At 36.3% G+C, this 72089-nt stretch overlaps 2 protein-coding genes and 1 pseudogene across 2 annotated transcripts; all 3 read left to right on the top strand.

Annotated features, from left to right (window-relative positions):
* The first annotated feature begins 31062 nt into the window (after nucleotides 1-31062).
* On the top strand, nucleotides 31063-32607 carry LOC145134846 (replicase polyprotein 1ab protein). The gene is made up of 4 exons (XM_079069659.1): nucleotides 31063-31589; nucleotides 31708-31761; nucleotides 31968-32093; nucleotides 32168-32607. Exons 1-4 carry the CDS (start codon nucleotides 31200-31202, stop codon nucleotides 32354-32356), a joined length of 759 nt encoding a protein of 252 aa, XP_078925785.1. The 5' UTR covers nucleotides 31063-31199; the 3' UTR covers nucleotides 32357-32607.
* A 407-nt stretch (nucleotides 32608-33014) lies between these two features.
* On the top strand, nucleotides 33015-34217 carry LOC145128679 (large ribosomal subunit protein eL30). Its single transcript, XM_079063496.1, has 5 exons — nucleotides 33015-33134; nucleotides 33236-33341; nucleotides 33493-33594; nucleotides 33836-33904; nucleotides 34009-34217. Exons 1-5 carry the CDS (start codon nucleotides 33114-33116, stop codon nucleotides 34047-34049), a joined length of 339 nt encoding a protein of 112 aa, XP_078919622.1. The 5' UTR covers nucleotides 33015-33113; the 3' UTR covers nucleotides 34050-34217.
* A 2121-nt stretch (nucleotides 34218-36338) lies between these two features.
* LOC145130045 (psbP domain-containing protein 3, chloroplastic-like) lies at nucleotides 36339-37485 on the top strand (annotated as a pseudogene).
* Nucleotides 37486-72089: the final 34604 nt, after the last annotated feature.

Genomic DNA, 72089 nt, shown 5'->3' with positions numbered 1-72089 from the left:
GAGGGAACCAAAGACTTTGTAGTCTACTGCGATGCATCAAACCAGGGGCTTGGGTGTGTATTGATGCAGCGAGGAAAGGTCATTGCCTACGCATCGAGGCAATTGAAAACACACGAGGTCAACTACGCCACGCATGACCTCGAATTGGGAGCAGTAGTGTTCGCCCTAAAGATCTGGAGGCACTACCTTTACGGAACAAAGTGTACTGTCTTTACCGATCACAAGAGCCTTCAGCACATTCTCAACCAAAAGGAGCTCAACATGAGGCAAAGACGATGGGTAGAACTACTGAACGATTACGAGTGTGAAATTCGTTATCACCCAGGTAAAGCAAACGTAGTAGCAGATGCCTTAAGTCGAAAGGAATACTCGGGACGCCGAGTAAAGTCATTAACAATGACAATCCATTCACATCTGTCCACACAAATCAAAGAGGCTCAACTGGAGGCCTTGCAACCGGAAAATGTGACGGGTGAGGCATTAAGAGGAATGGATAAAAACCTAGAAGTCAAAGACGACGGAGTTCGTTACCTCATGAACCGAATCTGGACGCCGAAGTTCGGTGGTTTCCGAGACGTCATCATGAACGAAGCACACAAGACTCGATACTCCATCCACCCAGATTCAGATAAGATGTATCTGTATCTCAAGAAGTTGTACTGGTGGCCAAACATGAAAGCCGAAATCGCTACCTATGTAGGCAAGTGTTTGACTTGTGCCAAGGTCAAAGTAGAATATCAGAAACCCTCAGGACTACTACAACAACCTGATATACCCGAGTGGAAGTGGGAACGGATAACCATGGACTTCATTACCAAGCTACCCAAGACCACGGGCGGGCTTGATACCATATGGGTAATCGTAGACAGATTGACCAAATCAGCGCACTTCCTGCCGATAAAGGAAACCGACAAGATGGAGAAACTGACTAGGACGTACATCAAAGAGATTGTACGACTGCATGGCGTGCCAAAATCTATTATCTCAGACAGGGATATTCGATTTACCTCACGATTCTGGCAATCACTTCAGAAGTCCTTGGGAACTAGGCTGGACATGAGTATAGCCTATCACCCACAAACTGACGGGCAAAGTGAGAGGACCATTCAGACGCTAGAAGACATGCTTAGAGCATGTGTGATAGACTTTGGTAAAGCTTGGGATACCCATTTACCACTTGTCGAATTCTCGTACAATAACAGTTATCACACTAGCATCAAGGTTGCACCATATGAAGCCCTCTATGGCCGCAAGTGCAGGTCACCTCTGTGTTGGGATGAAGTGGGTGACACGCAACTAGCTAAGGGAAAATTCCCTAATAGCACCCTCACTGGCCCGTAGATAATAAGAGAAACTATAGAGAATATTGTTCAAATCCGAGAACGATTAAAAGCTTCTAGAGACAGACAGAAAAGTTACGCGGATAACAGACGAAAGCCTTTGGAATTCCAGGTTGGGGATCGTGTGCTATTAAAGGTCTCACCCTGGAGAGGTTTAATACGCTTCGGCAAGCGAGGAAAGCTGAACCCTAGATACATCGGGCCATTCGAAATCCTTGCCAGGATTGGCCCGGTAGCATATAAACTACGTTTGCCACAGGAACTTAATAACGTACATCCTACCTTCCACGTATCGAACTTAAAGAAATGCCTATCCGACGAGACCCTCGTGATACCACTCGACGAAATTGAAATCAACGAGAGTCTCCACTTCGTGGAAGAACCGGTAGAAATCATGGATCGAGAGATCAAAAGAACAAAGCAAATTCGTATTCCCATTGTAAAGGTCCACTGGAACGCTAAGCGAGGACCCGAATTCACCTGGGAACGCGAGGATCAGATGAAACAAAAGTACCCGCATCTCTTCCCAAATTCTTGAAGTCCCAGTCAAAAAGCAAATTTCGGGACGAAATTCCTTCTAACGGGGGATGATGTGACAACCGTCAAATTCTGGTCTAGTCAAAGTCAACTAAAGTCAACAAGTCAAACCGGTCAACTCTACTAACACTTGTATACTAGGGTTCACTTTATGTAATTACTATACAACTCACCATTTTAATAAGAAATCATCACTTGAAAAGTTGTATTTTTAGATTTCTTGAACCCTAATCGGGGTAAGTGAGGTAGCAAAGCGATAAAACACTATTACATACCCTTCGGAGGTGTGTAAGACTCTTAAACATGGCTTAACGAGGTTTGCGGACCTTGCGTTGCGAAACCAAACACTCAAAAAGGTCACAAAAGAAGTCTCTCCCAACCTCTTTCACTCTAACTCTCCCAAAAACTCTCTAAGTAGGATAAATCGCTCCAAGTGTGTGAAATCTCTCCTAAATCTCTCCAAGTATGTGAAATCTCTCCTAAATCTCTCTCTGTATGAGAAATCTCTCCAAGAATGTGAAATCTCTCCCAAATCTCTCTCTGTATGAGAAATCTCTCCAAGAGTGTGAAATCTCTCCCAAATTTCTCTCTGTATGTTAAATCTCTCCAAGTATGTGAAATCTCTCCCAGATCTCTCTATGTATGAGAAATCTCTCCAAGAATGTGAAATCTCTCCCAAATCTCTCTGTATGAGAAATCTCTCCAAGAATGTGAAATCTCTCCCAAATCTCTCTCTGTATGAGAAATCTCTCCAAGAATGTGAAATCTCTCCCAAATCTCTCTCTGTATGTCAAATCTCTCCAAGTATGTCAAATCTCTTCCAAATCTCTCTCAACTTCTTAAAATCACTCGGGGCATCCCGACCCTTAATTTAGTCGAAAACCGCTCGAAAACGGAAGTCTACGCGAAAAACAGCCTTAAGGAGCCGAAACTCCTCTTAGGAACCGAAACTCCTCTTAGGAGCCGAACCTCTTAGGAGCCGAACCTCCTGAGAACCGAAACCCTCTCAACCGAAATGGACCGAGCGCTCGGTCTATTTCGGTCCCCTGATCATTTCGAACCGAGCCTGACCTTCTGCTCTTCTCTTCTCACTTTCGGTCCGAGAGGACTACACCTTCGGTCCGAAGACCTGACCTTCGGTCCGAGGACTTGACCTTCGGTTCCGAGATGCGAGCCTGGACCGAACCTCGCAGATAGCCACCGAGACCGAGCCTCGCCTTCTGTTCATTCTCTTCGCACCTTCGGTTCCTCTTCCCCTTCTCTCGGTTCCTCTCCAGCAACTGAACCCTCCTCTCGGCTCCCACCTACTTTCGGTTCTAAGCATCAGGAACCGAACCTCCGGCCCAGACTTCGGATTTTCGCCTATTTTTCCCGGTTTTTGACCATTTTCACGTATTAAGCCCGTTTTTCGTGATTTTAATGATTCAGAAGCTTTCTATTTCTGGGCACAGTCAGTGTTCTTGAATATCGAAGCATAAGACTTTATAGAAGAATTCCTGGAAAAAAAATTCCTGCAAAGCAAAGAAGTGTTTGCGATTTCTTATGGGCATAGGCATCCCAGGTAATTCAGTCTTATGGTTCTTCATTATCCGCATATGGCCTTTTTTTCCTAGGTGCTCATTTTGTATGGGCTTTTAGTTTAATGTTTTTATTCAGTGGACGTGGTTATTGGCAAGAACTTATTGAATCCATCGTTTGGGCTCATAATAAATTAAAAGTAAAAATCATATTTTAACATATAAAACCCTAAATATTCATAATTTAAGCATATTTTTATGGAAATCTTTATTTAAGAATAAAATCTAGTGGGTGAATATTTGAGGTGGAGTGTTGACTTTAGTTTAGTGTATGACACAAGCAACCACCCCATGCCCACTCCATGAACCACCCTTGTCCTTCCACCATACCTAGTCATTCAATAGTACTTTCCCCACCATTTGACCAGCCACACTCTTGGTCAAAGGCTGAAAACTCTTATCTCTCCTTATATTACTTTCATTTCTCTCATTTTCTCTCATTTTCCACCAAAGAACAAATTGCATTCTCTCTCACTTTCTCTCTCTAAATTCGAGATTCAAGGCTATTCTCCAGACTTTTCTTCCACTCTTGGTAAGTATTATCATCCTTCATATGATTATTTCACTCCTTCTACTCAAATCATAGGTTACTCACACAAACTTCTTCATATTTGTGTTAGTTCTCCAAATCTTCAAGCAACCTTCTAAGTGTTCTTGAGTTGAACACTACCTTTCTTCAACATCCACCCACTGAAATCACACAAGGTGAGTTCATACCCCTATCTTTTCATGTTTTCTTAAGTTTTAAGGGGGGGGGGGGGATACAAGTTAAAAACACCAAGAACACAACTAAACTTACCCAACAGCTTTTATCAGAAAAGTTTAACTCCATTCACGGACTGTTTTGGTCGACTTAAACATTTTAGTTTTCCAAACTGTATTAGATGCAAATAGCTCAGGTTCATACCTTTAAAATGACTATTTGCACATCACCATACGATGTTTCTACAATTTATGGTGATTTTTACAAAACTGCCTATTATTTCAAAAACAAACCCGGACCAGTCTGTGAATATGGGCTTTTTCACTCAAGAGGGAAGACACTAAAAATCATAATAAAATTTATGAACAAACTAGACACATTTTCCAAACTCTCAGAATTTACAGATTCTGATTTGGACTCTTGGTGATTTTTCTATAAATCTTCTAAGAACGGGAATTAGAAATGTTAACACTAGAAAAGTGTTGTCTATTCATTCACACCTTGTAACTTGTTGAGCAAGGTGTGTATCATTATATGCATATATGTGTTATATTATATGTCTTTTTTTGTCTTGGTAAATAGACATACAACAGAAAACAAATGGATTTTTACCTCCATAAAGATGGTAATTTATTTAAAATAAACAAAGTTATATCCATTGCACTCAAACATTTTGATAAACTATTGCAAGTATAGTTTATGTTCACTACTACTACTATCATTTGATAAACTATAATAGGTATAGTTTATGATGCACTACACAACAAGTTCATTACTAAAGTTTTCATTTACACAAAAAGGGTTTTCATTCACCACACGTAAATCCGTTAATGACTAAATTGTGAGACATTCGCCTCATGTTACTTTCCAAGTAACGCACTATAAGTCATGTATTGTAACCAGAGTCTCTTTGAGGGAGAGCGTGATAGTTGTGTATAGATCTATATTGGGATTGACACCCCACACCTTGCTGCTAGCTACAGTAGGACCTCGAGGTCTATGGGTGACAAATGTCATATCAGTTCCGACGTCTGAAGAACGTCGTTTCAGGCCATCTAAGTCATAGTATGGTTATAATAACTCACATAAGGTATTAACAACTCATAGGAATTACGCGAATTTCATTAAATCAAACGAGTTTATGTCAATTTAAACTTGCATTGTTTTACTATAAGTATGGAAATTACTTGTACATTTCGGTCTTTGGATTTAAGGCTGTAATTCACACTCTAAGGAAAATATTGGATTTTTCTGGAACAAACATTACTTTTACAAAGGAAAAGGTTTTCATCACTACATTCAAAAGCTTATGAACTCACCAACTTAATTGTTGACACTCTTTCAAACTACTTGTATTCTCAGGGAATAAATAAACAGGTAAACAAGCGCTTTTGAGGATGGGACGTTAAGGCGTCAAACATTTCATTTTTGTCAACATAATGTAATTGATTTGGAAACATGTAAACATATACTATGATGTAACTTTTTCAATTATATTTATGTTGGTTGTGTTTACTTTGATCACTATTGAACTTGTTGTTATGATACTATACATGAAGTCCTCCACCCCCGGACGTTTCCGCCATCCTTGGTTTGGGGGTGTGACAGTGTCTCATGTATGGCCCCTGTCTGTACATAGTGGGTGAAGAGTATTGTTTTAACGCTTATATAATAGTAATAATAACAAGACTATTAATTTGTCTCGTTGAACATTAGACTAAACTCTAGTGGTAATGATTAGGGATGCAACCGGGGGCGGATATTAACGGGGACTACAATACTCGTCCCCGTACCCGAACTCCGATCACCATACCCATCCCCTCCCCGCCCCGTTTAATCCCCGACGGATTCGGATAGAAAAATCCCCGCCGGATACGGGCAACCCGATGGATACCCGTTTAATAAAAAAACATAAAAAAAACGTTACACATAAATCATTTTTCATTAAGGCTGTATGGACTCCTACAATTTTAGAGTTTTGTTTATCAAAATATGGCTCTATCAGTAAACAAAAAATTCACTTTGGGTACATATACATCTCAATCAAACTAAATTACATTCCAAAAACACTAAACATTGTTAATTCTTCAAGCTACAGTGATTTTGAGTCTTGATTAATGATGGCAGCGATTGTTGGATGTACTGAATACTGATGCTTGAAGAGGTTGATGAGTCGAATGGATGATAGGAGAATGGATGTCGATGCTGATGCTTGAGTGCTTGAATCTTGGTGGTCGAATGTCGAAGAGTTCAATGAAAAGTCGAAGTGATAATGATACGAACATCCACTACTCGATACTCCGATATCTACAAAGATTTGATTCCATACAACATAAAATCGATTATTGTGAAATCGAGTTCAGACATGCAGTTCATATTGCAAAAAATCGAGTTTATATCAAGATCGAGTTGAAATTGGAAAAATCGAGTTCATACAGAGTAAAGCATACATAGATTAAAGAAGACGTTTAAGTTTATACATAATCGATAAGTTATAACAAAAAATGATTTCAAAAAAAGAAAAAAAAAACTTACTTGGGAATATCATCGTCGAGGGTCACGAGTCTAGACGCTAAAAGAAAAAATGTATTGAGTATGTGGATGTTACTGAGAAAACAAAACGGTGAACATCTTTATTTTAAACTAGAAAGGTTACCCCGCTACGCGGGGGCCAGAAGCTTTCAATGTTGTTTCCGAATTGATAAATATGACAGACATAGAAAGTGCAAGGATGAAAAGTCCGGGCTTTGCCCCGGACAAAAAATGTAAAAGTTTTGACTGCAAGGACCAGAAGTGTGAAAATGGCTAAAGAATTAAAGGGGTAGGAATTAGCAACTTTTTAGAAAAGGGATCAAAGTTGTCAAACCGTTAAAGTTTTGTGGCCAAACTTTAAATATTAAAAGGTTCCAAAAAAGTGTAAAAATATTGATTGCAAGGACCAAAAGTGTCAAAATGGGTAAAGAATAATGACCAAAGTTGCCAAAAAAACATCCAAATTTAGTATTCCTAACTTCCAACAATAATACAGGGACCAATTCTGCCAAAAAAATGGGAAGTTGAATGGAACACAAACAAAAGGACATGAATAAATTAATTAAAGAAGTACAGGGACCGGATATGTAAATCAAGGGACCAAACTTGGACAAAGTATCCCAATTTTACTACTCCTTTCTTCCACAACTTTAATATATATAATAATGCGAAAAGTGACTTTAACTCTAACTCGTTTGATTGCATTCTCTTAATCCAAGACACATGCACACGACGATTCATTTCTCAAGTAAATTAAAAGCTCCATTTAATAGTAATTAACGAAACTTGATTTCAAAATATTTATTTATTTTATACATTCTATATATATATATATATATATATATATATATATATATATATATATATATCGGGTCTTAACGGAGCGGATAATATCATACCCGTCCCCGCTTCGGGTATGAAATCTAAACTCCATCCCCGATCCGTTACCCGTTAAGACGGGGAATACCCGATCTGATAGTGTCGGATACCCGCGGGTACCCGAATCCGCGGGCAAAACATGCATCCCTAGTAATGATACTAGGTTTTGTCAAAGGAAAATTGTTTTAAGAGTAACGAAGTGCTGTCCGAGTGTCGAGTCACCACCTTTACAGGTGAGTGCATAGTTACTTTCATCTTACACATAGATATGAAGTATTTTATATAAATTACGTGCTATGTGTGTATACTGTCTGAATACTTGCTGTCTATGTTGGATGAAACGTTTTATACATGTGTTTAAATGATCTAAATTGTATATGTATTTTATATCTACAAAATGTGTTGGGTAAAACATGGGTAGATTAGATGTGAGATAAATGATGAGCGATAAAAGATGAGATAAATGATGAGCGATGAAAGATGAGATGAATGATGAGTGATGATATATGAGTGATAAAATATGGTGCGAAGCGATGACCTAGGCGATGAGCCAAAGCGATAAGCCAAAACGATGAGCCAAAGCGATGAGCCAAAACGATGAGCCAAAACAATGAGCCAAACGATGAGCCAAACGATGACCCAAGTGATGGCCCCGTCATCTAGTAGAGTATGGATGACAACCACAGACTATTCTAGATGGTCTAGTGGAACACTAGCAGGCTCGCAACCTGTAGGTGTTGTGAACGATGTGTTCACCCGGTGTACTCTAAAAAAACCCATTTACATGTATTGCGAGTGGACTCTTGAAAACGATACTGTCAATAAACGAGATAAACCCTAGCGACTATGCAGACTTAGTGCCGATTCCTTAGGAAACTCCTTAGGAATGAATGAACGAGGAATAGCTGAATCTTAGGGAAGATCCTTAAGAGTAAAGAAGATAATGGGGATGGGTAATTGAGTTGATTCTTTGATGTTGAACATAATAATTATATTATAGTGGGTTGAAAACCCTATGTACTCACCAGGTTTCCCAACCTGACCCACTCAAGCTTATTTGTATCACAGGTGTCGATATGAAGCTACTTTACACTGAGAGATTTAAAAGAGATGTAGATCACTAGTGTAAATGAATGTAAGTTCTGTTTATGCTTATGTTTCTGTATTGACGATGACATCCCACATGTTTTAAAATGGATAAAAACACATTTCTTCGGAAATGATTTGATAACGTATTTATCATGTTTTTTTTTCTGGGAGCAAATTCCGCAACATTTTTATTAAAAGAGGTACTCTGATTTTTATAAAGCATAAACAAAATCAGTCTTTTCTGGCCGAGAAAATAGGGATGTCACATTACATGCAAAATTGGAAATAATGGATTAAGTCCTTAAGGGGTTAAGTGTGGAACACTAACCCTAGTTATCATTTTATGTGAACACCCCTAGAATCGGGGAGCTCAATTTGGACAATGACCGGGCGCGTATTTGGGCTGTTGGTTGGATTATTATTTCACACAAGAATGACTAAGTCAAACCTTAATGAGTCATACCCTTAAGTGACTAAGTCCGTAATGGGTTAAGTGTTCTTACTTAAACCTAATCGTCATTTTATGTGAAACCCTAATCGTCATTTCATGTGAGGTGGTCACTGTTGCAAGTAACTATGACCTGTGATCGGGTATTGACTTAAACATCTTCCTGTAGGTGATTGGAAGTGAGTCGAAGCTGGAAGAGTTCTTAGTTGCTACAGTGATCATCTACACGCATATCGAGGTGAGTTTCGCCTCATTGTACCCGTGGGTCGAATGCACCAATGCCGACCCATTAGTTTTGGTTATCTGTTAGTAGAGGGATGCCCTAGGCAATGTATATAGTCATGTAGGATAGACTGAGGACTCTTGATCTAAGCTCTCTTACCTGTTCCTTGTTTGGTTGTGGTTCTAGAGTAGGATCACTTGTCCAGTTGACTATCTCACCTCTGAGTATATACGGCCATGCATTCCTTGGATTGTTGATATTTAGTATGTTGTAGTTGATGGGTTTTAGGTGAAACAAATAAACTAGAAAACAATTCCTAAGTTCACATGCAACCTGCTTTGGATCTATGTTTTAACTATTGAACATATAACTTTGAATTGCAAAACAAGAACCCTAGAGGAGAGAGGCTAATTTCGAAATTAACAAACTAGATTTTAAGAGTTACATACCTTTCAATTGTTATAACAAACAATTGACAATCCTCTTGATCTTGATCTTGATCTTCTTGGAAGCTTAGCACCACAAATGTAATGCCTCTAATGGAATCACACCCAAGAGCTAGCAAGAAGGAAATTAGAAGGAGAGAGAGAGAGAGAGAGAGAGAGAGAGAGTATGTAATTTTCGGCCCTAGGGTTTCAACAATGAAGGAGTGGGCGAATTCAGGAGCTGGGAGGCTCCTTATATAGCTGAGGGATCTAGGGTTTTGGGAAAACCCTAATACTCCTTTGCTTGGGGCCTAAGCTAATCCAAAGGCCTTATCCAAAGCCCCTTGGATGAAATCCTTAGGGTTTTCCTTATAGATTTCGTCCACCTCCTTCCAAGGAGGTTCTGGAGCCTTCCACTCAACTATCTGATAATTGCAAACTAGTCCCTGCACTTTATAATTAATACTTTTAACCCCAAAATTAATTCTGATTAATTTCTGGCTAACTATTAATAAAACATAATGATTTATAATTAATATATTAATCTTTTAACATATTAATAAATCATTTATATTAATTTATTAATCTTATAAATTAATATCTCTCCTTTCATAATTTCCTTGTCCAGTTGCTAGGTTTGAGGGCAACCCAAAAGGACTGTGCTGCTATCAATTCAAGTACATACCAATTATAGTTATGGGCTTAGACACCTAATCCAACAGTCTCCCACTTGGATAAGTCTGTAATTATAATTGCTAGTATGACTTCTAAATTTGACCAGCAAATTGTAGCTTCCAAAAGCTGCTGCTGAACTCTGACCCAGTCAGTTACGTGTCCTTAGATAAGTGATCATATAATCCTTCGTTCTGCAAGATATCCCCAGACATAAGACATGGAATGTAATCAATCTCTTTGTCCAGAATCTTTGTTTCCCGATTTCTGATTTGTGATGATGTAGGACTTCTAATTGAACACATCAATTTAGTCCTGGCTGGGCCCAGCACATAAGTCAACACCAAATCATCGAGGGGCCCACGGATATCGCTTTTCCGGTTAGGGCAAAAGGAACGAATAAACGTTAACTCATATGCTTGTATCTTTTACTCATCAAATTATACATGACAATAGGTTTTATAACACCAAGTTACTGATGCGTTTTCGTATCACCAATGTATAACCGACTTTGTAAATTACAACTCATATATCTTCGTTTCAAGATTATAAGATATTATCGTCTCAGTATTACTCGTGATGAATTCCATGAAGTGATACTCTGAGCGAGGGTTTATCCAATACTCAAATCTCAATTTCTGAGTACTCATGAACATTGCAGCAATTCTATTGCCATGTCTATCCTTAGACAATCTACAATCCAATTCACGACAGTCTTGATTCACTACTTACTTCCAAAAGTACGAGCGACTGTGGAGTTTGAATAATCTTATTATTCAGGAAGTCAAAACATGAAAAGTGAAACGCAATAATAATATTAATCCTATATGACCCCAAAGCTTTTGAGCGTAAATAAAAACACTTTTATTTAAACACCATATTGATTACTCATTATTCATTGCTTACTGTTTCAGAAAATCAACTTATTACTCGAATTATAACCACAATTGTCCCATGCTCCAAGCATGCACACTTTGGTTTCCTATGGTCCATACTTTGTGAAATAGATCAATTGAAAAACTTTTCATTTCACAATCCCCAATCCTTATTATTAGTATAAGAATACCAAATTCTTACCACTTTTAGAATATGTCAGATTCTAACATTTTATGCAATGATTCTTTCGTAATGTCATAGCACAAAAGTTACCAAGACTCGACTAATGAAATTACAAGGTATTCTATCGGAAATTGTTACAAGACAATTCCATAGACGTGAAGTCTCACATTCAAAGTACATTCCTTTGAACATCCTTCTCGCATAAAAGTTTCTAATCTAGACATATTTCTTAATATCCAACTCCCATTAATGGAAACATTTCCATATTTGCCATATGACAACTCATTCTTAATAGAATCTTATCTATTCATAATAATGTCAATATAGTCCATTCAGTACTATACTTCCAACTACTCACAAGCGACAAATCCTCAGTGAACCTCAGATCGTCCTTTGATAGTTGTTTAATTATTTTAGTCAAAACCGATTCTAGTCCCTTTTTCCCTCTTAATGCCCTAGGCATTTGGAAAATTTTAGAATGGTCAAATATTACAGCATATGCAATCGATCCTATACCCGAAGCGTATTGGACACGATGCATAATGTCTCACATAAAGACGTGATACTTTATCATCCTTCTGCCATAATATTTTATGTGCCCTGTTCCCACAATTCGAACTATGAAGAGGGATGTCGTAATCATAATCGAATTTTGAGAATGCACTATGTATCCTTGACTAAATTTATTAACGTTTCTCGATCTAAGCTTTATAATTTTGAAATGAAGTATAATATTCTCTCCCTTAATTATAGCAAAACAACTTTTCAACCATTGCAACTTTGCAAAGTGAATCTTTGTTTTCTATAATTAATATTGCTAACTTGCAATACTTACCATAATAATCATGCTCCCACTAACATGATGATTATTTTTTTACTAGCATAACACTTATGCTCCCACTAGCTTTGACATGTATTCAGAAAACAATTTTAACTTTCAGAAAACAATGCTTATTGAATTCCTTAAGTTCATATTTCTAATACCTAATGCTTTGATAAGCCTTTATCTAAGCTTCTTAAACTCATACACCTTTGCCTTAGAAAGCTCATATGTGTGTCTAGACAAATTCAGAACTTATGTTATTAAGTCCCAAATGTTCAGACTAATTGCCAAATCTCACAATTCGAACTATGAAGAGGGATGCCGTAATCATAATCGAATTTGAGAATACAATTTTCACAATTGTTGTCTTCTTAAAATCTCTCTTAGTGAAAGCATTTCCTCACAATCATTTTCATGAAGGAGGGAAACCTTATGCCACTTAGATTTTATGGTGTATGTGTTCCCATCCATGTGAATTTGCCAAAACCAAAGTTTGCGACAAATCCAAACTCATATGGACCGAACGTGCTCAATCTCGATTTCTTGCCTCATGGTAACATGAGTGCCCACCATGTCTTCCAAGTGGTTTAGCAACTTATCAATGTACTTTCCATTGATCAAGGTGCTTTGTCTTTATGCATTCACATGAGAACTCATAGAACTCACATGCATAATTAACTCAATTGGAATGGCACAGAAAAGGAGTATGTCATCCACGATAGGCTTTAAACCTCAAGTCGTGTGCTAGTGATGATCAACTAGGTTTAACTCTTGATTTGTTCCTGAAACCTTTCAAGACCATTAAGACTCCCACTGACTCCTTGACATATAAGATTCTCTTGTCAAGAAACATTCCTTGACAAAACAAATATTCAAGAGTTAGTGTAGTTTTTATCAAGACTATCACTTCACATAATCGGTTCTAGTTGATCTTTGTCTTATCCAAGACATCACAACTTACCAATCTCAAATGTGCAGGAATAAGAAGACTTTTTCCAATTCCACATTTGTTGAGTGTTATAAACCTACTAAAGACGTGTCACTCAAGTCACAATCTTGGAGTATGACTCTTAAGACTTGATATTGGAACGAAGTACGATTGACTTATTGATTTAACTATGTCCATAATTCTCGATTCCTCTTCTTAGACATGCAAATGCACTAAGACTCACTTAGATGACCAATTGAGAAATAGTTCTTAATCATTAAGACCTATCATAAAACACAATAAAAGGTACTCTCCCTTCTTCTTAGAATAGAGAAACTTTTATCTTTCTGCCTACTTGATTCTTCTTATTCGTTCTGCTATTGATTGAAACTCTTTCGATCAACTCAGAATTATACTTAATCTTATAAGTATAACCATATTTACTAAACTTTAGTAAATCATGATGAATATCTTTATCACTCTTGTGGTGGACTTGATCAACGCACAACCTAGTGTACTCGATCTCCTAGTCCTTCTCTTGACACTTTGCCAAAGAATTAGTCTAATTTCCAAATATGAAGTTTCTCATTCATCAAGCAACCTAGTTGTATGATTCCAAGTTTTTGTCCAATTGAAACTTGCGCGATGAGAATCTTCCCTTATTTGGCAAATTCTCGACATTTCCACAAATAACATAATTAAGAATCAAATCCATTCATTGTAGTAATACACAAACATCAATTTTTCATAACTATTTCATTGCAAGGATATATAAAATTATTCAAACCAAAATTTATTTTATTCATAAAAGCAGCGGAAAACATGTCCTTACAATGCAAAATCAACTGAAAAACTATGTAATCAAATATTCCTAACAAATTTATCATAACTTTCTAAGCTCAAAATCTGATCTTCGAATCCATGCGATCGTGATCCATTTCTTCGTGATCAAACTCATCTTGCTTTTCCATCAAGCTTCCTCTCTTTTCTCTGATCTTGCAAAACATTCAAATGTAATCTTATCACATTATGTATTAAGAATCAATGAATAAGAACTTAATGGAGTTAGATAGTGGATTTTACCTGAAGTAGAGTCATACTTCTTGACTCTCCCATCTCTTAGATCTCTCAGGTAGACTGGGCAGCTTCGTCTCCAATGCCCCTTCTCTTGGCAAGAAAAACAAATTGACTCTTTTGGAACAGTACACGGAACTACTTCAGACTTTGCCTTTTTCTTATGATCAAACTTTTCGACCATGGCATGCCTTTCGTTGCCATTGCCTATATCCATAGAGGTCTGGAAGGTAGATCCACCAATCAACTTTGCTTTTCTAGTGCGCCAAATCATCGCTGATTCAGCAACAATAAGCAAATAGGTGAGATCGATGAGGGTCACATCGTGGTCTAACATATAGTGCTCTCTTACGAACTCACTATATGAGCCAGGATGCGACTGAAGAACCCGGTCACCACTTTTGGGAAGAAACTAAGTTAGTCGATTGAATCCTTAATAAAACACCCAAAAGAGATATTAAGGCTAGGATCCAACTATGAAGATTCACAACTTAGAAATGGGATGCCGAGATCCAAGTGTAAATTTCATAAAGGTAGGTGAATGATGATTCACCAATTCCACCATTAGACGAAATAAACGAAGTGAAATTCCTAATTCTTTTGAGATACATTGAAACTATTCAATGGCATGTTTTAATCTCGGATTATGCTCTTCTATTTGTGACTGGGATGCCGAGGATCACAAACAAGATGTGAATAACCATGCAAATGTGCTTGGTAACCTCATTGTCTTTATCATTAACTATTGATGTGCTGGTAAACCACACACGCTCCATCAAAATGACAATTATGAGATACCCATTACTACTCTTTATTAGTGCCTTTTAGTGTGCTGGTTAACCACACACGCTCCACTAACGACCAATAAAGCATAATGTGCAATTTCATGGATTAGCATACTTTTCACATTTTTCCTAAAGTAACTAGAGTTGGGATTTTGTAAAATAATGTTCTAGTACTTTCTTTAATAACATTATACTTTTAATGAGATGTAGTTGTCCTATCAAATCCGTTCTACTAACGACCCTCCACTAATCAAGGAAGCGGTGGGTGAGAGTGGACACCCATTCAACTACCATTTTATAGGCAGTTTCCTTATACCCCCCTTATAGACTAGCTTCGTGAATGAGGCATACTAGCGATTTGACTGACCATATTCTTATACATATATAATATTAACCTTTTAATTATAATACATATATAAGGTGTGTTTTAAACTTTTTAAAACTTTAAGGTTTATATATAAATTTCGAAAAATTAAACTATTAATTTAAATTTAAAATAAACCAAATAACTAGATTTAATAATTATCTATTAATTAACTTTTAATTAATCTATTAAATCTTGTAAGGATTATCTAATCAAATTAAACAATTAATTTAATCCTAATCCTTATCCCTCTAGATTTCGAAAATTAGGGTAAAGGATAATTTCCTTATTTTTCTCAATTATCCAATTAGGCAATAATTATCCAATCAAGTAATAATTATCCAAAATAAGATAAAACCCTAAAATAACAAGCAAATTTCGAAATTCAAGGGAGGAGGCTAGGGTTTTCCAAAACCCTAACCCTAATTTCGATTAGGGTTCATGGAGGCTAGGGTTTTTCGAAAAACCCTTTGAACCAAAAACCCTAAAAACAAAAAATTTGGCCTTTAGGGTTTAATGGCTATAAACCCTAATTTGCAATTCAACTATTATAGCAATTCAATTTAAAACAAACAATGGCTCTGATACCACTGATGGGTTTTAGGTGAAACAAATAAACTAGAAAACAATTCCTAAGTTCACATGCAACCTACTTTGGATCTATGTTTTAACTATTGAACATATTGTTGGATAAGGTGTATAAGTCCATAACTATTTCTGGTATGTACTTGACCCGACCCGGCATGGTCCATTTGGGTTGCATGGCATCATGCATTTGGATAGACTAAATGAGAGAAATAACACTTGTGGTTTATTAATATATTATAAGTTCTAATATATTAATAGTCTTATTTAATTAGTATTGATCAAGAATTAATCTAGGATTAATTAAGTGATCAAAAAATGACTAATTAAATATATGGGTTGATCATGTAAATCATCCATAACTTGTATAGTGGGCTAAAAGGCTCCATGGATAATCAAGTTGGGTTAAACCCATTGAATGCTCCATGGAGGCTCCATGGGAGTTACAAACCCATGGGTCATGGAAATGAAGAGTCATGTCACATTAGGGTTTACATGGTGTAACCCTAGATGTGACACACTATATAAGAAACTCATTCTCCACCAAAATCGGCTACACTAAGAAACAAGAGGGCTAGAGCCGATTTTGCGAATGTAAGATTCTCTCAAAGTTTACTCCTTTGCATTTGGTGTTGTGTGAAGCATTTGAGGCATCACACTTGGGGTGCTAGGCTCACGAGGTTTCAAGGATCATAATCAACAATAAGGTAAGTTATTCTATCTTTCATTCAAGTTAAAAATGTTCCCTGTGTATGCTAGATAGGAATATAACCTTGGAATTCAACTTTGCATGATAATTAGACAAACATAGATCCAAGGTTATTAGGGTTGCATGTACACTTAGGAAGTGTTAGAATGCTCAAAACCCATCAGTGGTATCAGAGCCTAGGTTTGTTTGTTGTTTTTTTTTGTGTGCAAACAGCTTGAAAAAAAAATCGTTAAATTACAAGTTTTTTTTAAGTGTAATTTTTGATTCTTGAAAGTGTTCATATTCATGTTCTTGAACTTATGAAGATTAGATGATCATAGGAATTGTCTGTAACCTTCATGGTAGTTTAATTCATGATCATAATGTGTTTTAATGGAGTCCATAACTTGTCCTCAAGTTATGGAAAACCAAAAGTCTCGCTTTTATTAAAGCCATTAAAAGAACACAAGAGTTATAAAAATGAAGAGTCTTCATTTTTATTACTCAATTAATTCATAAGTTATAAGAAATGAAAAGTTTTGGAAGTTTACAAAACTTGCCCTCAAGTTTTGGAACATGTAAAGTCTTGATTAAAACTTTAGTTCCAACCTTTAGAATTTTAAAAGTTAAAATTCAACCCTTATACTTTATAATATTATAAGTTACTAATATATATATGTATAACAACAAGTCGTCTTACCGCTAGTATGCCTCATTCACGAAGCCGGTCTATAAGGGGGTATAAGGTTGTTGCCTATAAAATGGCAACTTAATGGGTGTCCACTCTCACCCACCGCTTCCTTGATCGGTGGAGGGTCGTTAGCCGAACGGGTAAGACAAGGACTTATAAATTCTCATTAAAAGTATGATGAATATTATAAAGTAACTAAATGCTTTTATTAAATTCTCAATCTTAGTTACTTTAGGAAAATGTGAATAAGGTGCTAATCCATGAAATTACACTTTACACTTTGTTTAAGTCGTTGGTGGAGCGTGTGTGGTTAACCGGCACACTAACTTGGACTTAACAAGGTAGGTAAAGGGTGGCTTAAGGTTTACCATAGCATCGGTGGAGCGTGTGTGGTTTACCGGCACATCGATTGAGTGATAAACCTTGAGGGTACCAAGTGATTTGCATGGTTACTTCACACCTCGTTTTGTGATCCTCGGTATCCCAGTCACAAAACTTGGAGGGCACACTCGAGATTGAAACATGCCTTTGAAAAGTTCATTGAATCTCAAAAGAATCTAGGAATTTCTAAGAACCAATTAAAAACCTAATATTTATATTTCGTTTTTCATGGTGGAAATTGGTGAATCGTCATTCACCTACCTTTCAAATATGTTATAGCTTGGATTACGGCATACCTCTTCTAAGTTATAATATATTGTGATTGGATCCTAGCCTTAATATTACATTTGGGTGTTTTATTAAGGACTCTCTTAATATCTAAACTAATCTTGTTCTCTTCTTTCAGATGTCTTCAAACAATGCTGCTTCTGGCTCTAATCCTAATGGCTCCTTTACCCTTATGAACTTGTGTGGGAAAGTCACTTTTGATGGATCCAACTTCAATGAATGGATCAGAAACATCAGGATGATTACCCGCTACGAGGACAAAGAATATGTCCTTTACAAGGAGCTTAAGGAGATTGATGAGACCACTGCAACTCCCCAGGAGATCGCTGACTTCCGGGCACATGAAAGGGATGCTACAAAAGTGGCATGCATCATGTTGGCCACCATGACAGCGGAACTCCAAAAGTCCTATGAGGACTTCTACCCTTTTGAAATGCACCAAGATCTGATGGAAAGATACCATCAAAGTGCACGACAAGAGAGGTATGAAATCATATGTTCTATCATAACAACCATGATGAAGGACGGGTAATCTGTCACGAGCTACATACAGAAAATGCAAAGGTATGTGGATCGGTTGCTGAAGCTTAATGTGAACTTCCCTGAGGAGCTTGCAATAGATATCATTTTGCACTCCTTACCATCGTGCTATGATCAATTCTGCATGACATATCACATGAATAAGGAAGAGGTCACACTCAGCAAACTTCAGGGACTCATCAAGACCGCAGAAACAGTTCTTAAGGGTAAGTCAGTTGTTAACACTCCTACTCCAAACTCCGCCCCAGTTTTGGCAATCGGGAAAGGTAGAGGGAAGAAGAGGAAGAGCTCTTCGAAGGGTACCAAGGCTAGGACCCTTGATGCCTCTTCTTCAAGTGGAACCAAGAAAGGTTTTGTCACTCCTTCTTCTGACCCTAAAGAGGCTGAATGCTTCTATTACCATGAAAAGTCACATTGGAAGCGAAACTGCCCAAAGTACCAGCAAGATGTGAAGGATGGGAAAGTTAAACCCAACCATGCAGGTATTTACACTATCTTATCTAATAACTCACCCCATTCTAACTCTTGGGTCCTTGATACCGGTTGTGGTATTCATATCTGTTCTGATTTGCAGGGACTAAGAAGAAGTGAGAATGTGGAGCATGGAAGAATAAACTTAATCATGGGGAATAGGAAAGCTTCACCTGTCACCAAGATTGGAGTTTATACTTTATCGCTAAGTAGTGGGTTTAGTTTAGATTTGAATAAATGTTGTTATTCGCCAGAAATGGCAAGAAATATTATTTCCTTTCATGCATTGTATAAACAAGGTTTCACCTTTTCATTTGATAATGAAGTTGGTTCGATTAATGCTTTCTTTAATAATGTTCTTTATTTTAAAGCATTACCTTGTGATGGTGTGTATGAAACTGTATCTGTGGTTGATAACTTAGGAAATAATGTATTGTGTATTGATTCTGTTAATGATAATAACTTGGATAAAGCATCATTATGGCATTGTCGTCTTGGACATATAAGCAAGAAACGCATAGGCCAACTCCAAAAGGATGGAGTATTGGAGTCATTTGACCTAAAGTCCGATGATAGTTGCGAATCATGCTTACTTGGAAAAATGACAAAGTCACCCTTCACAGGTTCTTGTGAGAGGGGTGAAGGTTTGTTGGATCTTATACACACGGATGTGTGTGGGCCCTTCAAACATGCCACAAGGGATGCTAATCGTTATTATTTGACTTTTACTGATGATTACAGTAGATATGGATATGTCTACTTAATCAAGCATAAGTCAGAGACTTTTGAGAGGTTTAAAGAGTTTAAACAGGAAGTCGAGAACCAATTGGGCAGGAACATTAAGATGCTTCGATGCGATCGAGGTGGTGAGTATCTTAGTTCAGAGTTCCTCGACTATCTTAGGGAATGTGGGATTGTCTCACAATTGACACCTCCCAGGACACCGCAGTTGAATGGTGTAGCTGAGAGGCGTAATCGAACCTTGTTGGATATGGTTCGTTCCATGATGAGTCGAGCTTCGCTACCAATCTCATTTTGGGGGTATGCCTTAGAGACTGCCGCCCATATCCTTAATCTAGTTCCCACAAAGAAAGTTGCCAAAACTCCTCATGAGATGTGGACTGGTAAAGTACCCAAACTAGACCACATTAAGATTTGGGGTTGCGAGGCTTTTGTGAGACGCGAGACTCATGATAAGCTCGAACCTCGAAGTGAGAGGTGTATTTTCATCGGCTACCCACATAAATCCTTTGGTTACCTCTTCTACAGACCTAGTGAGAATGTGGTCTTTGTAGCTAGGAGGGCTTTCTTTCGAGAGAGAGAGTTCATAAGCCAAGGAGACAGTGGGAGGCAAGTTGACCTTGAAGAAATTCAAGAGTCAAGTGGTGAAGGAACTTCAAACCCTAGCACTCAACTTGAGGAGGAAACTTCTGTTGAGCCAATTAACAAGTCTGTACCTCTGAGGCGTTCCACAAAGGTTAGGAATGCACCTGAGCATTACTATGGATTCCATATTACTGCGGAAGGTGATACACTTATCAGTGATGAGACACTGATAGGTCTGGATGAACCTAACAGTTACGCGGAAGCCATGGCAGGCCCTGAGTCAGCCAAGTAGAAAGAGGCAATGGACAGCGAGATACAGTCCATGTATGACAATCAAGTTTGGAACTTGGTTGAGAATGTACCAGGTCGTAAGACTGTAGGGTGCAAATGGATCTTCAAGAAGAAGACCGACATGGATGGTAATGTACACACTTATAAGGCACGACTGGTTGCAAAGGGTTTCTCACAAACTCCGGGAGTTGATTATGATGAGACCTTTTCTCCAGTGGCCAAGATTAAGTCTATTAGGGTTCTGTTAGCCATAGCCGCATTTCATGACTATGAAATATGGCAAATGGATGTCAAAACCGCTTTCCTTAATGGAAAGTTGGCTGAGGATGTTTACATGAGTCAGCCAGAGGGTTTTGTCAACACAGAGTACCCTAATAGAGTGTGTAAGCTTGAGAAATCCATTTATGGGTTAAAGCAAGCACCTCGCAGATGGAATCTTTGCTTTGATGAGAAAGTCAAGGAATTTGGCTTTTCTAGGAGTGAAGATGAATCTTGTGTATATGTCAAGGCTAGTGGGAGTATAGTTAGCTTTTTGGTATTGTATGTGGATGACATACTACTCATAGGAAATGACATCCCAACTCTGCAGGAAGTTAAGTCCTGGCTTGGGAAGTGTTTCTCTATGAAGGACCTAGGAGAAGCTGCCTATATTCTAGGGATAAGGATCTTGAGAGGCCGGAGTAAAAGACTAATTGGACTTAGTCAGAGTACTTACTTGGATAAGGTGTTGAAGAGATTCGGCATGCAGGACTCCAAGAAAGGATAGTTACCCATCCAGAGTAATGCCAGATTGAGTAAGACACAAAGCCCTAGTACTGAGGCTGAGATAGCAGAAATGAGTCGAATACCTTATGCTTCGGCTGTAGGATCAATCATGTATGCTATGACGTGTACTCGACCTGATGTAGCCTTTGCTTTGAGCATGGTTAGCAGGTATCAGGGGAACCCTGGCAAGGCACACTGGACTGCGGTAAAGAATATCCTCAAGTACCTACGGAGGACTAAGGACTGGGTCCTTACCCTCGGTGGGAGTGAAGACTTGAGAGTTGTATGGTATAGTGATGCTAGCTTTCAGACTGATAGGGATAATTTCCGCTCTCAGTCAGGCTGGGTCTTTACCATAAATGGAGGAGCAATTTCTTGGAAGAGTTCCAAGCAAGAGACAGTGGCTGATTCAACTTGCGAATCAGAGTATATAGCAGCTAGCGAGGCAGCAAAGGAGGCGATATGGCTGAAGAACTTCATTGGAGACCTTGGAGTTGTACCAGCTATTAAAGAGCCAATGGAAATTTTCTGTGATAGTGAAAGTGCAGTTGCCTTAGCCAAGGAACCAAGGGATCACGGGAGATCCAGACACATCGACAGAAAATACCATTTCATCAGACATCGAATAGAAGAAGGACTCCTCGTGGCAAAGAGGGTATCATCGGATGAGAATCCAGCAGATCCCCTCACGAAGGGACTGACTCGGGTTAAGCATCTCCAGCATGCTCGGAGCATAGGGCTGAAGGATGATATTAGATTTAGTAGTTAGATAACCTTGAAATTTGTAAAGTGTAATTGACATTAGATGATGAATAAAAGGTGTTTTATTTATGAGTAAAGTGTTGCTATCTCTTGTCGATCGTTTACTATATTTCTTTTGCATGTTTTGACTTCCAGAATAATTATGTTTGGTATATCATATTATTCGAACCTCCACAGTCGGTCATATGTCGGAAGTAGGTATGAATCAAGACTGTCATGATTGGTTGCAGAGGTCTAAGTTGTTGGACATGGCTACAACACTCATGAGTGCTCATAAGTTCTGAGCATTGGACTCAACCCACGCTCACTGGAATCACTTCATGGAATTTATCTCGAGTGATCGTGAGACGGTAATATCATATAAGTCTTCAAACCTAGAGATATGATTTGTTACTTATGAGTTGGTTATGCATTGATTGTACGTTAACGCATTGGTAACTCGATGTTATAAAACGTGCTTTTGTGTATAATTCAATGAGTGGCAGAACAAACATATGAGTCGAAGTTTATCTGTTCCTTCTTGGATTAGAAGCTGATATCTGGGCCCCTCGATGATTTTGTTTTGACCTATGTACCGGGCCCGGTCAGAACTAAGTTGATGTGTTCAATTAAGTTCTTTGTCAAACAAATCGGAAATCGGGAAACAAACTGTTGGACAATAAGTAAGACATTGTTCCATGTATTTGTCCGGCTGATATCTAGAACAGAGGATTATATGATCACTTATCTTAAATGGCGTATCATCATCTTCTCAGTTCCGAGAGACCTTGAAAGAGCTACGATTGCCGATCGGTTCCTTAAGTATTGCAGTTATAGTTATTAGACTTATCCAAGTGGGAGACTGTTGGATAAGGTGTATAAGTCCATAACTATTTCTGGTATGTACTTGACCCGACCCGGCATGGTCCATTTGGGTTGCATGGCATCATGCATTTGGATAGACTAAATGAGAGAAATAACACTTGTGGTTTATTAATATATTATAAGTTCTAATATATTAATAGTATTATTTAATTAGTATTGATCAAGAATTAATCTAGGATTAATTAAGTGATCAAAAGATGACTAATTAAATATATGGGTTGATCATGTAAATCATCCATAACTTGTATAGTGGGCTAAAAGGCTCCATGGATAATCAAGTTGGGTTAAACCCATTGAATGCTCCATGGAGGCTCCATGGGAGTTACAAACCCATGGGTCATGGAAATGAAGAGTCATGTCACATTAGGGTTTACATGGTGTAACCTGTCACACCCCGCTAAAGCGGAAACACGAGGTGTGGCAGTATAAAGGGTTTCATAGCAAAAGTTAAAAGACAACACCAACCATAGTATTAAAAATCATTACAATTTTACAATGGGTTTGAACAACTTTTAAAAGAAATTACAATGTAAATTGAAATACAACACATGCGAATGCTCCTAAAAGTGAAGTGTCCCTAAGTGCCACTTACTCGATGATTCCTGAAAAAGCATGTAAAACGAGCGTCAACTATAAAAATAGTTGGTGAGTACTCACAGATAAACAAAATAATATTGGTTCCATGAATTGAAATCAAAGTTTTGATAAATGTTTCCAATAATAAAAGTATATTGTTAAAATGAGTAAATAAGTTTGTAAAAACAAAGTTCTTTGTCATCATGAGAGATAAAGTATGTTGCCCAAATAAGATGCAACATTCATATTCTCATGGAAGATAAAGTTCGTTACTCAAACGAGTAAACAAGTTTCATTGCTAAAATGAGCAATCAATTTCGTTGCGACAAGGAGCAAACAATTTCATTGCTAAAACATGTATATAAGTTTTCAGTAATAAAAGTTCGTTGTTGTAATGAGAAACAAAGTTCATTGCTATAATTAATAACAAGTTTATTGCTATAACGAGAAACGAGTTTGTATGTGTATGAGCAAACAATGAGTCTCAACCAAACCTATGACTGAAGCCCTATCAAGATCTATGCTTATCGTTTCATAGATGAATATGGTATCATGCACTCCAGCAATAGGGCGAGTGAGGAGTTGTCAATTCCTAATAGCGCTATCCATAATGACCATTGGCTCAAAGATTTAATGGTTAGAGATAAGGGAAGGGCCTTAATACGATAAGTTCTCATGTTCCGTGTTGCATAGACATACATAGAGAGATATAGCAATAAAATAGCAATTATGTTTGATACAAATCAATTTAAATACAACATTCAAATAATAGTTTTTCGGGACATGCTTTTCCACCTCAAAACATAAAAACTGAAAATAGGGGAGTGCGTGAATACTCACAATGCATTTAGATGATGCAAATGGTGCCTTGAACTACGTTCCACGTGTACCACTACCGATTCCTACAATAATGGTATTCGCTAGTGAGTCTCTAATCAAAATCTAACACTAGTATACTTACTACTACAATAGAATTATGCCAATAATGTGTCAAAATTTAATATTGATAAGTTACAAACATTTTTCTGTGGAAATTAAGTTTCAAAGAATCAATTGTTATATAACAATTTAAGTGGAAAATTTCTATTATTGAAATGTTAATATTTAATATTTTAGAGGTGTTCCAATGATTAAATATTCAAAACTAAATCAATTTAGTTCTAAACTTTCCCAAACTTTGCATTTAAGTTTTAATTGAAGTCAAAGACCTTAAGATAAATTTTCTTGAATTTTTGATTTGTCTGACTATTTTTCACGATTTTAGTTTCTTGAATAACCATAAAATCATGAAAAATACTAAACAGTTAATAAAAATTACCAAACTTCATATTTTGGTTCTAAATGTACTAAAAGACTTCTAGATAAATTTTCATGGATTATGAATATGTATAACCATTTTTCACATATTTAATTCTCTAAATAGATACAAATTCATGAAAAATAGAAATCAGTTATGAAAATACCCCAAACTTTTTATAACAATGTCATTACACATACTTAAGCTGGGAAAAATATAAAAAGGGGTTTCTAAACTGTTTAACTCAATTTTATGATTTTTATGCATTTATTCTAATAAAAATGGGGATAAATAGAAAACAGTTTCCAAAATTACCCAAACTTTTTGTGATATTGTTATTAAACATTATTAAGTTGGAAACAATATAAAAATTGATTTCTAAACTGTTTAACCCAATTTTATGATTTTTAAGCATTTATTCTAATAAAAATTGAAATAAATAGAAAACAGTTTCCAAAATTGCCCAAAATTTTTGTAACACTTTTATTATACATGTAGAAGCTGTGAAAAAATATAAAAGATATTTTTCAATTAGTCTTTCTATTTTTCTTTGTTTTATCCTCTTAAATAATCATTAATTGGAGAATAATTATTAAACAGTTAAAGTAAATTACCAAAAATTTTGTAAAGTTCATGTACAGTGTAAATAATCTGGGAAAAATCCCAAATGTGGTTTTTATCTATTGGAATCCGATTTTGTGTATTTAAGTGTATTTAATCTTAGAAAATAGGAGAAAAATAGTATACAGAAGGGAAAAGTCATCAAAAAATTTATGTAGCCTCCTAATGTACTACAAGGTGTTCTGGTAAATTTTTATGAATTTTGGATAAACAGAACTATTTTTCCTGTTTTTAGACCATAATATACACAAAAATCGGGGAAAAATAGGAATACATTATGAAAAATTCTGAAAACATTTTTCTAAGTCTTCCACAGAGAGTATAAGCTGCGAAAATTATTATATAACCTTTTCAAATTATCTAAAGCGGTTTTATGATTTATTGGGGCTAAACAAAAAGAAAATTCAAAACCATATTAAACAGTAACAAAAATCGATGAAACTTAATGAGGGATCATTATTTAGCATATGGGTTGTCCACGAATTTAACTAGGATTTATAGACCCCAGAAAGTATTTTATATGATTTATTGCCCTATTTTCTTGCATTAATTATAATAATTCTAGAAAAATGAATTATTTCCTGGAAATTTACAGATCATCGTATTTTGTTGATGGGAATCTAGGAAAAATCGGATTTGGTCAGAAAAGGAGTTTTAGATATTTATTTGGAAATAAATCCTTCATGAACATATTTGAAAGCTTTTAACAACATACTTTGATGATCTAGCATATTAGCTTGAAGATCATCACATGCATGTTGGTTTGAAGATCATTCATGAGTTTGAAATGTTCAAAAATCGTTTTTGATAGAAAACATAGGGTGCATGTGGTGTTTTTCCACCAAAACATATAGAAAAGTGCATTTCCATGGTTTTGACTTAGGTTTAGGTCATGGATCTTCACCATTTTGTAACATGCAAGATGTTTTTGGTGAAAATCTACCACCATCATCATCAAAACTGAAGTGAATGAATATTCACACAAATTTTCTAAGAGAAAGGTGTAGAAGAAGAAGGAAATGCAAGAAAAACCTTGAAAACATGGAGGAAAATGAAAGGAAATCGTGTTCTACCTTAATGAACACCACTAGATGATGAAGATTTTGAGTTTGAGGTGTGTTCTTGGACTTATTCTCTGGAAAATTTCGTGGGTATAGAGAAATGAAGAGAGAAATGGAGTGGTGGTGATGAAGAGTGTGAGAGAGAATGAGGGGTAGAGTGAGAGAGAAGATGGAGTGTGAGGGTGAAGTGAATGATTAAAAATTTTGGGAAGAGGGTGCCTAGGAAAGAGGGGGGACGAATTTTGATGAGGAGAGAGGTTCCCTCACTCTTCCATTTTTATAAAATTCTAATTATTTTATAAAAACACCAAATTTTTATAAAATATGCACCTTAATATAGTTTTTACTCATAAAATATTGATTTTTGACTTATAAATTAAGGGTAAATGTTAATGACTTAAATTTTTATTTCCTTGATTATATTTCCTTGAATTTAATTATTTTAAGATAATATTATAAGTTTCATAACTAATTTTATAAAATTCTTGATGTTAAACTTTATAAAATTTAGGTTTTAGGGCTTTTAGGGTTCTGGAGTTTAATAAACTTTGAATATCAAAATAAATTGAATATTTGAGACTTCAAATTATCTATGGTATTATAACTCTTTTATAGTTATAAATAATGTTTGTAATTTATTTTTATCGGTTTATTGGCATTCTATGTAGTGATTCCGAGATTCAAGCGAAATTGAGGAATCAAGTATACTAGTCTTAGTCTTCAACTTTGACTTAAGTTTCTATGAGACTCTGACCTAATTTCTACCACTAGGTAAAGTGCATGATGTGTGTATATGATTCATGAAAAGGTGTTCGAGTCAAAGAGTGACCTAAATATGGATATTCACTACAGTTAAGTAGTTGTAGAATTCACATATCAATGTGAAATCTAAGTATACTATCCATTAATTCTAATTGTTTCCAAGCTTCTAGTAGGTTATAACTTAGTTTCTAGTTACTTAGTCTAGTATGTGTCGTGCCTATACGTGCAACTAAGTTTAGTCAAATCTAGAACCGAATCGAATTTTGACGGTTGTCACATAACCCTAGATGTGACACACTATATAGGAAACCCATTCTCCATCAAAATCGGCTACACTAAGAAACAAGAGGGCTAGAGCCGATTTTGCAAGTGTAAGATTCTCTCAAAGTTTACTCCTTTGCATTTGGTGTTGTGTGAAGCATTTGAGGCATCACACTTGGGGTGCTAGGCTCACGAGGTTTCAAGGATCATAATCAACAATAAGGTAAGTTATTTTATCTTTCATTCAAGTTAAAAATGTTCCCCATGTATGCTAGATAGGAATATAACCTTGGAATTCAACTTTGCATGATAATTAGACAAACATAGATCCAAGGTTATTAGGGTTGCATGTACACTTAGGAAGTGTTAGAATGCTCAAAACCCATCACATATAACTTTGAATTGCAAAACAAGAACCCTAGAGGAGAGAGGCTAATTTCGAAATTAACAAACTAGAGTTTAAGAGTTACATACCTTTCAATTGTTATAGCAAACAGTTGACAATCCTCTTGATCTTGATCTTGATCTTCTTGGAAGCTTAGCACCACAAATGTAATGCCTCTAATGGAATCACACTCAAGAGCTAGCAAGAAGGAAATTAGAAGGAGAGAGAGAGAGAGAGGGAGTATGCAATTTTCGGCCCTAGGGTTTCACCAATGAAGGAGTGGGCGAATTCAGGAGCTGGGAGGCTCCTTATATAGCTGAGGGATCTAGGTTTTAGGGAAAACCCTAATACTCCTTTGCTTGGGGCCTAAGCTAATCCAAAGGCCTTATCCAAAGCCCCTTGGACGAAATCCTTAGGGTTTCCCCTATAGATTTCGTCCACCTCCTTCCAAGGAGGTTCTGGAGCCTTCCACTCAACTATCTGATAATTGCAAACTAGTCCCTGCACTTTTATAATTAATACTTTTAACCCCAAAATTAATTCTGATTAATTTCTGGCTAACTATTAATAAAACATAATGATTTATAATTAATATATTAATCTTTTAACATATTAATAAATCATTTATATTAATTTATTAATCTTATAAATTAATATCTCTCCTTTCATAATTTCCTTGTCCAGTTGCTAGGTTTGAGGGCAACCCAAAAGGACTGTGCTGCTATCAATTCAAGTACATACCAATTATAGTTATGGGCTTAGACACCTAAGATATGCTAGATATGTGTTCTTGTATTGAGTATCCTACTATGCTGTAGTGATCTGCTAGACTTGTGTTCTGGTATTGAGTATGTTGTTATGTTGTAGTGATTTGTTAGATATGTGTTCTGGCATTGAGTATGCTGCTATGTTGTAGTGATCTGTTAGATCTGTCTCCTGGTATTGAGTATATTGCTTTGTGGTAACAACCTGTAGAACTGTATGTTACATGTGCTTGCTGGTTATCATCTATGAAGTGACCTTAGGGACTGTATGTGGCCATGTAGGATAGCCTGAGAACTCTTGGTCTAGGCTCTCTTGCTTGCTCCTTGTTTGGTTGTGGCTTTAGAGTAGGATCATCTATTCGGGTGGCTATCTCACCTCTGGTTACTTATGGTTACACATTCTATGGAGGTTGGCTGGTAGTAGGACTGTATGTTGCAAGAAGACTAGTAGGCAGTCGTGAGCTGTATGATTGATGTTTGCTTGTATTATGTTCCTACTTGATCATGATTGTTTATATTTCGACATATTGTGTTTGGTTGGGTTGAGGCGGTCCTGCTTTGTGCGGTAGGCCAAGATACCCGGTGTGGGTCGGCTATAAGTCGTAAGCACGGAGGCTCGGGAGGAGCGGTAGGCCAACAAACCGCGGGTATTCCAACCCGATGGTTGATTGGACCCGACAAGTTGGTATTCTAGCCCGAGGCTGATTAGGCCAATATGCTTATGATACGAGGGTATTCCATCCCGAGGATGACTGGACCCATCGTGGACATGCCTGGTATTCCAGCCCGAGGCTGATTGGGCCAAACATGAGTGTTTGTGTTTGTGCTTTGTTTAGTGTGGTGGCATTTTGGGGGGAAACTCACTAAGCTTTGAGCTTACAGTTTTGAGTTATGCTTCAGGTACCTCAGATGATCGCGGGAAGGCGAAGGCTTGATCGTGCACCTCCTCGTGTTTTGTGTTATGATTTCGGGAAAACTCTGATATTAAACATATTTTGAAAAATATGTTGTAAATAAATATGGCTTCTGGTTGGTTTAAAAAGTTTAAATTTTTCATGAATTTCATGGGTGTTACACAAAATTGTAACATATTGATTTCCAGGTATTCCATTTTGATCCTTGGTTTGAGTATTGTTTGTAAAATTAGTCTTGAGTGGCATTTTTGTAATTTTGAGCCATGTACGTGTACGTTGGGCGTACGTGGCCATGGTGCAAACCCTAAGTTTAGTGTTTGGACCCTATTTAAGCATCATTATTGCCAAATACACTTTCTTAAATCCATCCTCCGTCCCTCTTAGTCCCCATTTCGAAACCCTAAAGTGTGTGAGTGTGTTTTGAAGTTTTGGAGTGTCATTTTGGAGATTTTGGCAGTGAAGGAAGACTCTCGGTGTGGTAGTGTTTCACCCAAGCCTTTGGATCCAACAACTACTATCTCATGTGCATCTTCTGGAGGTATAAACTCCAACCTTGATGAGTATTCCTTTAGATCTTGTTCTAGCTTATAAGTTGCACCTTTTTGTCCCAAATCTTGATCCTTGTGAATATGGAATACTTCAGGACCTTTGAGTTGTCCTTTAAGATGTTTTAGGGTGTGATAAGTCATAACAATGTGATCTTGGGCATTAGTTTCCTTCCATGCAAGATCTAGGTTGTCTTAATGAGTCAAGAAGCTAGGGTTTTTGATGTTGAGGTCTTAATAGTCATGCAAGCCCATAAAGTTGGAAACTTTATGGTTAAGAACAACATTCGAGGACCGTTTTAACCAAACCCACCTATACAATTGATAACATTATCATCAACATCTTCGTTATTATAAATCATATACCATAAGTACATGAAAATTTATTTTTTAGACAAATAATAGTAAATGTCATATAAACTATCTCAGTGTTTATGTAAATAATAAATTATAATATCTTCAAAATAAACAAGATGATACTCTAGTTTAAACCCAAATATTTTTATAGATTTGAAATCCTTACATATAAAATTCTTCCGGTACAATATTTATTATGAGAGCTGATTCGTACACAATAAATTTTTTTATACACAACAATTTGTGTATTAAATTATTGTAATATATAACTTTATAAAACATATATTATTGTGTACGCAGAAAAAATATTGTGTACGAATCACTTCCTATTAATTATATTATTTCTAATTTTCTAAAATAGATAAATTTTAATTTTTTAAATGAATATGATTAATTAAGGCATAGAAGGCGAGGTGGACTGGTGGAGGCAGTTCCTTCGGATACGTTACCCATCAATCGTTAGCCACAAGACTCCCAACTTCGGCACACCAACGTCGATCGCCGTCTTCCGTCAAACTCTCAATCCTCTGCTAAAACCCTTTGGGCATGACGACAAGCCTCCCATGGCACCCTCTACTCTCCTCGAAAACCCAACGCTTTCATCCTTCCACCAACAAATTGTTTCCCAATTCGCCGAGACCTAATTCAATCAGAGTACAAGCTTTTAGGCGTAGCGATTTTGATGGCTTTGCAAAGCGAATGGCCTCAGGCGAAGCCTGGAGAGATGCCTGGCGTAGCGCTAATAACGGTTTTGAGCAGATCCTTTACGAGACGAAGAAAACCGCCGAGCGCATCGACCGCCAGTATTCTGTTGGTCGCCGACTCTCCTCCGTCGCACAATCAGCTTCTGACCGTGCCAGGGAGCTGGACCGTGATTATTTGATAACACAGCGGTGGCGCACATTTACTCTCGATTTCAGTCAAAATTGGCCCAGGGTTTGTGCTCTATTCCTCTATCTGTTCCTTATAAATTCATCATTTATAGTCATGTCACTCGCCTTCTTATGCTATATTTCATCCAGTCTACTGATAACATGCAATTCCCCCCTCGCAGTACAGGAAGCAGTTTAGCGATTTCCTTGATACTCCATTAGGAAGAAGTTTTGGGGTAAGTGTTGCTTTACTTTGTGAATTGTGCTTTGTTTTGCATAATCGTCCTTGTATTACACCTGCAGCTTATCGAATCAGAAATCTTATTGCTAAAACAGATGGGAAAAAGTATATAACATTTCCCTGTTGTTAATGGAACTTTTGAAATTAGAACCTATGAAGATGTTTAGATTACTCAGACTAATAGTTTGGTTGTTTCTGTAGACTATCTTCTTCCTATGGTTTGCTCTTTCTGGATGGCTGTTCAGGATTCTGATATTTGCAATATGGGTACTACCATTTGCAGGCCCTCTACTTATTGGTGCTGTTGCCAATAATCTGGTGATTAAGGTAACTGGTTTTACTGCTTGTTAGTGGCAAAGATGCAATGAGAATATGAGATTCATCTTTTACATTTATTACAGGGTTCATGTCCTGCTTGTAAGAGGCAGTTTATGGGATACAAAAACCAGATGGTGAGATGTGGTGGGTGTGGGAACATTGTATGGCAACCAAAAGGAGATTTTTTTACAAAACGTGGGAATTCTGCTTCTTCTTCTTCATCTTCAAAGTCTGGACCAGAGATAATAGATGTTGAGTTTGAGGAGAAATGAAGAATGTTTACTGGTTGTTGTGTTGTGTGTATACAAGGTGGAGTGTTTGGCTTATAAGCTATTAGCCAATAGAGAGAGAGAGAGAGAGTTTTTGTTTAGACTCTGCTTACAAGTATCATAATCTGCTGTATTCTTTTAGTGTTAGATTTGGTTAAAACTCATAATGCAAACTATAATTGTATCTTAATTGAATCTAAAAGTTTTTTCATGTTCACAAAAGCATATATAACAAAGTATATAGGTTTTAATCAGATTTCAGTTATCTATTTGTTGTGTGATTAAACTTAAACAAATGAACACAAACGAGCCTTATTTTATGTTTGTTTAGTATGTTTACAACCTAGGTAATTATCAAAATTTCAATATTCATGATATTATTTCAGTAATTATTTCAACATTAATCAGTTACCAAAAAAAAGTTATAACAATTCAGTATTTTCATTTTTCGTCAAACTCGTCACTACTTTGAGTTTCAAGTGATTTACACTTGCATTTCAACCGTGTAAAAATAAGAAAATAGATGGAGATTACGAGATTTGATAAACAGAACACAATGAAATGATGAATCAACATATATTTATGGTTTCTTGGCCGTTTATACGAAAACTTTGGGCCGATGAGCCCAATTAACTTATGGGCCCAACTCTTTGTTACATATCCCAAACCCTCACCACCACCAGGGTAGATCGCCAAACCCTAATTCTTCCCAACAAAATTACTCTCCGTCTTCTTCGATTTTCTTCGCTTCTTGGCAACAATGGTATCGGGGAAGAAGACGGTAAGATATGAACGGATCTGTTCTTGTTATTTCGTGTCTCTGTCTCGTTGATAATAACCTGTATTTATTTTCACCATTTTTTTTTGGTTTTCATACTACAGAAGAAGACTCATGAGAGCATCAACAACAGGTTGGCTCTCGTGATGAAGAGTGGAAAATACACTCTTGGTTACAAGACTGTCCTAGAGTCTCTCAGAAGCTCCAAAGGTAATAAAACACCAAATTTATGCATATAAGTTTTCATCATAGCATTACATCGTCGATCTAAACATACACCAGCGTCTGAATTAGGGTTTTATTCTGTTTCTTTGAATTAGAATATGATATTTCGCTCATTATGATTCCATTCCAAGTGTAGGTAAGTTGATTATCATTTCCAACAACTGTCCGCCCTTGAGGAAATCCGAGATCGAGTATTATGCCATGCTCGCCAAGGTTGGGGTTCATCATTACAATGGAAGTAAGTACATCAAATCCTCCCTCGTTTTTTTCCCCTTGTCTTAGTATTCTTAGCCATCGTGTTAAAACTTTGGTCAATAACAATCTGAATTGTTTTATGACACTTTCTTGAATCTGGTGACTGGTCATAACAATTTCTAGATGACGAGAATAAACTTATGCAAAAATTGGATTAGATATAAAAGATCATACATTGAAAAACAATATCATTACTTTAATTAATTTGTTTTATGGATGGGCAGACAATGTTGACCTAGGGACAGCATGTGGAAAGTATTTCAGAGTGTCATGCCTTAGTATTGTTGATCCAGGTAACAATGAATTAACATTTATTCTCTATAATCTGTAATAATTTTATGTTTGGCCAATTACATATAACTAATGATTTATTGATATTGTTATTATATTGTTGTAGGTGACTCTGATATCATCAAATCTCTCCCAGGAGACAACTGAAAAGACCCAATGAAGCATTATTTTTCTCACTTCTGATATGTTGAATCTGTTCCTGTTATGGCATTATTGTCTCAAATTTAATTCTCTTTCTGTTATTATGAATTCTATGAATCTGTTGAGACGTGCATGTATTAACACTTAGATCCTAAAGAGGTAAAATTTTGTTGATTTGGGGATTTTTTGGCATATTCGATTTCTAAAATTTTGTTATTATATGCTTCTCATAATGCTTTATGTAGTCAGTCTTATGTGTTTGAGCATATCATAATTTTCTGAAGAACAAAAATAACGCAACAAAATTTGATCACATAACATGATGTCCTAAGCCATATTAACTGGGAACACGGTAACAAGCCCATAGTCCAGTAAGAACTTTTACTACAATTATAGAAATAAATATATAAAACGAAGTTATGAAATTGAAATACTAAAATTTAACGAATCATCTCAAATACATTCATTTTCAAGCCAATCATGAATAAAACTAAGCAACCACTGTCGGCAATTGACAATTTTTGAGAGAATTTTTCTTACAACAATAAAGTGTTGGTGAATCGTACACATTAATTGTTAGGGGTGAGCAATCTGCGGTTCAGAACGGTTTTTGGACCAAACCGAACCGCAAACCGCAAGTTGCGGTTTTCTATAGGGAAAAACCGATTGGTGTGGTTTTGATTCGGTGCGGTTTACGGTTTTTCATGCTGTTTTTGCAGTTATGTCGGTGCGGTTTTGGTTATTAACCGAAAAATGAGTTTGTGCAATTTTCATGTCCAAACCGGTGGATCCAGACTAAACAAATACTCACCATAATGATTTTCAATTTCCTTCCACGATCTAATGACACTTTGCAATCCAACGTCTAATTTCTAACCTGTTTTCATAATTTTCGTTTTTCTTCAGTTGGTTGCTTCAGTTTTCCAAAGTTTTCTAAAAACTATGAAAATTTTCATTTTTCCAAATTGTATGTAAATTAGAAAAATGATTTTTACAGTTTTCCAATGGTTTTTAAATTTTTAAGATGGAAAATAAAAACTTCACGATCTAACCAAATGCGTTTTCTTAAATTTTCATTGAAAATCGAAAATGAAAATTTCTTGAAAAATAAAAACAGTTTTCCACAATCAAACGCACCATAAAGTTCTCCCAGGAAATGGTTTTGTTTTCCCATCATCTCTAATTATAAGATTACCGGAGTTTGATAACCGGAGAACAGGACTGAAACTACTTGCGATGGGTAAGTTATTGGTTGACCAAACAGTAGCCGATGAGTGATTATAAAAGATTAAAACTCCATTTTCGAGTAAAACAACCTTTCCGGGTAAATCGCGAACAAGGTGATTTCTATTAGCTACCCAAAGCGAATGTGAATTCAAGTTGTTGATAATTTGGGAGAGGGTCATCAATAATGCAACTAACTTAATCTTGACAATGAAGCGTTCGAAAATCTTTATCAGCTGCACCAAATCAAATAATTAATACATTTGGTAAAAGACTTTATTAATGAATCTTAGTAATATAAGGTATTATTTTGAATTTTTAAGTTACATATCAGTTATTTTGGTGCGGTTATATGGTATAAAACCGCAACACACCGGAATTTGTGGTTTTTTCAAAATTTAAAACCGCAACATCGGTTTTTTTTTTCGGTTTTGTTTTTCAGTTTTTTTTTTTGCGTTTATTCGCTTTTCGGTTCAGTTTTTCGCTCCTGTTAGTTGTTGACCATCTTTAAAATATATTATTGACAATTATATATATATATATATATATATATATATATATATATATATATATATATATATAGAGAGAGAGAGAGAGAGAGAGGTTTAAAGTATTTATTGTGTTATTGTATGCATAAATGTGGGCCAATCAAAATTAAATAAATAAATAAGGGTAATTTAGTAATATGATTAATAACTTCCAAAAATAATCCCTATAATCATGGTATTATATTCTAGAGTCGTTCCCCTCTTCTCTTTATCTAATTGACTTTTTCTAACCCTAAATTTATCCCCTCCATAAATCGCCTCACACCCTTACCATCGGCCTCACACCAAAGCGCCTGTCAATTATGAATTTGTGATCAGACATTATCGAGGTGATTTCAACAGAGGCACAGAGCATCCAGTTAATGATTTATTAAAGCAGAGAAACAATCATAATCATTAGGTATCGACCGAGAAAAGCATCAGCAATGAAAGCGCCAAGAAGAGGAAGAAGCCTTGCCGTTCCAGTCCACGTGCTGACATTCTCGGAGGCGGTGGCCGTCGATTGCCCCAAGGGACCGGCCACATGATGTAAATCCACAAAACCAAAATGTTAATCGATCCGAACGAACTGTGTTTAATCGCATGCTACCTTCATTTGTGCACTTTCTATTCTTTTTTCTAATAGTGTTTCAATTATTGTTCTTGGGTCCTTCGAAACCAGCCTAACTATTGAAGAACAATCTCTAAAAGTTCAAAGAAGAGATCTTTTGTTACACACTTTATTCGGCGCTTTGTCTGTACCTGCAGAGGAAGGTAAACATCCATTCAATATCCAATACATTTATCATATCAAAATTCATGAATACATAATTTTAAAATCATTAATTTATCATGGGAAATCTTTATATATGCTTCTGCTAGTTTTGCCAGAGGGTTTCCAAATTTACTCCGATGATGTGAACAAATTCAAGATAACGATTCCTCAAGGTGAACATTGATTCTATTATTTATTGGAAATGGAAGGAAAAATTAAGAGGGTAAATTTGTAAAAAAGGTCTGAAGTATTTTGAACTTATACAATAGGAAGAGGAGAAGGCAACGGATTCAAGTCTGTTACTGCATTCTACCCTTCAGAAGCTTCTAATTCAAATGGTATTTGTACATATAATTTATTTCATTTTGAAAAATTAGTTTAGTAGTTAATTTTAAGTTTCACTATGTTTATCTCAGTGAGTGTAGTGATCACTGGGCTTGGTGCTGATTTTACCAAGTTGGAATCTTTTGGCAAGGTCGATGCTTTTGTAGAGAACTTGGTATACTCATAATCTTGAATTTTATGAATTTTTTCGTTGATAAAAATATATAACAAAGTAATAAATAATAGGTTAGCGGACTGGACAGAAGTTGGCAGAAACCCCCTGGTGTTTCAGCTAAACTCATCGATATCAAAGCCACTAAAGGTATGTCCTTTCCTTTCATAATTACTTGATAAATGATGTTTTATTTATTTATTTAATTTCGGGTATTTTCTTACATCTGAAAATCTTTGATATATATTCCAAAATTGGGCAGAAATGTATTACATAGAATACACACTTCAGAATCCAGGGGAAAGTGCAAGACATTTGATTTCTGTTCTTGGAATAGCGAATAATGGTTGGTATAATAGATTTATAGTATTCTATCAGAAAAGAATGTTTTTTATGATAATCATGAACATATTCTGTTAGAATGTATTGAATTAATATAATTATTGGTAAATGAATTCCAATTCTATCAGAATGGAATCACGAATTCCAATTATGTTGGAATGGAATATGGATATTTTCTCACTAATTTATTCATTGAATTTGTTTCCGCAGAAGTTGATGCTTGAAGAACGGACCACGAATGTAACGCTCTGTTCCGAATTGACTTCTAGTCTGAGGCTGTGGGCCGAAGGTTGGTCATCATAAGGAGTATGGCTCTAGAGAAGGTAAGATCTAGGCCCATTTGGGTGCGGGTGATGTATTAGAAGTGATTCGGGTGTTCAGTTTGTGTTTTGTAGCTTAGGGGTATTTCGGTAAAGTGTCAGTTCGGGCTTTTGTGGAAAATGGATTTTTGTTCGGAAGGACTAAAGGAATATATGAGTTGATAGATGTGTAGATCTTCTCGTCACCTTTCCGTGGATATAAGTATCGTCGGAATCGGGCTTGTAACGAAGAAGTTATGGCCCTCGGAAGTTTCGTGGTTTTCAGGCTTAGCCGAGTACGCGGGGCGTACATAAAGTGTACGTGGGGCGTACTAGTAAAGAGGGTAGTACGCTGGGCGTACTGACCAGGAGGATCGCGAATGTTCCCCGGAGTACGCTGGGCGTACTTCAGTCAGATCAGAATCCTATTTTAGGGTCTTGGACCCTATTTAAACTCCTTATCTCATAACCAAACCCTAACATCTTCATCCTCCACCCCTCTAAACCCTGGAAATCGTATTATATCATCCATGGTGGCATTTTAAGCTTATGGAGTCCATTTTGGGGTGTTTGACCCATTTTCAAGAAGATGAAGTTTGATGCAAATATGGGAATCAAGAAGGAGCTTATGGATCTGGCTTTTAGGACTCATTCTCAGCTTGATGAAGGTATAAAGCTTTGAACTTGACCATTGAATGCTTAGATCTAGTATGTTGAGTTTTTGGATCTTTTGGTCCCAAGAATGGAGCTTTATGGTTCCAAATCCGTTTTTAGGCTTGGGGTTGCCACCCTTGATGCTATTTGAGTCCCTAAGGCAGAAAGTTGCCATCTTGATGGTCTTAATGGGTTCATGCTTGAGTTAGGATCACTTTTATGGAAGTAGAATGCCATTTTTGGAATTTGGGTTTGTTTGGGGCATGCAAAGTCACCAAGTCAGTGACTTTATGGGTTTAGACGTTAAGTATAGCTCAGATCTGTGATTTGGACTTGTTGGATCAAGTATTAAGCACTTAATGGATGTTGTGCATGAGTTGTTTGTACGCTGGGTGTACTATGTAGTACGCTGCGCGTACAGTCCATTTGCTCAGTACGCTAAGCGTACAGAAGAGGTACGCTGGGCGTACGCTCTCAGGAGGACTTGGGCCTTTGTGGAATTCGGACCTTTAGGCCCTAATGGTGTTGGGCCTGGATTTGTTGATAGTTGGGCCTGAATGCATCTTTCAGCCAATAATGGAATAATTGGGCCTTGTGGCCCAATATAGAAATGAACTTCGCATTATGGGCCTCGGTTTGGGCCAATTATTGGACTAGGTTGTTGTGGGGCTTCTTGGGCCAATTGGGTCAGGATTATTGACTAAGGAGAATATTGGGCTTTATTATAGGGTCCATTAGGAAGGTCTGGACCCAATTTGGAAAATTGGGCCATTGATGATTTATGGACATTATAATGTTGGGCTTTTGTTTTTGGTTTGGGCCTTAGTGTTGGATCATATTGGGCCAGAGGTAGAATGGTCATTTTACCCCATGCATGGATTAAGGATTATGGTATAGGACCCAATTGCTAATTGGGTATATTGATTGGTAGCGACAGCTCGGGAAGCTGTCAGGGCAGCAGCTAAAGAATTCATGCGGGAAGCTTCTGCAGTGCAAGGTGAGTCTTCTCACCATACCAATGGGTCTAAGGCACCAAGGCCGGCCCATTATGTTATTAGGGTATATGTGTTAGTCATTCTGTGATTTGATATGCTATGTGATTGTATGTTATTGCATGGAAGACCCCGGGGGGAGCCCGTGGCATTGGATGTAAGACCATCTGGGGTAGCACATGGCATTCCTAGGTAAATACCATGTGGGGTAGCCCATGGCACAATGGTGTAAGACCCTGGGGGAGCCCACGACATCCTTACAAGTTTATTTGTGTTATGTGTAGATATTTCTGTGATATATGATATGTTTATGTGATATGTGTTATGCTAGTTGTCTTTGTGATACTTGCATGGAAGACCCCGGGGGGTAGCCTGTGGCATTAGATATAAGACCATGTGGGGTAGCCCATGGCATTCTCAGGTTAAGACCATGGGAGGTAGCCCATGGCACAATGGTGTAAGACCCTGGGGGGAGCCCACGACATCCTTACAGGTTTTTGGTATGCATGGCTTATGTGTTATATGTACCTTTTATAGCTAGCAGGAAATGTGATACAGGTAGCTTTTATAGCTAACAAGATATGTGTTATGTGGATTGTGTGTGGGGGGTATGCTCTGGGGGACTCACTAAGCTTTGTGCTTACGGTTTACAGTTTTGGTTTCAGGTTTCATCAATTTGGAAACGAAGGGCTCGGATTGATCGCAGTGCACACACCTATGATTTTCGCAATGATTGATTTTGGGATGAACTCTGATAAATGTTTTACTTAATGAGGATTTGACATGTTTGAAATAAATGGTATCAATGTTTTAGCTGTAACCAAAAATGAAATTTTTACCCCTGATTTTTGGGTCGTTACAAGTTGGTATCAGAGCCTTGGTTTGAGTGATTCGGACATACTTCCGGGTGTGTCTGAACTCAAACTGAGGATCTGTTAAGGAAAATGCTTTAAGTAAAGAATTTCTAAGACAAGAAAGGGTGTGGTGCATGCAATCAGCCGAGCTCAAGTAAGTTTCCCCAGAATACCCACATTTGTTATTTGTTATGATCTGATTATGAATCTGTAAATCGCATGCTAGTTAGGGCTAGGGGAGATGCATGTATATGTTGTATGAACTGATAGACTTGCATGCTAGTGCTGAGTGGTCAGCAATAGGTTGGACTGATATGTGGTGCTTGTAGCCATGAGGATATTGGATATCATGCTGGAATGATAATGATAATTGGTATTTGTAACTGCAATGTGTATGTTTTGAAAATTGTATACGGTTAGGATCTTATAGCCTTAGAATTATTGACTTGGCCTTATTTCCTGTTCCTTGTCTGGTTGTGGTCCTAGGGTAGAGTCTATTATTCGACAGTCTATTAGATCCTGTTCTGTGTATAATTTGCATGCATAAGGAAGCCGACAGTGAGGATGGATGGATGTGGACAGCGCAAGTCGCGACATGTGGACGGAAAGTTCTATCATAGTTCTTTGGATCGGAGTGCTACTACACAAATGCTGCTTGCTTTGTGCTTTGTGGAACTCTGGAATGATGAGAGTCAGTTACTAAGTGGATATGACTATATCCAGGAGGTGGATGGCTGGAATCATGGGGAGTTCCTCAGCAGCTGATCGCAGGGCGAGGTTGAAATCTAGGAAAGCCTAGGATATGCTCCAGTGAGTTAGTTGGGGCGGTTCAGTGAGGTTGGGAGCCTAGGGGGAAGCCTAGTAGGTGCTTCGGTGGATATTGTGTTGTTGTTTGGCGGATATTTGGCGCATCAGTGGGATAGGTGACTTAGAGGATTCGAGAGGATTGCTAAGGAAAGTATGGATAGGTGTGGAAGGTAGTATGGGCCCGTACTACTGAAAGCACAGGATCCATACTCGATTTAGTGAGAGTCTTAGAAAATCTAAGAAGCTGATGGGAAGGGGAATTCTTGGTTGTGTTCTGATAGTGAGGATAGCTGCAGTGCAGAATGCGGATGAGTAAAGAGGTACGTTAAGCGTACATAAGAGGTAGGCTGAGCGTACGCTCTCAGGAGGACTTGGGCCTTTGTGGACTTCGGACCTTTAGGCCCTAATGGTTTTGGGACTGGATTTGCTGATAGTTGGGCCTGAATGCATCTTTGGGCCAATAATGGAATAGTTGGGCCTATTGGGCCTTGTGACCTGTCACACCCCCAAACCTGAACGGCGGAAACGTTCGGGGGCGGAGGATGTCATGTTCAGTATCATAACAAATGAATAGTAAAGAAAGTACACACGACCATCATGTACATAATTGAAAAGTTTACATGATTGTAGTATTACATGTTTGCAAATGTCAATTACAATATGATATCCAAAAGATTAAACTAACGCCTGAGCGTAAGTCTTCAAAAGCAGTTGCTAACCTGGTTTAGCGATTTCCTGAGAATACAAGTTATTTCAAAGAAAAAGTGTCAACATTTAAGTTGGTGAGTTCATAAGTAGTGTTTTGATAAAATATATACCATTCGAAAATTCGTGTATGTTTTCTAGAAAATCCGATATTTTCTTAATAAAGTGGGTTGTGAATCATTGTTGTATAAAGTGAATGTTTGAACCAGGAAAATCCTATATTTTCCTAAATGAGATGCAGTCTTAAATGACCAAGACTGTAACCTGTAAACAAATATGCCATGCTTAGAAATGAAGATGTATAAAGTGAATGTTTGAACCAGGAAAATCCTATATTTTCCTAAATGAGATGCAGTTTTAAATGACCAAGACTGTAACCTGTAAGCAAATATGTCATGCTTAGAAATGAAGATGTATAAAGTGAATGTTTGAACCAGGAAAATCCTATATTTTCCTAAATGAGATGCAGTCTTAAATGACCAAGACTGTAACCTGTAGCAAATATGCCATGCTTAGAAATGAAGATGTATAGTTTTATTATTAAGTAAAACTAGTTGTGGAAGTGTTTATCCTGAATTCTGAACATGCTGATAATACCCTATAATATAGTTATTACCCCCGCCCCCCCCCCCCCCCCGAGCATGATTGAGTTATGTATTACTACGTGCATAAGTCATTGTTTCCGCGTGTTGTGAGTTCCTCATAACCATACTAGACGCAGTACCTAATGTTGACATTTGTCACCCCGGGGACTGTAGCTAACAGTCAGGGTGCGGAGTCGTCAGCCCCGTATAGATCTATACACACTTGTCACGCTCTCCCTCCAAGAGACTCTGGTTATAGGTGGGGACTTTCGTTTGGTACAAACAAAGCCATATGACATCACATGATTGCTAACAACAAGTTCACGAGTAATATGATGAAAAATCGTTTGTATGAAATGATTTCCTTTTCTACCGTGTTACAAAGGCGTAATGATGAGTTGAGTTTTCTTGTAAAAGCATCATGTTCTAGTTGAAAATGGTTACCCTTGATATGATGTAGTATGCAAACGTATAAATAAAACATATTATATCCCAAGAGGGTAAAGTTGTGTTGTGAGGTGTTTTACATGATAACAACTTCATATGTTAGTTAAAATAACAGTACGAAAAGTATAGTAAAAGATTGGTGTTTCACACGATTTTAACCGTGTGTTTACTTGTATTCCTCCCCCCTTAAAAGTGTTTCAAAAGCATTTTAAAAGCATTTAAAGTGTGGTTGTAGGGGTATGAACTCACTTGATAGAAGTGGTGAGTTGAAGAAGACGAGACTCAACTCGGGCAGTACTTCGACTGAAAAGAAGCAAGTTTCTCGGGATCTTCGGGACTTCGTGACTTGCGTCGTGTGTTAGAGGTGCTATCGGGGCTTCGGGGTGGTCTCGGGAGGCTTAACAGAGTAGAAGTAGGAGAAAGGATGGAAATGAACAACCAAAGCCGGCTGCCCTCAATCCTTACTTATAGGGTGAATTTTCTGGGTTCACGTTGTGAATCTCAAATATTCACGTCGTGAGTTCAGTCGTCATCAGGTGCGTCATCGCAACTTGTGTCTGTCAAGCTCCAGAAGGCGTCAGAAGTCAGTTCACGTCGTGAACACTGACAGTTTTGGGGTTTCGCGCCCGAACTTCAGAAATTCATAACTTTCGCATACGAACTCCGTTTTGAACGTTCTTTATATCCACGTGTAGGTGAGATTATGATCTACAACTCTCGTTTAGACTCCGTTGGCTAATTTTGACTTTTTTTAATATATTATTAATATATTATTTTTAGTAGGCCGGGACAGGAAAACTCTGTTAGAAATCCATAACTTCTTCGTCCGATGTCCGTTTTCGTCAGACTTTTTACCGTTGTAATACGATTGATGAGATCTTCGATTCTCGTTTAGGTCATGTTGGCAAAAAGTCGCTCGATCTCGATTTCGAGTTTTTAGCTGTCTACTGCTATGTCCGAAACTTCGAAAAATCATAACTTCCTCATATGAAGTCAGATTTGGGCGTTCTTTTTATGTATGTTCACGGTTTTGGGATATCTACGACTTTCATTTAGACACCTAAGGTTGAAAAGTATTTTATTGAAATTTCTCGTTTTATGATTAACAGTGTTTTACCGGTATTGTCGCGTATCTTCGATCAGTCATAATTTCTTCGTTATAACTCGGATTTTAGTGTTCTTTATATTTTTGGAAACCTAGTTACGATATCTACCACTTATTATACTTAATTATGGTTATTGAACAAATTTATTTTTGACCTAATTTTGCTGGTGTTACATTATCCCCCCGTTAGAGAGAATTTCGTCCCGAAATTCGCATTTTTACTGGTACTTCAATCGTTGAGGAAAGATGTGTGTACTTCTGTTCCATTTGATCTTCTTGTTCTCTAGTGAATCCAGATCCTAGCGTGGGTGTTCCAGCGGATCTTCATTATTCTGTCTATTGTTTTGATCGGTAGAGGTCGTGTGGATTTGGGTTTATTTGTCTATGATCATCTAAATGTTAGTATTGATTACTCGTAATACAGGTCGGCTTTGTCTTGAACTTCATAGTTGAATTCATACCTGGTCCGTCTATCATCGCTTTGTGTATACCATTCGCATACACACTTTGTAGTGATAGGTTAACCGTAATCATTCCTAGCCTCCGGGTTTTAACTTGACTCGTCGTACGTGTGCTATTCCTAAATAGTCTGTCGGTAATACTTCGGGAAGGTCACAAAGGATATAGTACTCCTCACATGAGTGCGATGGGATTTTGAAACTAGGAACGGTTTGGGAGTTGTGTCGGGTTTGTCGTTATAAATCGATAGAGTTTCGTTAGCCAACGGTGAAAGTGAAGGGTCTTTTCATAGCACATGCAATTGGCATGGTGAAGACCAAGCCAATCCATTTCTAGTAGCTATTTGGGAACTTCTTATCGTAATAATTCTGAAGTCGATCAGGACAAGTGTTCATTAGTGGGATAGTGCATTCTACATATGTGTTTTCAGTGCTTTTAGTCTATCTTTGTTATTACTACTATGAAGGTTTTGCTTAATGATTAGGGTGTTTGTTTGAGTAGATTTTTAACTTTGTGACTCACGGAACTCCTCTCCGCTCTTATTATCAAATGGAATGCATGTAAATGAGTTATCGAGGAGAAATGTACCCGGAATAACCGTGGGGTCTGCAATAGCCTCCCCTTGGCCCATTGCGAATACTCGGCCTCCTCCACCAGCATTCCTGTTGTTTGCCTTCGGGCAATCCCTTCGGAAGTGCCCCGCTGCTCCGCACTCATAACAAGTACGGTCTACTCCCATATTTGCGGCTGGAGCGGCTGGTTGGGTTGGTTCCCTGCAGTAGCGGACGGTGTGTCCCTTACTATTGCACCTAGTGCAATGCATTTCACGGCAGGGTCCGTGATGATGAAAGTTGCATCGGTTGCACTTAGGCTGGTTGCCGTTGTACGGCCTTGTGGGTGTGGGGGTGGTAGGGACAGTAACAACGTGAGCTGTCACTAACTGTTGCCTCTTGGGGTTCTCCTGCATGGTTTCCCCCTTTCTCTTATTCCAGGGTTTCCTTCGGTCCTCTATATCCTTCGGTGGCTCTGAGACAGCGGTAATAGTACCCTGTTTAACACCGTGATCAATCAATCGTTGAGCCAAGCGCTTCGCGCTGTTGAATGTTATTAGGTTGGAGGCCAAGACATGTCCTTGAATCTGGGGTGACAACCCCCAGATGTGTCTTTCCACTTTCTTCGGCTCCGGGTTGACCATTCCCGGGCAAAGGACTGACAAATCACTGAACCTGGCCGTGTAGGCGGCTAGGTCAGAACCAACCATTTTCAGGTTCCATAGCTCCTGCTCCAGTTTTTGAATTTCGCCCCTCGGGCAGTATTCTTCCAACAGTAGGACCTTCAAGTCCTCCCATCTCATGGCGTTGGCGACTGGAAGAGACACAGATTTCACATGGCCCTTCCACCAGGTGAGGGCTCGGTCTGTGAAGGTACAAGCAGCAAACTTGACCTTGCTTGTTTCTTGGCATGAACAGATTTCAAAGACCGTCTCGGTCTTTTCAAACCATTTCATAAGAGCAATGACTCCTCCAGTGCCGTTGAACATTTTTGGCTTGGCGTTTGAGAATTCTTTGTAGGTGCATTCCCTAACATGACCATGACCAGTGCCATGGTTCTGATGGTTGGTACTACTCCCGCTCCCTCCGGCTCCATTAGAGTTTATTTGGGATAGCGCAGCTGCTACTGCTGCGGTGATGGCAGCATGAACCATAGCGGGATCGTAAGTTGGAGGTGGTGGTGGCGGTGTTGGTGTCGTATTTCGGCGTGCTGACCTACGAGGAGGCATCTAGCTGCCGAAGAAATAACAATGAAGACAATAAGTCTTTGATTGATTGAGAGTCATGTGTTAATGAGTTAGCCATTTTCAACATTTCATGAATTAGGTTCGACCTAAACAAGGTTCTCGATTTTGATTCATAATAAGAGTTTATAGATAAACTTATGAATTCGAGTGGTATGCAAAGAATTAACAAACAAAAGAAGTACTTCCTTATATATTAAACATATATTTGGTTACATTCCAAAGTCAGGAAAATTTTGACCTTTCTAAAGTTAGAGAAAAGTAAGACTTTTAGCCTCTACTGGTGGCGAGAACTGTTCTGCTGAGCCTTTTGGCCTACTAACTGACGTTCCATCTCGAGCAAACGCATTTCATACCTTGCCTGGCGTGCTCTAAGTTCCCAGACTTCAGTTTGAGTTTCAGTTAGCTCTCTCTGCCAAGCTTCATTTTGATTTACTATTCTACCATGAGCTAATCCTAACTGTCGGATGCGAACTGTATTGAATCCAGTGTTCGCATCATTCTCCTCAGTTCGATGGATGGTTGTCCTTCCTCGTTCATCAATGCGAGCAATTCGGCGAACCAATATAGGAAGGACTCTGTCTGCTGAGCCTCCCTCGCTCATATTATAGAAGCTTCGGTCTCCAATGTATGGAAGGGGTTGACCCTGTTCGCGACTCCACCTATTCAGGTTGGTTGCCCATAGAGGTGTCGAGCCCTGAAATTCCGGTCGAGGATTAGGATTTTGAATTTGAGCCGCTAAGGGTAGGTTATTGTCCTCGGGATCTGGGTCTGAGTCTTCTTGCATTTCTTCTTCTGGATCATTCTCTATCCCTTCTCTACTGTCTTGGATCGGGTAATAGGGGTCTCCTGGTAGGTGGAATCCGACCATTGTGTCTGTACGAGAATAGGGGTATAAGAATTGTCTAGAATTAAGGCACATAAGGCTGATTATTAAAGTTAAACTAGGGCACGCATAATATACTCCTATAGTATTCTAAATGTTATGTTTGATTCTAAAGTTTATAAGTTTGGTAAGTTTTAGACTTGTTGTCCACTGTAGCTATCCCCTGGCATACGCAGTTCGGCTATCGGACAAATATAGTTGATCAGGCTATATTCATCCCAGTCCCGATTACATATCCCAAGGCATACCTGTATTGTACAACTCATCTATAAGACTTCTATATTGTTTTCATTATGATACTGACCCTGTTATATAATGTATGCATATATACTTTATAAAAATTTCATTTTAAAAGTATAACTCTCACTCAGAGTGTTTTTGCCCAGTTGTGTTTATATTTGTATATCAAAAATGGTTTTGATATACTTAGTTCACTATAAACAATGCTCTGATACCAATCTGTCACACCCCCAAACCTAAACGGCGGAAACGTTCGGGGGCGGAGGATGTCATGTTCAGTATCATAACAAATGAATAGTAAAGAAAGTACACACGACCATCATGTACATAATTGAAAAGTTTACATGATTGTAGTATTACATGTTTGCAAATGTCAATTACAATATGATATCCAAAAGATTAAACTAACGCCTGAGCGTAAGTCTTCAAAAGCAGTTGCTAACCTGGTTTAGCGATTCCTGAGAATACAAGTTATTTCAAAGAAAAAGTGTCAACATTTAAGTTGGTGAGTTCATAAGTAGTGTTTTCATAAAATATATAACATTCGAAAGTTCGTGTATGTTTTCTAGAAAATCCGATATTTTCTTAATAAAGTGGGTTGTGAATCATTGTTGTATAAAGTGAATGTTTGAACCAGGAAAATCCTATATTTTCCTAAATGAGATGCAGTCTTAAATGACCAAGACTGTAACCTGTAAACAAATATGCCATGCTTAGAAATGAAGATGTATAAAGTGAATGTTTGAACCAGGAAAATCCTATATTTTCCTAAATGAGATGCAGTTTTAAATGACCAAGACTGTAACCTGTAAGCAAATATGCCATGCTTAGAAATGAAGATGTATAAAGTGAATGTTTGAACCAGGAAAATCCTATATTTTCCTAAATGAGATGCAGTCTTAAATGACCAAGACTGTAACCTGTAAGCAAATATGTCATGCTTAGAAATGAAGATGTATAGTTTTATTATTAAGTAAAACTAGTTGTGGAAGTGTTTATCCTGAATTCTGAACATGCTGATAATACCCTATAATATAGTTATTACCCCCCCCCCCCCCCCCGAGCATGATTGAGTTATGTATTACTACGTGCATAAGTCATTGTTTCCGCGTGTTGTGAGTTCCTCATAACCATACTAGACGCAGTACCTAATGTTGACATTTGTCACCCCGGGGACTGTAGCTAACAGTCAGGGTGCGGAGTCGTCAGCCCCGTATAGATCTATATACACTTGTCACGCTCTCCCTCCAAGAGACTCTGGTTATAGGTGGGGACTTTCGTTTGGTACAAATAAAGCCATATGACATCACATGATTGCTAACAACAAGTTCACGAGTAATATGATGAAAAATCGTTTGTATGAAATGATATCCTTTTCTACCGTGTTACAAAGGCGTAATGATGAGTTGAGTTTTCTTGTAAAAGCATCATGTTCTAGTTGAAAATGGTTACCCTTGATATGATGTAGTATGCAAACGTATAAATAAAACATATTATATCCCAAGAGGGTAAAGTTGTGTTGTGAGGTGTTTTACATGATAACAACTTCATATGATAGTTAAAATAACAGTACGAAAAGTATAGTAAAAGATTGGTGTTTCACACGATTTTAACCGTGTGTTTACTTGTATTCCTCCCCCCTTAAAAGTGTTTCAAAATCATTTTAAAAGCATTTAAAGTGTGGTTGTAGGGGTATGAACTCACTTGATAGAAGTGGTGAGTTGAAGAAGACGAGACTCAACTCGGGCAGTACTTCGACTGAAAAGAAGCAAGTTTCTCGGGATCTTCGGGACTTCGTGACTTGCGTCGTGTGTTAGAGGTGCTATCGGGGCTTCGGGGTGGTCTCAGGAGGCTTAACTCAGAGTAGAAGTAAGAGAAAGGATGGAAATGAACAACCAAAGTCGGCTGCCCTCAATCCTTATTTATAGGGTGAATTTTCTGGGTTCACGTCGTGAATCTCAAATATTCACGTCATGAGTTCAGTCGTCATCAGGTGCGTCATCGCAACTTGCGTCTGTCAAGCTCCAGAAGGCGTCAGAAGTCAGTTCACGTCGTGAACACTGACAGTTTTGGGGTTTCGCGCCCGAACTTCAGAAATTCATAACTTTCGCATACGAACTCCGTTTTCGACGTTCTTTATATCCAGCGTAGGTGAGATTATGCTCTACAACTCTCGTTTAGACTCCGTTGGCTAATTTTTACTTTTTTTAATATATTATTAATATATTATTTTTAGTAGGCCGGGACAGGAAAACTCTGTTAGAAATCCATAACTTCTTCGTCCGATGTCCGTTTTCGTCAAACTTTTTACCGTTGTAATACCATTGATGAGATCTTCGATTCTCGTTTAAGTCATGTTGGCAAAAAGTCGCTCGATCTCGATTTCGAGTTTTTAGCTGTCTACTGCTATGTCCGAAACTTCGAAAAATCATAACTTCATCATATGAAGTCAGATTTGGGCGTTCTTTTTATGTATGTTCACGGTTTTGGGATATCTACGACTTTCATTTAGACACCTAAGGTTGAAAAGTATTTTATTGAAATTTCTCGTTTTATGCTTAACATTGTTTTACCGGTATTGTCGCGTATCTTCGATCAGTCATAATTTCTTCGTTATAACTCGGATTTTAGTGTTCTTTATATTTTTGGAAACCTAGTTACGATATCTACCACTTATTATACTTAATTATGGTTACTAAACAAATTTATTTTTGACCTAATTTTGCTGGTGTTACATGGCCCAATATAGAAATGAACTTCGCATTATGGGCCTCGGTTTGGGCCAATTATTGGACTAGGTTGTTGTGGGGCTTCGTGGGCCAATTGGATCAGGATTATTGACTAAGGAGAATATTGGGCTTTATTATAGGGTCCATTAGGAAGGTCTGGGCCCAATTTGGAAAATTGGGCCATTGATGATTTATGGACATTATAATGTTGGGCTTTTGTTTTTGGTTTGGGCCTTAGTGTTGGATCATACTGGGCCAGGGGTAGAATGGTCATTTTACCCCATGCATGGATTAAGGATTATGGTATGGGACCTAATTGCTAATTGGGTATATTGATTGGTAGCGACAGCTCAGGAAGCTGGCAGGGCAGCAACTAAAGAATTCATGCGGGAAGCTTCTGTAGTGCGAGGTGAGTCTTCTCACCATACCAATGGGTCTAAGGCACCAAGGCCGACCCATTATGTTATTAGGGTATATGCGTTAGTCATTCGGTGATTCGATATGCTATGTGATTGTATGTTATTGCATGGAAGACCCCGGGGGAGCCCGTGGCATTGGATGTAAGACCATCTGGGGTAGCACATGGCATTCCTAGGTAAATACCATGTGGGGTAGCCCATTGCATAATGGTGTAAGACCCTGGGGGGAGCCCACGACATCCTTACAGGTTTATTTGTGTTATGTATAGATATTTCTGTGATATATGATATGTTTATGTGATATGTGTTATGCTAGTTGTATTTGTGATACTTGCATGGAAGACCCCGGGGGGAGCCCGTGGCATTAGATATAAGACCATGTGGGGTAGCCGATGGCATTCTCAGGTTAAGACCATGTGGGGTAGCCCATGACACAATGGTGTAAGACCTGGGGGGAGCCCACGGCATCCTTACAGGTTTTTGGTATGCATGGCTTATGTGTTATATGTAGCTTTTATAGCTAGCAGGAAATGTGATACATGTATCTTTTATAGCTAACAGGATATGTGTTATGTGGATTGTGTGTGGGGGGTATGCTCTGGAGGACTCACTAAGCTTTGTGTTTACGGTTTACAGTTTTGGTTTCAGGTTTCATCAATTTGGAAATGAAGGGCTCGGATTGATCGCAGTGCACACACCTATGATTTCCGCAATGATTGATTTTGGGATGAACTCTGATAAATGTTTTACTTAATGAGGATTTGACATGTTTGAAATAAATGGTATCAATGTTTTAGCTGTAACCAAAAATGAAATTTTTACCCCTGATTTTTGGGTCGTTACAACGAAATTTGAACGACGCCTCTTAGCAACATTATTCTCTTAGAATACATTAGTGTCTTTGTTAGATTTTGATGTTTTTTCCCCGATTTGAAAGTTTTTAGTTTTATTCTTTAACAATAAATGTAATTCTTAGCAATTGTTACATGTATTCTATAAGAATTAATGTAATTTTTTTTAATTCTTCAATTGCTGGTTCGAGAATTTGTTATTCTACAAGAAATTTTTAAAGCCATGATCAAGAAATATGTTTAAGAATATTTTTATTATTTTATGCTTCTAGAATATTTTTATTTTTGAACATACTCAAACATATTCTGTCAGAATGTCCGAATTAAAAATCTTATAATTCGTAAAATCGGATTTTTAAAATTAATAGAATCTATGATCCCTTAAAATATGCAAATTTCCTTTAATAATTCTATATTTATTGACTAAAATACCCTTCTAGTTAAATTAGATGGTATTTTTCAATTATATTTAGTTCAATAATATGTATTAATCACTTTCTTAAAATAAGTAAAATGATTGGCCCACATTTATGCATACAATAATACAATAATTACTTTGAATAGAATAACCTAAGCATATATATATATATATATATATATATATATATATATATATATAGACACACACACACACAGTAAAATTAACTCATTAATGCCATCTTTAGAATATATTATTGACACTAATGAGTTAAATTGTTAAAATATGTTAGATTAAAATATGTTACATCAATGAGTTAACTTCAAAAGAGAGAGGAAGAAGAGAAGAAGAACCCACGGTTCTAGAGAGAAAAAGAGAGGAAGAAGAAGTGCTTCACTTATAAAAAATGCAAGCCTTATGCATATCTTATATAATTCATGCAAAGTAAGGCCATTTTATTAAAATACTCTAAAGTATTTCTAGCCTTTAGAAGCATGGGAGACAAAGCATGGAGGTTGAAAAGCAACCCACATATTTTAATATTTTTGGTCATACCTCTTGAAAAGAGGAAGATTCTTTATTTTTGTGTTACTATAAATATTTTAATTATAAATATTTTTGGCCATACCTCTGATTGTAGGCTTAGGGTAGAATCGTTATTGAAAAAAGGAGGATTCTTTATTTTTTTGTGTTACTAGAAATATTTTTGGCCATACCTCTGTAGGCTTAGGGTAGAATCGTTATTTGACAGTCTATTTGATCTTGTATTGTGTACAATTTGCATGCATAAGGAAACCAACAACGTTGGTGTTGGTGGTGATCAGTTTTGATACGAAATATAAATTTGTTTTTCACAAAAACCAAAGACTTTAAAAATAACAAGTTTATTTTTTAGTTCATAACAAAACCAAACCATATAAAAACAACCATAGGATGTTTTAGAGATAACCTTTGAAGCCTTTGAACCCACTTGGTTTTGGGGTGTTGATGAAGATGTAAAGATCAAAAGTAAGAATGGTCCATATCGGTTTTTATATATGGTGCATTTTTTAACTATTCAATAATGAGATTAGTGAAATCTCAGTAACCCATTTAGGCCTAATTCATGTAAAGAAGGCCGGTTTTTATTCCAAATAGTGGTCAAAGATTTGAATTTCTCACTGTAAAGGGTTTTGATTTTTACTGTTTTACCTTTTTTATAAAAATGAGGAAAATCTATTTTATTACTCATTTATTACCTCAGAGATTTGTTTGATATTCTGACGTAGACTATCAATTTTTAAAGACATGTTTCTTATTAAGTTACTATCTTTTCTTTCTGAGCTTTCTCCTATATGGAGTGAATCCATAGAAATTCTTGGTCTAAGAGTTTCTCCTAGAGCTTTTTTGTTTCTAGCTATATTTAAAACCCAAGAGTTTTCTTGAGGATTTATGTCGCAGAATTGTTTATCTTTGACATGGCCTATTTCTGAAAAGACATCATCAAGTTCGATGTACTCGTCTTTCTTGTAGTCTATGCTATGGTGACTATTGGTCAGGGCATATCCTATGAGATAGGTTATGGTGAATGGTTTATCACCTGGGTTCATAAGGTCACTTCTTTCAAAGTGATGTATAAAAGATAAAGTTTTATCTATATTTGCAGATTTCAAATCTAGAGCAAATTTTGGATAGACTGAAAACATAAATTTTTGGTATGCAAGGTTTCCCCTAGCAGCACCTAAGATGCAGTCCTGTCTGTCAGTAATTCTGTTGTCAATTACTCTGATACCAGTGTTGGTGTACGGAATTTGTTTATTATATTTTGTATGTTTAGAAGGAAAATAGATGCAAAAAATTGTAAAGAGAAAACTCATTAATCAATAAGTGTTTTGTAGTAGGAGTATTACTTACATAGATAGAAACTATTCAAGCCAGCCTGTGTCAATCATTGGTCTATGTGGTTGCTTTCCCTGTTGGCCTCATGCCTGTGGTACTGTTGACCATCGTCGACCTGACACTCTGTCACTTACAGGTTTCATGACTCTATTTTGTAAGAACACTCAAGTATAACAAAACAAAGATTTATTGATAAAAGAGCTCCCGAAATGGGAGTACTCCTATAATATTTTACATCTCTCCCTTCTAAGGGAGATTTTTACTCACAAGACATTGAACTGAAAATTTACAAGATAGAGAGTGTTTTTGTTGCACTCGTTATTGCGATGATCCTTTCTCTAAAACATAACTCTCAATTTATAGATATATTGAGAGGGTCTGATCCTTGCCTATTATGTCAGGCATGACGTTTTTATCCACTAAAGATTACATTATTGTGGACAGCTGGAAAGCTTTTAATAATGGAGAAAAGGCATTATTTTTTTTGAGTGGAGGGGCCATTTGACACGTGAAGCATCTTTCTTTAAGATGATGAGGATTTGTCATCTTCAGAGGGGGGTCCCTCCTTTGTCTCCGAATCTTTGCAATCACAAAAGTGACAAAGATGTTCTTCGAAAAGTTGTTCTGCATGTCGGCAGAAGTGTTGGCGTGTAGCATTGGATACTTCCATGCTATTGTTCATGAATTTTTCTCCAAACTTGGAGGCTTGACGAAGATCTTCTTGGCTGGTGTTGTTGTAACTCCAGCTTGTAATTATACAATGTGAATCGGTATAATTAATCTTCTTTTTTGAACCAGAGATAATTTCAATGATTTTTTCTGATATTCTTCTTAAACCATTGACGCGGTTAGGATGAAGAATTTCTGTGAAAGGTAGATCTTTATCTTCCATTGGTTGAGATTGTTCAATCTCTCTATTGGCTTTAGAAAGACCAATTTCCAGAAAGTGGTATGGAGAAAGAGTTGATTCTTGAATCCATTCTGGGAGTGAAGAGATGCATCTGATGTAGATCGGATTATCTTTTGCTTTAAGTACTTTCTTTCGAAAGTTCTTAATGGATTCTACCATGCTGCTTGGGAAGAATTTGAGTTCTTGAAGGTTGCAGCTTGGGTAGATATTGTCGATTAGTCCAGCTTGAAAGGCTTGGTAGACTAATTTTGCATCTGCTCCTTCGAGAAAGTTGAACAGACTTTTTGTTTTCTTGTCCGTAGTGAAAAACTTTTCATGAACAAGGTCTTCTGGGCATGCAGCTCTTGCTTTCTTCCAGATTGTTCTGAAATCTTCAAAAGAGATTTCAGGATAGTTAACCATTTGTTGAACGTCAATTGGAACGTCAAACCTTTGGTCTCTGTGGGCTTCTTTGACTTTTTGAATTTTTGGTCGAAGAAGTGGTTGGTTAGTCTTGCTTGTATCGTCTTGATAAGTGGCAAGGCTTAATCTTGCAGATGTTTCATTTCTGAATTTTTTGCAAGTAACTTTATCAACTTTACAGAAGGTTTCTGTAATTCCCCAGTCAGTATGAACACCGGCATGGGGTCCTTTATAGATTACATAAAATCTTTCAGCTTCTTTGTTAAGAGCTTTTTTGTAATCTGGTGTGAACTCCTGCACAGATTTGTTAGTGGGTGACAAAGTTGTCATTTTACTGATTCCTTCAGTACAAGGATTGGGATCAACCAATAAGCTAGTTTTTCCATTAGGAAGAGGAGTAGCTGTCTCCTTTATTATGCTTTTTAGCAAAGCATCAGCTTTCAACGGATTTGTTGATTCTTTACCAGGTGCCGTTTGCACTGGAATAGCCTTTGTTTTTGAGCTTTCGCTTTCCGGTACATTGGTGACCGTTGTTACTTGTTCATACAAGTTGATTTTCTGCTCAATTGCAGATAGCTCTATGAGGAGCATTTGTTTCTTCATCCTCAAAATGTTGAGGTCTTCCATTTTTGTAAACTCAATTTTTGTTTACTTTTCTCTCTAATCTCCTCCTCACTTTTTTGTAGGTGAAGTTTTTTGTGAGGAAATATGTCATGAGGATCATATCCTTTTATAGGGCTCGAGAGGAGCAAGTGAGATCATGGATGAAGTAAGGCATACCTGAAGTCACGAGTGAGGCAGTCTGCCAGTACGTTTTTGTTTCCTGCGAGATGTTCAACAGCGAAAGTATATCGTGAGAACCACTCTTGCCATCGTATTAGCCGGCCTAATTTGTTATCTCCTGCAATCTTCGTTCGGAGGAAATAAGTAAAATTTTTATTATCTGTACGAACCAGGAAATTTACTGGTGTTAAATATACAGAGAATTTTGTAATAACTCTTTTTACAGCGAGTAATTTTTTTTCATTGCTATGGTAGTTTTTCTCAGCTGCTTTGAAACTGCCAGAGGTGTACCTGCAAATTTGTTCTTCGTTTTTGGGGTTTTTAGCTTTTAAAACACCTCCCCAAAATTCATCAGAAGCATCGGTTTCAATAATTAAACTGTCTTCAATGTTTGGAAGATAAAGTTTTGGAAAATTGATTAAAACTTTCTTTATCTTTTTGATGTAGTCTGTATCAGCATTTGACCAATTCCAGATGACATCTTTTTTTAATTTTACCTGTAAAGGTTTTCTCATGGCTGCAAGTTTTTCAATATATGTTTCAGCATAAGTTAAAACACCAAGAAATCTTTGCAGTTGTTTTTTGTCTTCTAAAACATTTGGAAAGTCATGTAAATGTTCAAGAATATGCTTTTGAGGACAATGAGTACCTTCATTTATTTCTAAACAAACCCAAAAAATTGATTTTTGTTTTGAAAAGATGAGCTTTTCTTTTTTGAAAGTATTATTCCATATTTTAAAATAGTTCTGAGAACCTGTGTGACATGAACATAGTGTTCTTGTTCATTTTTGCTGAAGATCATGATGTCATCAACGTATACAGTGCAGAAACCTTCAAGGCCTCGAAGAGCGTTCTGCATGTGTCTTTGAAAAATACTAGGAGCTTGTTTAAGCCCAAAGGGTAGTACTTTCCATTGAAAGAGTCCATCAGGACATGTGAAGGCAGTGAGAAGCTGCGATTCTTCATCAAGTAGAACTTGCCAGAAACCTGACTTGCAGTCGAAGCTTGAATAAATGTTTTTTCCTCGTAGAAGAGTCAAGAGTTCGTGCATATTGGGAAGATTATGTGAGTCTCCAATAGTTGCATCATTGATTGCTTTGTAATTGACAACCATGCGCTTCTTTCCTCTTCTTTTCTCTGCTTCTTTATTGACAAGAAAGGCAGGAGACATATGAGGGGATTTTGATTCTATAATTAGTCTCATATCAAGTAATTCCTTGATTTGTTTGGAAAATTCTTCTCTATCTTGTAAAGAGTAAACCATAGGTTTTTCTCTAATAACCGTCTTGGGATTAATAAGCTTAATTGAAGCTTTCATCCATCCTTTGGTTTTATTTGGATCAATAGGATTTTCAGAACAAACTTTTTCAAGAAGATCTTCAATCTGTTTGAACCTGGTAGTTTGAATAGAAATAATCTTTTCTTTATTAATCCCTTCATGGGTTATATTAGTACCTGGAATTTGTTTTTCTTTAGAACCTTTTTCTTGAGTTTCAAGAAAACCTGGTTTTCCTTTGCTATAGGCTTCTGTAACCTTTTTTATAATTACCATATCATTATTAAGATGAAAGGCGATTCTATCTATCCATTGTATGAATGGTCCATAAACTTGACAGAAGTTGTTTCCAATTATGATATCAATTCCTGAATTTTGTTGGTAAATAGTGGGAACGTTGAAATGTTCTCCTGAAAGTTCGAGATTAATGTTTCTACAAACTTTATTAATTTTTATGGTTTCACCATTTGCAATAGTGGCACTAATTTCTTTGGGAGCGTTTTCCCAGAGTTCATCCGGAATGATGAATTTGCTTGCAAGACATAAAGATGCACCTGTGTCTACAAAACAATGTACTCTAAATTTTTTATATCCTTTAAAGTTAAGGAAAGTAGAAACATAGATAGAGTTTGGATTAGTAAGATTCATGATAAGGGAATCATCAATCTTCTGGAGGTTTACGCAAAAATGGTTAATCTCCTCCTCTCTGAAAAGTGGGGTTTGTATGGGACTAGTCTGAGTCATCCGTTGTTGATTCGTATTCATCAGTGTCTGATGAAGATTCTGTCTCAACATGATATATAAAAACATGTTGTGTACCATCATACTCTTCTTCAAGAGCTTCAAATCCCCCATTGTTAGCGGTTTGTAAAACCTTGACTTTGTCTGGGTATTTTTTTCTATTTGGACATTCATTGGCGTAGTGTCCTTCTTCATTGCAGATCCAACACCTACATTTTTTCTTTCCTTGCGGACAGGAAGTATTCTTCTTAGGTGTTTCTTTTGAAGGTTTTTTGAAGTATTTTCCTGGTGAAAATTTTCTTCTTTTCTTTTTCCAAAAAGATTTGAATTTCTTTTTGTTTTTATACTTTTTCTTATTATAATTTTTCTTTCCAATATCAAAGTTTTTGAAATCAGAGAGAATGCTACAACAATCTTTGCTTATTGTTTTAAGTTTTTGTTGTTTATATCTGTCTTGACAGATTCTATCAATTTCTTCTTTTGCAATTTTTGTTGCATAAGAAAGACTGGTTTGCTGGATTTCTCCAGTAACTTCTTTTTTCCATCTGTCTGTACAGGTTTCTCCAATAATTGGAATTTTCATGAGGTAAGCAGATATCCATTGCGCATATTCACTTCTTTGTGGAATATCATACAGATATGATTCATACATACATGTGTATTTGTCGAGAAGACTAATATCATGTAATTGGAGTTTTGTCATTGAAACTCTTGCTATGTCAACTTTCTTATTAATGGTGAAGTCTTTATTAGAAATATAATCAAGACCTAAGAAAGTAGTGTATATGACATTTATGATATTATCAAAAAGATCTGAACCATGCATTTCTTCATTCCAATTATTGTTTCTTAGGAATTTTTGCACAATTCCATCAGTTTTGTGTTCTAAAAGTAGTAGAACATTTTTTGCTTTTTCAAATTCATCTGGGTTTGTCTGTAAGATTAGTGAAATCTCAGTAACCCATTTTTCTACAACTCTTTCTCTGAGTTTTAGATCTTGGATACAATCAATATTGAGTACATTGATCGTATTGGATCCTTGACCACTATTTGGAATACCATTGTGGACAGGCATTTTGAACTCATATTTCTTTTTATTGCTTCTTCTAGCGGCTGTATAAGAAGATTCTGCTTCATCATCTTCCATATCTGAATATTCGAACTTTACAGTTTTTGTATTAGTCTTAAAGTTATCTTCTTGTTCTGATTCAGTATCAGGTTCATCTATTTTAGTCATTCTAAAATATTGATCAAAAAGTTTGGGTTCTTTTTGATACAATTCTTCGCATTCTTCAGTTTCTAAAGATAAAAGTTGAATAAGTTTTTGGTCAGCCTTATCATAATCTTCATATTGAAGGTTAAAGAAATATTTCTCAAGTTTCTCAGAGATTGTTTCTTTCATTTTTGCTCTTTTTTGAAAATATCGATTTTCTGGGAGTCTTTTGAGCTTCCTAAGTCAGGGTTTCCAATACTTGGATTGGGAGGTGAGTATTTCTTAAGACCTGAATATTTTCCAGTTTTGGTTTTTTGTTCTATGATGGGAATATTCTTGATGTGTTCAAGAATGTCTTTATTACAAGGGCAAGAGTCAATCTTTTCAGATAACTCTTTAGTAATGTCTGCAATAATTTTTGCAGATGCTACTTCTAACTGTGTAGTGGTTACGTATTTAATGGCCGTTAAGTCAAAGTTTATAATCAGCCCATCTATTTTTTCATTAAGGAGGTTGATTGATCTATTTAGCTCGGGTATCGAGGTCATCCTATCAGTTGTTTTAACTGCTCTTATATATTAGTGATCTTAAGGTTGTTTTCTTTAAGAGTGCCTTCAATATTTGCCTTTTTGGCGACTTCTTCAACAAAATGGTTGTTTTTTAAAGAGTTTTCTAAAAGAATAGAATGTTTGTCAATAGACTGGGTTAGCTTGATAGTTAGTTTATTTTGTCTTTCAATAACTTCGAAGAATTTTTCAAAATTATTTTTATCAAGATTATTTTTAACCAAAATGGCTAAATCGTTTTTAAATTGGTTAAAAGGTATTTTATTTTTAGAAATATCTTTAGAAATATCTTTTGAAATACCAAGGTAATGGCATATTTTCGAAGTTTTTAAGAGACATCTTGCAATGATCTGGTTGAGATTATTGCAATGATTTACAATTGTTTGAATACCAGCTTTTCCAGAAGTAGAGAAAACGTATTCTTTCTTTTCAGTATTGTCGTCAAGGGTTTTGATTTTTACTGTTTTACCTTTTTTATAAAAATGAGGAAAATCTATTTTATTACTCATTTATTACCTCAGAGATTTGTTTGATATTCTGACGTAGACTATCAATTTTTAAAGACATGTTTCTTATTAAGTTACTATCTTTTCTTTCTGAGCTTTCTCCTATATGGAGTGAATCCATAGAAATTCTTGGTCTAAGAGTTTCTCCTAGAGCTTTTTTGTTTCTAGCTATATTTAAAACCCAAGAGTTTTCTTGAGGATTTATGTCGCAGAATTGTTTATCTTTGACATGGCCTATTTCTGAAAAGACATCATCAAGTTCGATGTACTCGTCTTTCTTGTAGTCTATGCTATGGTGACTATTGGTCAGGGCATATCCTATGAGATAGGTTATGGTGAATGGTTTATCACCTGGGTTCATAAGGTCACTTCTTTCAAAGTGATGTATAAAAGATAAAGTTTTATCTATATTTGCAGATTTCAAATCTAGAGCAAATTTTGGATAGACTGAAAACATAAATTTTTGGTATGCAAGGTTTCCCCTAGCAGCACCTAAGATGCAGTCCTGTCTGTCAGTAATTCTGTTGTCAATTAAGGCCATTTTTATGGGAGAATTTATTCCTGCTTGGAATTGGGATTTTATCAAAATTTTTACAGCTCCGATATGGACCATTCTTACTTTTGATCTAATCTCAACTGGAATACTTTTTAAGTTATTGTTTATTTGTTCTTTAGTCAAAAGGGGTAGAAAGACAGCTCCTATTGTGTCTTTTATGTCTACAGACATTTCTTTAGTACTAACAAAGTAGAAAATTTCATTTTTCCTTTTAAGCGGATTTAAAATACTAAGTTTAGAAGGAACATTTTTGAAAATGTTTTCTTTCTTTATTTTTAAATCTGTTTTCTTGACCCGAGAGAGAAGATCTTGTTTTATTAAGAGGTTTGCATGAAAGCCGTCTTCATCCTCAACATAAGTTAGGATTTGTTTTTCTTCTGAATCATTTTCTTCAGAATTGTTGAAAATTTCTTTATTCATGTTTAAGAAATGTTAACAAGTTAAAATCCTTTTTCTGAGTTCTGAAACTGAGTTTAAAGCTTTATCAAGGTGTTCTTGATGCATTTTTTGCCTATGAAGGAGGTACTTACGTATATTAACCAGAGAGTAATTCTGTTGTCAATTACTCTCTATCCTATAAAATAGTTCTGAGAAATATCGATTTTCTCAAAAACTTATTCAACTTTTATCTTTAGAAACTGAAGAATGCGAAGAATTGTATCAAAAAGAACCCAAACTTTTTGATCAATATTTTAGAATGACTAAAATAGATGAACCTGATACTGAATCAGAACAAGAAGATAACTTTAAGACTAATACAAAAACTGTAAAGTTCGAATATTCAGATATGGAAGATGATGAAGCAGAATCTTCTTATACAGCCGCTAGAAGAAGCAATAAAAAGAAATATGAGTTCAAAATGCCTGTCCACAATGGTATTCCAAATAGTGGTCAAGGATCCAATACGATCAATGTACTCAATATTGATTGTATCCAAGATCTAAAACTCAGAGAAAGAGTTGTAGAAAAATGGGTTACTGAGATTTCACTAATCTTACAGACAAACCCAGATGAATTTGAAAAAGCAAAAAATGTTCTACTACTTTTAGAACACAAAACTGATGGAATTGTGCAAAAATTCCTAAGAAACAATAATTGGAATGAAGAAATGCATGGTTCAGATCTTTTTGATAATATCATAAATGTCATATACACTACTTTCTTAGGTCTTGATTATATTTCTAATAAAGACTTCACCATTAATAAGAAAGTTGACATAGCAAGAGTTTCAATGACAAAACTCCAATTACATGATATTAGTCTTCTCGACAAATACACATGTATGTATGAATCATATCTGTATGATATTCCACAAAGAAGTGAATATGCGCAATGGATATCTGCTTACCTCATGAAAATTCCAATTATTGGAGAAACCTGTACAGACAGATGGAAAAAAGAAGTTACTGGAGAAATCCAGCAAACCAGTCTTTCTTATGCAACAAAAATTGCAAAAGAAGAAATTGATAGAATCTGTCAAGACAGATATAAACAACAAAAACTTAAAACAATAAGCAAAGATTGTTGTAGCATTCTCTCTGATTTCAAAAACTTTGATATTGGAAAGAAAAATTATAATAAGAAAAAGTATAAAAACAAAAAGAAATTCAAATCTTTTTGGAAAAAGAAAAGAAGAAAATTTTCACCAGGAAAATACTTCAAAAAACCTTCAAAAGAAACACCTAAGAAGAATACTTCCTGTCCGCAAGGAAAGAAAAAATGTAGGTGTTGGATCTGCAATGAAGAAGGACACTACGCCAATGAATGTCCAAATAGAAAAAAATACCCAGACAAAGTCAAGGTTTTACAAACCGCTAACAATGGGGGATTTGAAGCTCTTGAAGAAGAGTATGATGGTACACAACATGTTTTTATATATCATGTTGAGACAGAATCTTCATCAGACACTGATGAATACGAATCAACAACGGATGACTCAGACTAGTCCCATACAAACCCCACTTTTCAGAGAGGAGGAGATTAACCATTTTTGCGTAAACCTCCAGAAGATTGATGATTCCCTTATCATGAATCTTACTAATCCAAACTCTATCTATGTTTCTACTTTCCTTAACTTTAAAGGATATAAAAAATTTAGAGTACATTGTTTTGTAGACACAGGTGCATCTTTATGTCTTGCAAGCAAATTCATCATTCCGGATGAACTCTGGGAAAACGCTCCCAAAGAAATTAGTGCCACTATTGCAAATGGTGAAACCATAAAAATTAATAAAGTTTGTAGAAACATTAATCTCGAACTTTCAGGAGAACATTTCAACGTTCCCACTATTTACCAACAAAATTCAGGAATTGATATCATAATTGGAAACAACTTCTGTCAAGTTTATGGACCATTCATACAATGGATAGATAGAATCGCCTTTCATCTTAATAATGATATGGTAATTATAAAAAAGGTTACAGAAGCCTATAGCAAAGGAAAACCAGGTTTTCTTGAAACTCAAGAAAAAGGTTCTAAAGAAAAACAAATTCCAGGTACTAATATAACCCATGAAGGGATTAATAAAGAAAAGATTATTTCTATTCAAACTACCAGGTTCAAACAGATTGAAGATCTTCTTGAAAAAGTTTGTTCTGAAAATCCTATTGATCCAAATAAAACCAAAGGATGGATGAAAGCTTCAATTAAGCTTATTAATCCCAAGACGGTTATTAGAGAAAAACCTATGGTTTACTCTTTACAAGATAGAGAAGAATTTTCCAAACAAATCAAGGAATTACTTGATATGAGACTAATTATAGAATCAAAATCCCCTCATATGTCTCCTGCCTTTCTTGTCAATAAAGAAGCAGAGAAAAGAAGAGGAAAGAAGCGCATGGTTGTCAATTACAAAGCAATCAATGATGCAACTATTGGAGACTCACATAATCTTCCCAATATGCACGAACTCTTGACTCTTCTACGAGGAAAAAACATTTATTCAAGCTTCGACTGCAAGTCAGGTTTCTGGCAAGTTCTACTTGATGAAGAATCGCAGCTTCTCACTGCCTTCACATGTCCTGATGGACTCTTTCAATGGAAAGTACTACCCTTTGGGCTTAAACAAGCTCCTAGTATTTTTCAAAGACACATGCAGAACGCTCTTCGAGGCCTTGAAGGTTTCTGCACTGTATACGTTGATGACATCATGATCTTCAGCAAAAATGAACAAGAACACTATGTTCATGTCACACAGGTTCTCAGAACTATTTTAAAATATGGAATAATACTTTCAAAAAAGAAAGCTCATCTTTTCAAAACAAAAATCAATTTTTTGGGTTTAGAAATAAATGAAGGTACTCATTGTCCTCAAAAGCATATTCTTGAACATTTACATGACTTTCCAAATGTTTTAGAAGACAAAAAACAACTGCAAAGATTTCTTGGTGTTTTAACTTATGCTGAAACATATATTGAAAAACTTGCAGCCATGAGAAAACCTTTACAGGTAAAATTAAAAAAAGATGTCATCTGGAATTGGTCAAATGCTGATACAGACTACATCAAAAAGATAAAGAAAGTTTTAATCAATTTTCCAAAACTTTATCTTCCAAACATTGAAGACAGTTTAATTATTGAAACCGATGCTTCTGATGAATTTTGGGGAGGTGTTTTAAAAGCTAAAAACCCCAAAAACGAAGAACAAATTTGCAGGTACACCTCTGGCAGTTTCAAAGCAGCTGAGAAAAACTACCATAGCAATGAAAAAGAATTACTCGCTGTAAAAAGAGTTATTACAAAATTCTCTGTATATTTAACACCAGTAAATTTCCTGGTTCGTACAGATAATAAAAATTTTACTTATTTCCTCCGAACGAAGATTGCAGGAGATAACAAATTAGGCCGGCTAATACGATGGCAAGAGTGGTTCTCACGATATACTTTCGCTGTTGAACATCTCGCAGGAAACAAAAACGTACTGGCAGACTGCCTCACTCGTGACTTCAGGTATGCCTTACATCATCCATGATCTCACTTGCTCCTCTCGAGCCCTATAAAAGGATATGATCCTCATGACATATTTCCTCACAAAAAACTTCACCTACAAAAAAGTGAGGAGGAGATTAGAGAGAAAAGTAAACAAAAATTGAGTTTACAAAAATGGAAGACCTCAACATTTTGAGGATGAAGAAACAAATGCTCCTCATAGAGCTATCTGCAATTGAGCAGAAAATCAACTTGTATGAACAAGTAACAACGGTCACCAATGTACCGGAAAGCGAAAGCTCAAAAACAAAGGCTATTCCAGTGCAAACGGCACCTGGTAAAGAATCAACAAATCCGTTGAAAGCTGATGCTTTGCTAAAAAGAGACAGCTACTCCTCTTCCTAATGGAAAAACTAGCTTATTGGTTGATCCCAATCCTTGTACTGAAGGAATCAGTAAAATGACAACTTTGTCACCCACTAACAAATCTGTGCAGGAGTTCACACCAGATTACAAAAAAGCTCTTAACAAAGAAGCTGAAAGATTTTATGTAATCTATAAAGGACCCCATGCCGGTGTTCATACTGACTGGGGAATTACAGAAACCTTCTGTAAAGTTGATAAAGTTACTTGCAAAAAATTCAGAAATGAAACATCTGCAAGATTAAGCCTTGCCACTTATCAAGACGATACAAGCAAGACTAACCAACCACTTCTTCGACCAAAAATTCAAAAAGTCAAAGAAGCCCACAGAGACCAAAGGTTTGACGTTCCAATTGACGTTCAACAAATGGTTAACTATCCTGAAATCTCTTTTGAAGATTTCAGAACAATCTGGAAGAAAGCAAGAGCTGCATGCCCAGAAGACCTTGTTCATGAAAAGTTTTTCACTACGGACAAGAAAACAAAAAGTCTGTTCAACTTTCTCGAAGGAGCAGATGCAAAATTAGTCTACCAAGCCTTTCAAGCTGGACTAATCGACAATATCTACCCAAGCTGCAACCTTCAAGAACTCAAATTCTTCCCAAGCAGCATGGTAGAATCCATTAAGAACTTTCGAAAGAAAGTACTTAAAGCAAAAGATAATCCGATCTACATCAGATGCATCTCTTCACTCCCAGAATGGATTCAAGAATCAACTCTTTCTCCATACCACTTTCTGGAAATTGGTCTTTCTAAAGCCAATAGAGAGATTGAACAATCTCAACCAATGGAAGATAAAGATCTACCTTTCACAGAAATTCTTCATCCTAACCGCGTCAATGGTTTAAGAAGAATATCAGAAAAAATCATTGAAATTATCTCTGGTTCAAAAAAGAAGATTAATTATACCGATTCACATTGTATAATTACAAGCTGGAGTTACAACAACACCAGCCAAGAAGATCTTCGTCAAGCCTCCAAGTTTGGAGAAAAATTCATGAACAATAGCATGGAAGTATCCAATGCTACACGCCAACACTTCTGCCGACATGCAGAACAACTTTTCGAAGAACATCTTTGTCACTTTTGTGATTGCAAAGATTCGGAGACAAAGGAGGGACCCCCCTCTGAAGATGACAAATCCTCATCATCTTAAAGAAAGATGCTTCACGTGTCAAATGGCCCCTCCACTCAAAAAAAATAATGCCTTTTCTCCATTATTAAAAGCTTTCCAGCTGTCCACAATAATGTAATCTTTAGTGGATAAAAACGTCATGCCTGACATAATAGGCAAGGATCAGACCCTCTCAATATATCTATAAATTGAGAGTTATGTTTTAGAGAAAGGATCATCGCAATAACGAGTGCAACAAAAACACTCTCTATCTTGTAAATTTTCAGTTCAATGTCTTGTGAGTAAAAATCTCCCTTAGAAGGGAGAGATGTAAAATATTATAGGAGTACTCCCATTTCGGGAGCTCTTTTATCAATAAATCTTTGTTTTGTTATACTTGAGTGTTCTTACAAAATAGAGTCATGAAACCTGTAAGTGACAGAGTGTCAGGTCGACGATGGTCAACAGTACCACAGGCATGAGGCCAACAGGGAAAGCAACCACATAGACCAATGATTGACACAGGCTGGCTTGAATAGTTTCTATCTATGTAAGTAATACTCCTACTACAAAACACTTATTGATTAATGAGTTTTCTCTTTACAATTTTTTGCATCTATTTTCCTTCTAAACATACAAGATATAATAAACAAATTCCGTACACCATCAATGGTATCAGAGCCTTGTTAAAAAATGGTACTACATTATAATAAAACACTTTACAGTGAATTATTTGAAGAAATTCGTAATACAGAGAATGAGATTTCTCAACATAAAGATATACTTTTAAGTAATAAAAAAGATTTAGTGCATATAAATTTCAGAATTCTACAAGCACAAAATAAACATACTCACGAATATATACCAACCATGGTTAATATACGTAAGTACCTCCTTCATAGGCAAAAAATGCATCAAGAACACCTTGATAAAGCTTTAAACTCAGTTTCAGAACTCAGAAAAAGGATTTTAACTTGTTAACATTTCTTAAACATGAATAAAGAAATTTTCAACAATTCTGAAGAAAATGATTCAGAAGAAAAACAAATCCTAACTTATGTTGAGGATGAAGACGGCTTTCATGCAAACCTCTTAATAAAACAAGATCTTCTCTCTCGGGTCAAGAAAACAGATTTAAAAATAAAGAAAGAAAACATTTTCAAAAATGTTCCTTCTAAACTTAGTATTTTAAATCCGCTTAAAAGGAAAAATGAAATTTTCTACTTTGTTAGTACTAAAGAAATGTCTGTAGACATAAAAGACACAATAGGAGCTGTCTTTCTACCCCTTTTGACTAAAGAACAAATAAACAATAACTTAAAAAGTATTCCAGTTGAGATTAGATCAAAAGTAAGAATGGTCCATATCGGAGCTGTAAAAATTTTGATAAAATCCCAATTCCAAGCAGGAATAAATTCTCCCATAAAAATGGCCTTAATTGACAACAGAATTACTGACAGACAGGACTGCATCTTAGGTGCTGCTAGGGGAAACCTTGCATACCAAAAATTTATGTTTTCAGTCTATCCAAAATTTGCTCTAGATTTGAAATCTGCAAATATAGATAAAACTTTATCTTTTATACATCACTTTGAAAGAAGTGACCTTATGAACCCAGGTGATAAACCATTCACCATAACCTATCTCATAGGATATGCCCTGACCAATAGTCACCATAGCATAGACTACAAGAAAGACGAGTACATCGAACTTGATGATGTCTTTTCAGAAATAGGCCATGTCAAAGATAAACAATTCTGCGACATAAATCCTCAAGAAAACTCTTGGGTTTTAAATATAGCTAGAAACAAAAAAGCTCTAGGAGAAACTCTTAGACCAAGAATTTCTATGGATTCACTCCATATAGGAGAAAGCTCAGAAAGAAAAGATAGTAACTTAATAAGAAACTTAATAAGAAACATGTCTTTAAAAATTGATAGTCTACGTCAGAATATCAAACAAATCTCTGAGGTAATAAATGAGTAATAAAATAGATTTTCCTCATTTTTATAAAAAAGGTAAAACAGTAAAAATCAAAACCCTTGACGACAATACTGAAAAGAAAGAATACGTTTTCTCTACTTCTGGAAAAGCTGGTATTCAAACAATTGTAAATCATTGCAATAATCTCAACCAGATCATTGCAAGATGTCTCTTAAAAACTTCGAAAATATGCCATTACCTTGGTATTTCAAAAGATATTTCTAAAGATATTTCTAAAAATAAAATACCTTTTAACCAATTTAAAAACGATTTAGCCATTTTGGTTAAAAATAATCTTGATAAAAATAATTTTGAAAAATTCTTCGAAGTTATTGAAAGACAAAATAAACTAACTATCAAGCTAACCCAGTCTATTGACAAACATTCTATTCTTTTAGAAAACTCTTTAAAAAACAACCATTTTGTTGAAGAAGTCGCCAAAAAGGCAAATATTGAAGGCACTCTTAAAGAAAACAACCTTAAGATCACTAATATACAAGAGCAGTTAAAACAACTGATAGGATGACCTCGATACCCGAGCTAAATAGATCAATCAACCTCCTTAATGAAAAAATAGATGGGCTGATTATAAACTTTGACTTAACGGCCATTAAATACGTAACCACTACACAGTTAGAAGTAGCATCTGCAAAAATTATTGCAGACATTACTAAAGAGTTATCTGAAAAGATTGACTCTTGCCCTTGTAATAAAGACATTCTTGAACACATCAAGAATATTCCCATCATAGAACAAAAAACCAAAACTGGAAAATATTCAGGTCTTAAGAAATACTCACCTCCCAATCCAAGTATTGGAAACCCTGACTTAGGAAGCTCAAAAGACTCCCAGAAAATCGATATTTTCAAAAAAGAGCAAAAATGAAAGAAACAATCTCTGAGAAACTTGAGAAATATTTCTTTAACCTTCAATATGAAGATTATGATAAGGCTGACCAAAAACTTATTCAACTTTTATCTTTAGAAACTGAAGAATGCGAAGAATTGTATCAAAAAGAACCCAAACTTTTTGATCAATATTTTAGAATGACTAAAATAGATGAACCTGATACTGAATCAGAACAAGAAGATAACTTTAAGACTAATACAAAAACTGTAAAGTTCGAATATTCAGATATGGAAGATGATGAAGCAGAATCTTCTTATACAGCCGCTAGAAGAAGCAATAAAAAGAAATATGAGTTCAAAATGCCTGTCCACAATGGTATTCCAAATAGTGGTCAAGGATCCAATACGATCAATGTACTCAATATTGATTGTATCCAAGATCTAAAACTCAGAGAAAGAGTTGTAGAAAAATGGGTTACTGAGATTTCACTAATCTTACAGACAGACCCAGATGAATTTGAAAAAGCAAAAAATGTTCTACTACTTTTAGAACACAAAACTGATGGAATTGTGCAAAAATTCCTAAGAAACAATAATTGGAATGAAGAAATGCATGGTTCAGATCTTTTTGATAATATCATAAATGTCATATACACTACTTTCTTAGGTCTTGATTATATTTCTAATAAAGACTTCACCATTAATAAGAAAGTTGACATAGCAAGAGTTTCAATGACAAAACTCCAATTACATGATATTAGTCTTCTCGACAAATACACATGTATGTATGAATCATATCTGTATGATATTCCACAAAGAAGTGAATATGCGCAATGGATATCTGCTTACCTCATGAAAATTCCAATTATTGGAGAAACCTGTACAGACAGATGGAAAAAAGAAGTTACTGGAGAAATCCAGCAAACCAGTCTTTCTTATGCAACAAAAATTGCAAAAGAAGAAATTGATAGAATCTGTCAAGACAGATATAAACAACAAAAACTTAAAACAATAAGCAAAGATTGTTGTAGCATTCTCTCTGATTTCAAAAACTTTGATATTGGAAAGAAAAATTATAATAAGAAAAAGTATAAAAACAAAAAGAAATTCAAATCTTTTTGGAAAAAGAAAAGAAGAAAATTTTCACCAGGAAAATACTTCAAAAAACCTTCAAAAGAAACACCTAAGAAGAATACTTCCTGTCCGCAAGGAAAGAAAAAATGTAGGTGTTGGATCTGCAATGAAGAAGGACACTACGCCAATGAATGTCCAAATAGAAAAAAATACCCAGACAAAGTCAAGGTTTTACAAACCGCTAACAATGGGGGATTTGAAGCTCTTGAAGAAGAGTATGATGGTACACAACATGTTTTTATATATCATGTTGAGACAGAATCTTCATCAGACACTGATGAATACGAATCAACAACGGATGACTCAGACTAGTCCCATACAAACCCCACTTTTCAGAGAGGAGGAGATTAACCATTTTTGCGTAAACCTCCAGAAGATTGATGATTCCCTTATCATGAATCTTACTAATCCAAACTCTATCTATGTTTCTACTTTCCTTAACTTTAAAGGATATAAAAAATTTAGAGTACATTGTTTTGTAGACACAGGTGCATCTTTATGTCTTGCAAGCAAATTCATCATTCCGGATGAACTCTGGGAAAACGCTCCCAAAGAAATTAGTGCCACTATTGCAAATGGTGAAACCATAAAAATTAATAAAGTTTGTAGAAACATTAATCTCGAACTTTCAGGAGAACATTTCAACGTTCCCACTATTTACCAACAAAATTCAGGAATTGATATCATAATTGGAAACAACTTCTGTCAAGTTTATGGACCATTCATACAATGGATAGATAGAATCGCCTTTCATCTTAATAATGATATGGTAATTATAAAAAAGGTTACAGAAGCCTATAGCAAAGGAAAACCAGGTTTTCTTGAAACTCAAGAAAAAGGTTCTAAAGAAAAACAAATTCCAGGTACTAATATAACCCATGAAGGGATTAATAAAGAAAAGATTATTTCTATTCAAACTACCAGGTTCAAACAGATTGAAGATCTTCTTGAAAAAGTTTGTTCTGAAAATCCTATTGATCCAAATAAAACCAAAGGATGGATGAAAGCTTCAATTAAGCTTATTAATCCCAAGACGGTTATTAGAGAAAAACCTATGGTTTACTCTTTACAAGATAGAGAAGAATTTTCCAAACAAATCAAGGAATTACTTGATATGAGACTAATTATAGAATCAAAATCCCCTCATATGTCTCCTGCCTTTCTTGTCAATAAAGAAGCAGAGAAAAGAAGAGGAAAGAAGCGCATGGTTGTCAATTACAAAGCAATCAATGATGCAACTATTGGAGACTCACATAATCTTCCCAATATGCACGAACTCTTGACTCTTCTACGAGGAAAAAAACATTTATTCAAGCTTCGACTGCAAGTCAGGTTTCTGGCAAGTTCTACTTGATGAAGAATCGCAGCTTCTCACTGCCTTCACATGTCCTGATGGACTCTTTCAATGGAAAGTACTACCCTTTGGGCTTAAACAAGCTCCTAGTATTTTTCAAAGACACATGCAGAACGCTCTTCGAGGCCTTGAAGGTTTCTGCACTGTATACGTTGATGACATCATGATCTTCAGCAAAAATGAACAAGAACACTATGTTCATGTCACACAGGTTCTCAGAACTATTTTAAAATATGGAATAATACTTTCAAAAAAGAAAGCTCATCTTTTCAAAACAAAAATCAATTTTTTGGGTTTAGAAATAAATGAAGGTACTCATTGTCCTCAAAAGCATATTCTTGAACATTTACATGACTTTCCAAATGTTTTAGAAGACAAAAAACAACTGCAAAGATTTCTTGGTGTTTTAACTTATGCTGAAACATATATTGAAAAACTTGCAGCCATGAGAAAACCTTTACAGGTAAAATTAAAAAAAGATGTCATCTGGAATTGGTCAAATGCTGATACAGACTACATCAAAAAGATAAAGAAAGTTTTAATCAATTTTCCAAAACTTTATCTTCCAAACATTGAAGACAGTTTAATTATTGAAACCGATGCTTCTGATGAATTTTGGGGAGGTGTTTTAAAAGCTAAAAACCCCAAAAACGAAGAACAAATTTGCAGGTACACCTCTGGCAGTTTCAAAGCAGCTGAGAAAAACTACCATAGCAATGAAAAAGAATTACTCGCTGTAAAAAGAGTTATTACAAAATTCTCTGTATATTTAACACCAGTAAATTTCCTGGTTCGTACAGATAATAAAAATTTTACTTATTTC

The sequence above is a fragment of the Lactuca virosa genome, chromosome 8 (genome assembly GCF_052849685.1).
Source record: "Lactuca virosa cultivar CGN04683 chromosome 8, Lactuca_virosa_CGN04683_v6, whole genome shotgun sequence".
Lineage (NCBI taxonomy): Eukaryota > Viridiplantae > Streptophyta > Magnoliopsida > Asterales > Asteraceae > Lactuca > Lactuca virosa.
This window is presented reverse-complemented; position numbering and strand designations above follow the sequence as displayed.

Coding starts and splice junctions, on each gene's coding strand:
- LOC145128679 (XM_079063496.1), top strand. CDS start 33,114: ATGGTATCGGGGAAGAAGACG. Junction 33,595..33,835: donor GGTTCATCATTACAATGGAA/GTAAGTACATCA, acceptor ATGGATGGGCAG/ACAATGTTGACCTAGGGACA. Junction 33,905..34,008: donor CCTTAGTATTGTTGATCCAG/GTAACAATGAAT, acceptor ATATTGTTGTAG/GTGACTCTGATATCATCAAA.
- LOC145134846 (XM_079069659.1), top strand. CDS start 31,200: ATGACGACAAGCCTCCCATGGCACCCTCTACTCTCCTCGAAAACCCAA. Junction 31,590..31,707: donor TCAGTCAAAATTGGCCCAGG/GTTTGTGCTCTA, acceptor CCCCCCTCGCAG/TACAGGAAGCAGTTTAGCGA. Junction 31,762..31,967: donor CATTAGGAAGAAGTTTTGGG/GTAAGTGTTGCT, acceptor TTGTTTCTGTAG/ACTATCTTCTTCCTATGGTT.